Genomic DNA, 72,089 nt, shown 5'->3' on the forward strand with positions numbered 1-72,089 from the left:
AGGGCCATTTATTTTTATGCCTACCAACAGTAGAGTTACCCAAATGTTAAAAGCCTATGCTCATAGGCCCATAAAAGCACTGTTGATTAGATTGCAGTATTTCAGTTTTTAGTTATCAACACTGACACTTTGGGAAAAAATTGAGTACGATATACTTCTGTACACATTGCAGTGTTTTTAACCATTTAGTCAGTATCACGTACATCAAATAGACACCATAATAAAACAGAAATGCATTAAACATACATCTGGAAGCACTTTGTAACTGACTTCTGCTTATGAAAATGACTGTACATAATTTCATCATTCACTTTAATTCAGTCACATGCTGCAGTCGGAGGAGTGAGATAACACACTGCAATAAGATTCAAGCATAGATTTCTCCTTGTGCTAAATTCCATGCTTTATCTGTCACCCACACTTGCCATCAGTGAGTCCATAACTTGGCACCAGAGCTGGCAGCAGTGGTGCTGGGCACAGCAGAGCCCTTGCGGGGGTCACAGGACTCACTTCCAGAGCTCCTGTGCCCTGTACAGCTCAGCCCACATTCCCTGGGAGGGCACTCCTGGCAATTCCAGCAGCACTACATGAGCCTGAGGCAGCTTCACCAGGAGCTCTAAGGGGAAACCAGACCTTGCCTTCCATGACCAGCAAACAGCAGGATGTTTGCGCAAGGTACCTGTTCTCTCTGGTTTTCCTCTGAGCTTTACCTCTCACTGCTTTGTTTGAACACTTACCTTACATGCACTGCAGGATGAAGAGCCACCAAGTGTGTACAGCTGTTTTCATACTGTATGTTTTTCAGTTCCAGCTACACAAGGAAAATTTGCAGCAATAACAGAGGTGACAGCAGGGCATTAAAAAGAAGCCCCCACCTTCCTTCCATCCTTGCAGGATGATCAGGGGGAAGCTTGCTCTAAAAGGGTGTGCATCTAAAAACCACAGGCACTTCACCTGATCTACTGGTATTCCTTTACAAATACCAACTAAACCCCAGGAATGGGCCCTGGCGCACTGAGGAGTTTTCAAGCTGTAATGCCTGGCCACTGTTGCAACTTTTTAACTACCATGTCAATTCATGAGAGAATGGCTGAAATGATTAGCACAACAGGCATATTATAGCTAAAAAAAAAAAAAAAAAAAAAAAAAAAAAAAAAAAATTAACTTATACCAATCACCAGTCTACATTGTCAGTATCAAGAACAAAACCCCAGAAAAATGTCTCTGGTCTCTATGACAGTGACACTCTGTGACCAATGACACTGGTTATCCTGTTTTATAGGTTAGTGGCTGTGGCTTAGTAACATTTCCAATTTTTATTTAACTTGTTCAATTATAAAATCAACCTCGTATAGACCGATTTATAAAAACAAACCCACAAACGCTTCCTGGTTTAAAATGTGAAGAGACATCTTTTGACAAAAACTAGAGATTTAGTTAAGATTCAGTACAATAGAAAAGGTTTCCAAGTTGTCTACTACTCAATGATCTGCAAATACTTTATAAATATTACATTATCTAAGTTTCAGTGCAACAATCATTCATATAACAATCCAAGCAACTAAATAGAGGTATCTCTTTTGTAAGTTAAGGATTCTAAAGCACAGAAATACTAAACAAGTGTTAAAAGAAATTACAAGATTTCTGTCCTAGTACTACAAATAAACAGAGATTTTTTTTTTTTTAGTCCAAGTCTGTTTTAACTTTCAGGTATTCCGACTTATTTGTTTCCTTTGCTTTGCTGAAGAAAACAGAATCTTTAGAGCCTTCAAGTGAAAATCCAGTGCATTAAATATCTTCTGGCAGGCTCTTGAACAGAAGAGCATTGTCCCTTACAGCCTGGCTGGTCCAGCTGGCCTGGATGAAATCTCTTTCTTGATCATTTTGTTGATAGAATATATTTTGCTTTGGCACTTCTGCCACCTGCTCTTGTTTTCCATTAATCCATGGCTGTGTAAGCGCTTGCCCACTTCAGCCCACACTTACACTGACAGTGCAAAAATGTTCCCTTTTCATAGACTTCAAATCTTCTTTACCAAATTTAGTCAAATTTGCTAATTTGCATTTTTGTTGCTTTAAGATGAATCCAGACAGACCGTGGGGAAGCTGTGTAATGAAAAGGTTCTCACATGGGTTTAACAAAGACAAAATCAGGCACATCTACCCCACCATCCATGAGCCCAAGTAGAATTTTTTTCCTTGTCACTAAAAATGCCTCAAGATGGCATTAATGGCAAATCCTCTTGAATTTAGAGTGGTGACTGAATGTAGACAGGCTGATAATCTCAGCAAGCAATGGAGCAATACCAGTGACTTCAAACAGCACAGAGGACAAGAACATCCTTTGCTCCACTCTCCTGCAGAGCACCTACAAGTTGCTGCCCAGCACCAGGCAGGCAAAACCCCATTACCTTGTCCTGGAGAGAAACAGGACACTCTCCTCTTCCTCTTCTCCCACGTTCCAGGCCATGTGTTTCCAAAGGAAAAGAACTGCAGTAAGGCTGGATGCAAATCAGCCAAGGGAGCCGCCTCCCTCTGCACAGCTGCAGCAGGAGTGCAGCAGCAGCAGCAGGAAGACACTGGTTCAGTAAAACCACAGATTAGGAATGATTAACCTTTACTCGGGTTTGCAGTGATCAGCAAGGTTGCAGCCAAGGGGTGACATCCCTCCACCATCCCACAGCTCCAGGGTGGGACTTGCCAACGCAGCAAACTCACACGTTCATTTTCAGCGTGGCTCTGAGGTTTACTGAGCAACACTGGTCAAAGCACCCTCACCGTTGCCAAAAGAAAAGAGAAGAAAGCTATTTCTTCTTCTTTTTAAATGTAGATGTATTTTACTGCAAAGGAGGGGGAGCTGAAAATAATTTTCTGCCTCACTATTATCAATTATCCAAAGCCCATTTGTACCATTATGACTTTAATGTTCTCCCAATAGAAATATAATTCTCATTATTTTTATTGGGTTTTATTTTTATATTGCTATTAAATGCATATCACCAGATTTTCTGTTTTCTTAAACTGTGTGGGCCAAATATCCAGCCCAGTATGAAATTCTGGGTTCGAAACTGTGCTCCTGGGCTCAGTCATGGATGCAACATGTACAATGGTGGTGCTTAAATTGCTTAGGTATGGGATCATTTATACAAATCAAGCTATGCAAACAAACTTAGTGCTCTTTGAATTTTACTGTAACCACCAAAGCATACTTGGTAGAAATCATATTTCCGAATAATCCTCTTTCTTGACCCAAAAGGACTAGTATTAGGGAGCAGGTAATGATGCCCTTCAGCACAATTCATTAAAACATACTAAGCTCTTAACAGAAAAATTCTGAAAGAACAGGAACTGTTTGAGAATATGGCTTATTTGATATTTTTCTATAGATGTTTTAAAATCAAGACACATTTAATCTTCATTCCCTCTTCTCCAAAGGTAGAAAGGGAGGGGGTAAAATTGATGTATTCCAACAAGGGACAAATTACTGTCATGATTCTGTTGTAAGAGGTAGCAATTCTAGCCTTTTCGTGCATATTTAGTAAGTAGGGACATCCTCTCTTTCACAATTCAGTTTCTGTTTGTTATAGTTAATACTAAGATGACATTCTTTTTATATATTAAATCAAATTACTAGACATTACCAAAATAAACCACACTTTTTCTGTTACAGGCATTCACACATCTCAAGCACGCACTGGATGAGCAGGAAGAGTTTGCCAATGCACTTGGCTTGTTCTAAGTGTACACTCACTAAAGAAATCCAGAAACAACGTATTTGAGTGCAAATTTTTTCTGGCTTCAATTCTCTTACCCACAATATTTCTGAAAGAATAATTTACCCTCTCCGAAGGTAAATCCCTCTCTGAACATTCCCTCTGGTGCATTTTGGTCCCTGACCGAGCCATGCTGCCCCTGCAAGTTGTCCAGAGGAGCTGCTTTGGTCAGCATGAGTAATGGATCTCCTGGGCTGAGCTGGGTGTGAGCGGGCTGGATAAGCCCTCTCCCTGGACCTGCATGATGGTCCTTAAGCAGCTTCCCAATGTAATTTTAAACTTCATCATAATGATAGGCTACAAACGAGCCTCCTATGAACGTAATAAGCACGGTGAAAAAGACAAACTACTGTAAGATGCACTTTGGCAAACACCAACTGGAACCAGGACCTAAACCAGTAAGGCCACGTGTTCAGCTGCCTCCTGAAACTGCCCTCCAGCATGTCCATGTGCCTGGCAGAGAGACTCACACCAGCAGGCATCAAAAGGTGGATATAGATATAAAGACTCCTGTGTTATCTCATTCCTCATTTTCAGTTTTACTTCTGATCCAGTGCTCTCCCAATGTATGGATTTACAAGCCTTCATTGTTTCACAGAGTAAAAGCTGATATATCAACCCTTTTTTTTTCTTTTCTTTTTTTGCCTTACAATTCCAGCTCAGAGACTTCTGTTTGCCTTAATGAATTTTGTTTGCATAGTTGACTGGCATCAGGTTAAGCAGGTATTGAAATGTGATATAACAACCTAATCAACCGTTAACAGGTATAGAAGAAGCCCTGACAAGGAACAGTCTAAAACCTGTTCATGATGAGATTCTTTCTGATAAGGGAAAAAAGAGAAGTGTAGGACCAATTTATGCATAAATTGGTCACATTTTCACACCTAGCCCCCAATTATCTAAAAAGGGTTTAACATTATATTTATATTGATAAGCTTAACAATGTTGAACCACGACTCTGGGATGATCTGTTACAATTCACATCCAAAGCGACCAGAAGGAATAATTGGAAACCCTCCAGCATTTCAAGAAATAGAAGCAGCCTTGAAAAAGATGAAAACTGCCGTACAAGGTCTGGCTTTTGCTGAAATTACAACATAAATTCCGAATGAAAGATGGCCAAGAATAATTCAACAATTACAAATTCCCCTCTAAAGACACAGGGAATGCTACAAGATCAGAGAAATTGAGTCATCCCAAATGTCTCCAAATGGAAAAAAAAAAATCCCAACATAGTAATGACTACAGGCTGAGACACTTGATAGACTGTATCACTGATTGATTGCACAGGGGTTTTAGCTGAATAACCAGTTTTTATGCTATGAATATCAATAGTTGGCTACATAAATAGAAAGGATGCTTGCCAAAAATTATGGAAATCCTGATACTCATCACCAGCGTGCGAGTTAACCTCAAGGTATATTAGACTGTCTTTAATGGCCTACAATCATTTTGACATCTTCTCCAAGGCAGGAGCACCCATAAATGCTGAACTGATGTCCCACACAAGCCAGGCTGGCAAGGCCAACCTGTCACGTGCAAATATCTCAAACAAGTGAAAACTGAATATCCACCCTTTAGCTGATGAGATTATGATTCCTCCTAGGAACCATCTCTGTTTTCCAGGATCAACTCTCACAACAGCTAGGAGGGAGCTCTCCCTGGAGCTGTGCCTCATGCTGCACAGAGACCTGGGTGGAGTTGTCTACAGGCTCTTAAAAATGTACACCAAATGAAAATAATAACACCACCTTTAAATCAAGGCTGAGAGGCACAGAGATAATTTATTTTTCCGCTCCTCCAAAATTTAGCACAGAAGTACAGATGTCAGTGAATGCTAGTGCTGGTTGCAGCAGTCCAGGTTTTGTGGTCTCACCATCAGCCTTTCCTTTCCCATCCCCAAATGCTGGGAGCACAGCCCTTGCTGCTGGCTGACCTCTTCAGGGATCTCTCCTACCACTCCATCCCTTCATCTCTCCCCTATTCCCTTCCTTTCCATGGGAGTGGTTTGACCAAGGAAAGGTCACAGGGAGGTCTGTGCGCAACCATGCTTGTAGATGAGGTTTCTTACTCCACAACAGGCCCTAGAACAATAAAATAAACTTCAGTTGAATGAGGATAAGATTTTTTTCCTCAACTTCTCATAAACTGGAAGAGAAGAAAAACAATCCTTAGAGAATAAACATGCTGTATTTATTTCAAACATTTTTTTCATTTAGATTCAAAGCAAATTAAATAATAATAATTTTTTAAAGAATAGAAGGAAAATTCAGCACAAAGTCAAATTAAATAAAACAACATTATCTATTTTGAAAATTTCTAGATGAAATGCTAAATGAAGACAGTGAAATGACATAGCTGGAAAACACAAGGGTGAAACAATAAAAAATTTTCTGGATGTTTTTGTTACCTTTCTTTATGTGAACAATCTAGCACAGCCAAGAAGAATTTAACAATATTTTAGTATTGCTGATTCTCTTTCTTTCACACAAACATATTAAAAAGAATTCAATTGAAAATTTTTGCTCCATTGTTCATGTAAACCAACACACAGGTACTTACCCAGCTGATCTGGAGAGATCATCAACCAATCAATAATTACAAATCTGAAATTGGAGCTCATCTTTGGAGATGGGCAGAGGATAAGGCTGAGCCCCATCCTGAAGCCACACAGAGGTATCTGCTATGCTATTGCACAGCTCCCCAAGCTCGAAACCCTGAGCAAAGCTATGTAGTTTTTTAGGTTGTCCTAGCAGTTGGACTGTAGTGCTCACCAGGATGAATTAGATCACATTAACAATATCTGCCATCACTGTTTCCTCTCCCTCACCTCCCCATGGGATTAAGAAGTTGGAGCATTTTTTCTCCTATGGTCCTTCCTAATCCTGGAAGTCCCCCAGATCCCCAGAGGGCTGATGGCGTTTGTGCATCTCCAAGAATTAGATATATTTTAAAACACAGACAATACTTTAGCCTCATTTTAGACATTGATTTTTTTTCTTTTTTAGGGGAGTGGGTGAAGGTTCCTATTTCTGTAAAATTTTGGTTTATAATTTTAAAAAATCTGCCTACTTAGTACACAACTAGCCAACTTTCCCATCAAAGACAGGGTTAGGGTTAGGTTATATATATATAGGCAGCTGGGCACCTAAGTGCTTACCTTTGCATAAACCAGAGTAATCTAAAGCTATGGTGCCAGCACCTTATTTCTAAGGGATTTCAGGAGTGTGAATGTGTGCTAGAGAGTGGGTCAGAAAGAGTGAGTCAATAATTCACAGTATACTTCTACTGGATACTCCTTAGAGGATCTCTAAAGTGCATCACTGACATTTATTAACAGATCTTAGAAGACTCTCCTTGAAAGGAACCAAGACAGTATTATTGTGCCATTTTATAGAGGGGAAACCTGAGGTAGGAATTCAAAGATATGTACTAGCTCACCAAGACATTAAATGAACAAGCCAAGACGGAATCCAATCATTTTTCACTCCCAAGGTAAAATTGTACTGGAGTGCACTTCTTTGCAAACTTTAACTTATGGCCAGCAGGAAGCAGCAGCAAAGGTGGAGCTCAGGTCATGTGCAGAGTGGGTGCAGCCACAGACCTGAGTGTGACCAATGTCATCTCCACAGCAAACACCATTACCACAAACCACAGATCAAGGTCTACATGAAATTATTCAGACATCTTTATTTTCTAGGTTTGGCACATGATGAGCAACATCTTCTTTCAGCAGAAAAATAAACAAAACTACCTGGATAACCAGTCCAAGAAAAGCCTGAAAAGAGGTGCTGAGCTCAATGCCATGAATTTTCAGGGTACCAGCTCTGGGCTTTGGAGGTGTTGCTGTCCCATTCTTCCTTGGTGATGGTGATAAATCCCAGAAACAATGCATCTTCCTCTAGAAACACCACTGCATTTTATTTATATTTTTCCCTTGTAATTAAATATTCTATTTCTTCCATGGACATAGAGAAGAAAATGTCTATCTTGAGTAAGAGCTGCATATATTTTTAATTATTAAAAATCCTTGCAATCAAGAAACAGAAAGGGAGAAAAGAAGGAAAGAAGGAAGAAGTCTGTGCAGTGCACTAAGAAGGATGGCTGGCAGTATATGGACATTCTGCTCAAAGGAATGTTAGAACACACACTTTGGAATCTAAAATCTTCCACAGCTCTTGGTCACTGACACCCTATAAAGCTAAGTGGCAACCAAAACTGTTCCAGCTCCCACCAGCTCTCAGTTCCCTCCAGTCAAGCAAAGTGTCAAACACCATCCTGGCAGGAGAGGACAGCAGCCACCCAGCTGGAAATGCAGGGCTGTTGCTACCCATGACTCAGGACACAATTAAACCACAATATTTAAGCACTATTGCTCACCTTGCCTGGACAAGGAATGAGTCCCACGTGGCAATGAGGCACTGAAAATCAGTCTGTAGGAGCTTTTTTAATATTTTCATTGTAAAGCATATAGTAATTTCAGGTATGCACAGACTTGGTCCTAGCAGTTTCTGCCTGATGATGGTGTGCAGCAAGTTTTTTTACACTTGCAAAACACTTGTTGGACCTTTGAATAATCCAAAACTGTGAAGTAAGGCAAGACATTCCTGCAGTTCATCTTCACAAAACATAATGTCACTTATGTACAGACTCTTAATCCTATTCCTCCTCCAATTTTCCTTTCAAATATGTGTTTTGTATGGAGTTATCCATCAGACAGCACATTGTCAATGAGATGTGTCATTGCTGTGTGTGTACTCTGATAAAATGAACCTAATGCATATGTAAATCTGCCTTCTCAGGAAAAGTGTGCTGAAACACGTTTGACTTGAAATCTCACTGCAAAAAGATTTAAAGGTGGAGATGAAAAATCCCCAACTGCAAAAGGGAAGCTGCAGCCCTTGAGCTCCGGAGCCGTGGTCCACAGGGGGACCCACAAAAGCCGGGGTGCGCAGTGGGGCGGCACCCACGCTCAGCAGTGGGGTGAGCCCAGCTCCTGGGGACCCTGCACCCCAGCCAGGGGCCGTGGGGAAGGAGCAGCTCCATGTCCCAGAGCACTGCAGGAGTGCCTGGGGCAGCACCACGTAACCTTGTAGAGCGCCGGGCAGCCGCGCTAATGGAATCGCGTGGCGCGCACGCTGCTCCCAGGATATTGTGCTGCTCCAGACCCGTCAGAGTGAGCACAGAAACCTCCGTGAAAAACAGAAATAAATCCTCATCCTGCTAACACGGACTGAGATAATTGTTGGGGGGCTTTTTGTCTTTTTTTTTGTTTTTTTTTATTTAAGGCAGTTCTTTGGAATGGGCTCTTGAACGTAACCATCTACAATAATTTGTGCTAGAAACAATTTACGGAAAGGATTTAAAGATATCATCTGGCAAATTGCTTTGTTGACAACAGATATTAAGTGCAGTTTATCCTGGCCACAATTAGGCAGCATTTTCCCCACTTTATGATCATAACAGGTTTTTTTCTATTATTAAAGAGTTTACAAAACACTGCATTGTTAATAGATACCTGCTGAAAAGAGTAAAAAATAGGCATTAATGGAAAGTTTATCAGAAACTACAAAAATGTATCCATCTTACAAGTAACTAACTCTTAAACAATATATATAACTGATTTAAAAACAAGCCAGTAAAGTTATTAGTTATGCCCAGGAACATACGTGTATGGACCTTACCATCAATATTTGCTGAATTTGTAGGAAGAAATACAAGGATCCATAATGCAGAAGGAAATTTCCTTGTAGTACCAACGTGTACCTGCTGTTCTAAAACCCACTGTTACTTAACTTTCAACCCAAACCCCAAGTTTATATATACCATATCTTAAATGTTAGAGATTCCATACACATAGAAAGGTTTTCTGCCTTGGAACAGCAGCAGTGGATGGCTCTGTGGAGACCTGCAGGGAGGGTGTCCTTTACAGAAGAAAAGTGAAAACTAAAGCTGTTTTTGTAAGGTATTTTTATGAGAGAATGACTTTCTCTTTAGGTTGGAAAGTACAAAATATGTGATCTGAAAATATGGCGTTTTTAAGCTGCACCTTTTAAAAGAATATCTCAGACCCTGAAAACCTGCTGCTAGATTTTGCTGTTTAAAGTAACAAGGTGCATCCTTTACGGTAAGTAATATAGTGAATCACTTGTGCCACATATCTCTCAGAGGATGTTGTGCCTGAGTTCAGTGAAAGGCTTTGTTTTGGTTTCTAAGTGCTTTCTTGTTTATTTGAAATGGCAGTATTTACATCTCATAGCTTATTAACTCTAATCACCCAGTTCAGTAATTAAAAAAGGCAGAGTCGTCGACTGACATTGATCACAATACAAAAAGCTGTAGTACAAAGAGTCTAATGAAATATTTTTGTAAATTGTTAAAAAGGATAATTATGAGAGCAGGAGAAACACCCTAACTGTACAGCTTCTTTTAATGACATTGATATGACATCGCTCAATTAAGGCAGTAAAGCAAAGCTGGCAGATTGTGATGTTTGATAGGACAATGACAATGATATTTGTGCTTTTGCAGCTTTCAGGTGACTTCAGGGGATGACACCTGAGTTTGAAAAAAAAAAAAAAAATAGAATTTAATTCTCAACTTTTTATATAAAGAGTTGGGAAATAAAAGGCAAATGAACCACTTGCTGAAAATGGAGCAGGTGACACTGAAACCTATCTGCCAGAAAAGATGACTTTTCTTCATTCAAAGGAACTTCTTTTATTGATAACCATCTGTTGAACATTTAATTTCATTAGATTATTTTCAAAACAGAAAGTCCCTATACCATATCTTTTCCTCCACAAATAGTATTGTTGAAGTTTCAAAAGACACTATATTTGATAACTAACACTTAATGCTTACTGCCCTTTGCAAAGTACTCTGGACAGAAGGTTAGAAACTGACATTTCCAGTTGAAAATAATGCATTGTCAAACAGGAAAACTGCAGGCTATAATTTTTAACACATGTATCTATTATTTTAAACATGAAACATTGCATCAATTTGACATTAATTTATATAATAGGGACAGAAAAGGATAATGCAATTTTCAGGGGCTATCTACATTTAATTAACTAGCAGCAGTCGCCTGTAACAAAAGAAAACTCTACTGCAAAAAATAAAGCCTGTTTGTATACCTTCTATCATGCATTATTGAAGCACACAATGTCATTATATGATATAATAAGTGCTTAAATAGAGACAGCAACTAATAAATGCAGACACAAAACTTTCATAAAAGTTTGTAAATACAGTATTGTATGGAAATTCTGATGCATATTAGCTCTCATATGCACTGTAAAATGTTTTATTATGAAAAAAGTGGGTAAGATACTTATCTTTTAAATTGGAGTTTAATATTTTATTAGTGCCAGGCACATAATTCTCATCAAATGGCAGGAAACTCTTTTTTGTACAGATATAAATGTCTAGAGTTTAATATTTCAAAGATAAGTACCTACAACTGCATCTATCACACTGCAGCTTAATGGAATTTACTTTTTCTTAAATATTTATACTGTATGTGTGTTTGGTTGTCAAATGATTGTATAACTACTGAGAAAGAGCTGCTAAGCTGGGCAACGGTCTTGCAAATTATTATTTTTCAAATTTGAAATGTCTAAAATCTTGAATACAATAAAAGAATACAGGATTTGAGAATTTTTAAACATGACATTTTCTTGGAACAATAGTATTCTATAGTCGAAAACCAAACAAAAAGTTCTTCCAAGTGAACACTTGATTGCAGAAATCACCTGATTTTCCCCAAATAAATTACATTTGAAGCAAAACAGAATGACATTAGTGAGAAATATTTCCTGAAAATCCAAAATACACAGTGGTGAGCAAATTAAACTGAGACCAGTCTTTGATATTTCCAGTGTAATGTACAGAGAGCATCATTCAGGTTCTGCAATACCGCAAACTATTTCATCAGTTCTGAGAAATGCTTTCTGATCCATGCTGATACAATTACCCAGCCTTTATTGGCAATTTAGACCTGCTTTTAGGGACATTTTAGAGCAAATGATGTTTTCTTGATATTTTAAAAAAGCAGCACTATTTGCTATACCTTTGGGATAAGGTAGAAATGGAGTTAGAGGCTCATTAAATATCTGATTGGTACAATGTGGTTTTTGTTACTGTGGACTAAACTACCAAAAATGAAGATATGTTCCTGGAGGTTCTGCTCCCCCTTGCAATCAAATGGCATTTTTATTTGGAATATTTCTGTAAAATATCAGCTGGCATTTGCTACTATTGTACCACTTACAAGAGCCTTAAAATCTGCCTAATAATTGAAAGATGTGGAAACTTCCCTAATAAATTTTTAATATGAGCATGTCTGAAGGGCACACCACATCTTTCTTTGTTCCTATAAAAACCTGATGTCCAGACTATGACCAAGTGAGCCTGAATTCCTTTTGATGTTTCTGTAAGTAGAAAAAAAGCAAAGAAGTTCCAGAGATGAAAAAAGTAAAATGAGACACTCTTAAATGTTTGTTTTTTTTTTTTCGCAAGGATCTAACTGAAATGACATCTGAAACTAGGCATCAGTCTTCTGAATGACACAAAGCCCAAAAGCTCCTATCAGTTTGTCTTGCAACTGGTATCTTTAACTTAGAGTCTTAAAGACAGTTGCAGTAGCCTTAAATTTTAGACTTTAATTGAAACCTTGTTTTCATAAGCACTGGCAAAGCTGTCAAATTAGGTCCTCTTGCCCTCATGGCTTTCAATACAGTCAAAAGTAGACTCAAAAGTTGTATCAGTTAATGTTTCTGTGATATTTCTGTTTACAATTCCTCCCTGCTTTCAGAATATTCACATGGTGTTTCTGAATTCTCTATATTACCCAGCTATTTTTAAGCCATATTGGTCTGAGTAAATAAGACACAGGAAAGTGTGATAAATCAGGAACATACCATTGTGATAAATAAAAGCTGATAATTTAAAACACTTTTAGATAGAAGTGAGATGCCTCGTGAGAATACTGGTGTGGTAAATAAAATCTGCTAATTTAAATCTTCTAAAATAATGCTTCCTGCTGTTAGTATCCAACACACAACATAGCAAGAGAGTGATTAGGCAGCCCTGTGGAGGGAGGGATCACATCCCTGCCAGCATCACAGGGAGGAAAGTTTTGTGCTGCACGTTCTTCCAGGGAGAGAGAGCAAACTGTCAGTGCTGACGTAGCTGGGAAAGCAATTTGGTATAAATTAATGTACAAACAGATTAGATCCTGAAGTCACAGGTGGACCCAGGAATGTTACAGATGCATGACTCATATCAGTTTGGAGAGAGTTGCACTGTGGATTAATTTTAAACCAAGTGTGTTTTGCTGCTTTGGCCTGAGTCATTAATGGACAGGCAGCAAAATTCTCTGAAATCTGCCTGTTCTGATTCAGGCACTCAGCCACCAGATTAAGAAAGGTTTTAAAGTCCTGGTTTCAGAAACCAGTGAAACATCTCATTGCCAGAACATCTTTTTTCTCCTCTTCGCCACTTCAGTGAAATTTTTCTAGATGTGAAAGAACAAGCAGCTGAAAAGCCTAATGCCATTCACATCACTGAGGGGGAAAAAGGAAAAAAATATAACAAACAAACAAACAAAACCCCCTCCTGACAGAAGTGCAACCCTACTACATTTCTGGGGAGGCCCAGGGAGTGGCTCAGGCCAGGACGTTCTCCCCTTTGCAGTAAGAGAAAAGCCCTCCAAATTCCTCTCCTCCCCAAAAGGCAAAGCCAAATAACCAGCTGTACATTCTTCCTTTGGCCCTATTCTGTCCCATAAGAAAATGTCACCTGTTGCCAGCACAGGTGCAAACAAGCAAATGATGTTTTCTTGACGTGCCCAACACTGTGTTCTTCTGCAGCCTCCCCCTGTGCCCGCACTGACTGTGGGCTGTGATAAGGGCCCCACGACAAGTCCTGATAATTTCCCTGGCACAGGGGTCATATTCTGAAGCCACAGACTTGCTACTGTCTGAGAGAAATTTGGGTAGAATTAAAGGCTTCTTGTGGAGGGCCTGTAGCTCATTGCTGCATCACAGGTCATTCTTTACCCTAAGAAGGTAAAAATAAATTCCAATGTATGGGTTTGGTTTTGTCATAAAAACGAAGTCCAATGTATGGGTTTAGCTGCTGGATCATGCACAGAGATGTCCACAGGAACCAAGTATACAAGGGTTTAGAACATGTACTAGGTGAGATCTAGAAGTTAGGGTGCTGATTTTACAGAAAAAAAAAATCTTTAAATGTGAAATAAAAAACATGTTACATAAAAAAATTTAATCTACTAGGTATGAGTTGGGACCAAGCTCATCCAACAGCTTGGAGGTCTGCAAGATCCAAGAACTTGTTTCTACCTAAAAAAAGTTGGTATGAGGTATTACCTTTCAACTCTGATTTTTTGCAATTAGCAAGTATGTTCTCCTTAAAAAAGAAACAATATTTACAACCAAGAATCTTCTCAGATACTTTTTACCCATGCTGTTAGGAGCACAATTACACGTGCTGTTTTTAAAAATGCCAGCAGATATCTGGGAAAAACTAGCAGTCGCTCCCCATTCTGTTATCCTGTTGAGAGAGCTCAGAATTCAGTAGCAAAAGACTGTTGTGGGGAGAAACTGGTTCTACCAGTGCACGTGAGCAAAGAGAGCCAAATCTGCAGAGTTTTGAGAGGAGGGAGGCAGAGAACAGAGGCAGAGCAGTGCAGCAGGTCTGACAGGGGGATGGCAGTGACTCCAGCACAGGAGGGCACCAGGACCTGCTGCACTTACAGGCACCACTGGGCTGCAGGAAGTTTTCCAGAGGCCACACGGGCAGAGAAACAAGCTGGAAAGCCCAGTCTGAGATGCACAGCACTCCTGTCCCCAGAAAGACTTTGGTTTCTTCTACTTTTAAGCAAAGGACATCCCGAGGAGTGATACCACAGTGACCAAGATGATGGGGAGTAACAGTGCCTGCTCTTTAGAGTACAGAAGTTATCTCATGTGCTGGGCTACAGAAGGGACAGGAGGACTTGGCAGCCCTGCCTGCAAGTGCCAGGGCACTGCTTCCTCTGAGGACCATAAATATTGTCACTGGATCTGAGGACCACACAGCCCCACCAGCATCTCTGCAGATCAGGAAATTGCTGCTTTAGCTAAGCACCCAGCCTGCCTCTCTGAGCAGATATTTGCCCATTGCCACAGCAAAGTTCAATACAATTTGGAGACAAAACCAACAGAATAATTGTTTCAATGCCATATGACATCTGTATTAACATGAGCAAATTATTTTGGTAGGGATTCAATTTCATAAATGTGGCCTCAAATGCTGTTCCATAAGCACTATAATGCTTTTTTCCTTCTCACCAAAATGAATAAAAACTTTACGGTAGGTTCAGCACAGTACTTAAGTATTTGTTTTGTTAATTTCTTAAAACAAATTGGATTCCCAGTAAATACAAAACTTGGACAGCTGCATTAAGCAAGCAGTGGGGAAGCAATCTCATAATGATTATCATGCAGAAGCACACTACAGAAGAATTCCCAGAATTTCATCCAAACTGTTATTTGCTCTATTATAAACCTTCTATAAAACCCAATATAAAAAATTCCTGAAGGAAGAGAAAGCATTTTTAAATATTTGCAAATACCCTCCAGTGATTAAAGAAATTTGTGGAGGATGAGATGTTAACAGATGACAACAGAATTAGGAGATATGGTCTTTCTGTATTATTGCACTGAGAGGGAATCAGAGCACATGTAACCATTTTTCCTTCCAGCTGAAACTTTTGTGCAGCCAGACCACCTAGATTTTGACCCTGAACTCTGCAGGGCAGGCTTGCCCCAGGCTCCCACGGGAGCTGACCCCACACACAGCAGGTGTGGGGGTCCCACTGACCCAGCGAGCCCCCGGGGCTTCAGCCATCAGCAGGAGCTGGGGTGGGAATACTGCTCTGGCTGCAAGGAGTCTGAGCAGGTGGGGCTAATGGATGTGAGCACAAGCCTTAAAGTACCTGGGATTTTGCATAGGGGTCTTTGTGCATTTCTGTGCATGAATTTCTTTATCTGTGGTTGGAGGGCAGGAGGACACAGGGCAGGCTGACACTTGCCTGATGCTCTCACCGAGTGTACAGGAGCTGAAGCACAGACCTGCACTGCCACAGCAGCACCAGGTCTGTTCACCTGCTGTCTCCTACCCTTTGCATGGAATTTGTCTTTCAGAAACAAAATAGCTGTACACCGAAATTTTCATAATTCTTTGAGGGGACTTGTAAGCTTTCTGCAGTGATGTATGAACTCACTCCCCTCGGTGCTGCCAAAAAGGAGGCCAGTGAGGAAACATCCCATACAACCCATTGGGTTAGAACATACCCAACTCTAATTATCATTTATCTAACCTTGAAAAAAAAAATCCCGTTGTAAAGCAGAATATTACTGAAAGAAATTACAAATAAAATCTGTCATCCTATGGAGCAGCCCTTTGCGGATTTAACAGCTAAGGCAAGCCCCAGAAACAGGGGTTTGGGATCCTTCCAGACAAAAAAGATTTGGCCAGAAAAATTGAAATCTCTCTTCTGTGAGTAACTAATTAGACTTTGACAAGTCTTACAGCCATTATCATCCCTCCACAGGCCTCTGCAGGACATGCTGGCACATGGAATGTCATTTTGGTGAGCTCCACAGCCCCTGGGAAGGAAGGGATGTGTCCGTGTGTGTGCCTTGAGCAGTGCAAAGCCACAGCTAATGAAGGCACCTCCCAGAAGAGCTGCTTGGCATGGGTGCAAGACCACACTGACATTTTCTGTGGCCAGAGATTCCACCTGGGATAGCTCAATGATTTCTGCACTTTTTGCTCTCATTCTTCTGGCTGCACCAGTCCCTGGGACTGAGTTGAAGACAACCAACACATCTCTCCTTGTTACTTTTGATCTCCCCTGTGTGGTCTCTTCCAAATGGACTCCTAGAAGCTCTTGGGAAAGGAGCAATGTCCAGCTGTCACAGGGGCGGAACAGGGACTCCACAAGCCACCATCCGTGGCCTCACAATCCCAGCACTTCTGTCAACCTTGGAGCATGCAGCTGACACTGGAAGTTGCAATTTTCAACCCACTCACTTATTTAATGCAGATAATCTTCTGAAGAGACTGTTTGTAGGCCTTGTAGTCTTCCTTTGATGATTTAGGAGGACAAACCATCCCAAGGACAGGATACTTGATCACAGACTGCAGAAGTAACTGTCCATAGGATGTGGAGTCCTGCAAGAACCCCACTATGCTCATGGGCAGACCCTATAAAACATAACCCTAAATGTGTGTATATCTATATGTAGAAAAAAAAAAATCTCATTTCTTCTTTACTCAGAGAATGCCACACCTACTGATGAGTGTCCACATTTCTCAGCCTAGGAAAGCAGAGCAAACATTTCTGTGGGGAAAAATCAGACTCCAGATCAGGGAACATCTTGTACTCCATCCCTGCTGCCAGAATGGAGAAGAAGAGCAAAGCCTGCCCAGTGACCACAAGGTAAATCCAGGGCAATTAATAAAGTCAACATTTAGTTGCAAGCAGTATACTAATTTACCCACAGGTTCGAAGCATCTACTGCTGTTTCATCAAATAATAATTCCTGTAAATTTGAAAGCATAACTGTAATCAACCCTAAAGGCATGATATTCCTGTTGTCACTGTCACTAAACCACCATACTTATTTCCACATGGTACAAGATATATTTAATATTCTCACATGACTTTACCTTTTCAAAATTTATATCAGAAGTTCAGGAGACTCTGCTCCCTCCTAGATGTGGTTTTGTGCCTACAAACATGCACTGAGGCAGAAGATCCCTGTGGTGTTCCAAGCAGAGGCATGTGCTGGGGCTGCTGTCCTCCATAGCTTCAGGAGATCAGCTGCAAGCTGGGAAAACACACATTTTTGGAAAGACTATAGCCCCTGAAGAGTGTTACCAGGAATAGAGGCACTTAAAAAAACACCTGGCTGTTCTGCAGTTCTTTTAATGCTGGGCCTCATTCATGATTGGGCTTTATTTTCATGCTGATGAACCTTTCTTTATTTTATCAAAGTTGCACTACAATAAAATGAAAACACTAGACAGATTATTCCAGTCCACCATAAATTGGTACTTCTTAAAAAGTAGTGTTTGTGGGGTTTTGTTTTGTTGTTTGTTTTTTTTTTTTTCCTGTAAGAATGCCTTAAAATACTAGTGTGTATTTTTTACCCCTGTGTCCCTAAATACCACCTATCAGCTATATTTCTATTTTCAAGACAGTAAATGCTGCTGAACCAAACTGTTCACCCTGTTCTGAAACCCACTGGTCTGGCTTAATTGTGAAGATTAACAAAATTAATAAATAAATAATTATTTTAGTGATACCTGTTCATATTTATTATTTCAAATTATGTTTTATGTTTGTTACTTTATAATTACAGATGTATGCATTTTATAAAAACTAATTCAATAATTAAAGGGTAATATAGCAGAGATGATGCCTTTTGCCAGCTGAGTAAAACATCCCCAACCTTGGTAGTGGCAAAGTGAAAACTGTGTGAAGAAGCATAAGAAATGAAAATGAAATGAGGAAATCTAATTTGATTCCTTCTCTCAATGCCTTTCCCTCTCTCAATGCAGTGTACTTTCTGTTTGGGGATGTATTAGCCATCAGTGAAAACTGGTCTTGTACTTGAACTGGAAACAAAGGAAGTCTACCACTAATGTTAAATTACAAAGGTTTAATCTCTAAAATATAGTGAAATTGCAAAAAAACCCCAAAAAATATTTGGCGTGATTTATCAGAATGATGTGTCCAACAGCTGAAAGGATAAAAGAGATGAATACTCCACGAGGCACTGGTTTCTGAGGAAGTGCAGAGCAGGATTGCTGTGCTGGTGTCTCCATCTAGAATCCTTTCTTTCTGTGGACTCGCAGGCACCTCGTATTTTAAATTCCTTGCACTGCACCAGGGTTATGGTACTATGTTACAAAGTTATTCAGAAACCTGATTGGCCATGTTCCTGCAATACATTTTCCTAACCCCAAGATAAAGATCCATGCATCTCTTTACCCTTTAAACAAAAAAGCTATTGTAATAGCATGTAGTGTGATGCATGGCATGAATACCAAAACATGTACATGCACTGCTAAACTGTTTAAGTATGGAAGAAGTAGTGTCTAATAGCATCAGGAAATTGAAATTTAAAAATTTTTCTCACTCACTTATTTGATGAGAACTGGGCTGCTGACAGGTGAAGCAGAAAGTCATTTTTCAAGTTAAATGCCAAGTGGTTATATAGCATAATATTCAGTCAAAATTAACCACCTCACTGCTGCATTGACATACAGCATATTTAATGGCAACTGTTTCTGCAAAGAAAACTATAGACCCTGGGGAGTTCTAAGAAATGGAAAGAAAATCTTAATAATACTTCAGTTACTTGCTAGAAACAAAGAATGATAGTGTGCCCTAACTCATGGCAGAGAGAACAAAACATAACTATTTGTCAAAATTAGAAATATAATTTTTTTAGTCTGTTCCACGTGCAGATTGCATGTTTTAAGTCAACAGATGTGCCTTCCTAATTTAGGAGCCAGTTTGGACCCACAACACAATTCAGGGACAGAAAAGAAGCTTTTTGGTGCATTTCAAAAAGTTCTTTGCAGAATCTCAGTCTCAGGGTCATGGTCCTGCACAGTGAAATATTTAAGCTTTTGGGACTCTCACTGTCATCTCAGAGGACTTCACACAGAGCAGCTTCGAGCTATGGATTGAAAGTGCAAATCTCCCTCCAGTGAGAGATTTGCTTCCATTTTTGGCATTTAATCTAGATTTAATCCAGATTAAATTATTTAAGAACAATAAGACAAAAGAGTAAAATATATTCTGAATGCCTTTTGAAGTTGTGGGAGTTGAGTTGATAACACAACTAGCACTCAAACCCAGAACAGACAGCCTGATTGAGGGATTGCACTCTTAACTATGGGAAATTTTTCCATGTATTTGCTTGCTTTTCAAAACACAGTAACTACTCCTTTAATGTAAAAACTTCTTGGTGGGTTAGGCTACAAGGAACTTCTCTTTATGCCAAAAAAAACCCTGACCAACACAAAGGAAATTTTATTTTTCAAATAATCAAAGCACTTAAAAATTAAATTCAGAGAGAAAGGAAGCATAAGTGGACACTAAACAGAATTTTTCAAATGAGAATAAACCCCTATGTATAATAGAAAAACAGGGGAAATGGCAGGCAGTGGCACACTAAAAAAAATGTATTATCCTCTTTTGCTAGCCTTCTTTCATAAAAATTTACACGGCGGGTGGTAAAATAAAAAAGGAGTAGAGCTGAAGAGAACACCAGGGAAATGAGTTTTGGTGGGATTTCCAGTTTTAAAGCATTTAAACTGGATTTTAATTTTCTTTCCCAGTATCTGAAGGGGCTAGGCAGGGACCCCAGCATGCCCTCCCACCACCACCACCATTCCAGTTTGGATGGGAGCTGGAGGGTGACCCCTTTGGACAGGCCCCCTGTGGAGAGCTGGTCCGTGGGATCCATGGGAAGGGATGGAGAGAGCACCCAGGGCTGGGTGCTGTGAGAAAAACCTTTCCTCCAACACAGGAATCAACAGACCCACGGCAGCCAGGCTGCCAGGAGCCCCAGGGAGCAATGGGAATATCTGGAGGATAAGCAAAGCAGGAAAAATCAGAGATCTAACCCAAAGAAAGTCCTTTAAAACAAAGGCAGAGACAAACTCTTAAGGCCAAAGATCTGCCTGTCCCTTCTCATCAGCAAAGTCAGGCTTCATAAATGAGTATATTGTGAAGGGAGATTATTGAAGAGAAAAGCATAGATGGCTTTTTGTATATATCAAAATTCTTTCTTTTGCCTTGACAGGATCAAGCAAATAATTCCACAAAAAGTCACAGAGCTATTCAACAGGTGAACAGCTGCCAAGACAATTTGAAAACTCCACATTATGGTCCATCATGTAACTCATGTTTGCTCAGTAAATATTATTCTCTTGGGACATCTCATGCAGAGAAACAGATGCCAGTTGATGACCCAACCTTTTCCTGGTCTTTCACTATTGTTTATGTGAAAGAAATACAGGTAGATATTTATAAATAGAAATTCCTCAAATCTCACCAAAGTGATGTTTCCTTATGTTCTGCTCCTCTTCTGTGTGATATATCTGAGGTTTTGCTGGTTGAACCCCAGGGAGAGGAGGTGGGGGAAGAAAGATTGTAGTTAACATATATGAAACTATCTTGAGGATTTATGGCATATGAGGAAAGTAAAAACCATGGGTTTGTATAATTTTTACTAGAAAAAGATGTATTGAGCTGGCAGCAGCAGTTAGATGAAGGGAAATCACAAAATCCTTCATAGTATTATATAAAAATTGTCAAAGTGTTGGGATACCCTAATCACCCATGAGCCAGCTGAAAATAAAGTGTATTTATACTGGAATTTTTCAGCATCTTTGGACAGTAGTTTAGCTTTGTTGTAAGTTGTAATATTCCACAAAATACTGCTTATTTGATCTTGTCACAGAATACAGTAATAAAAGAACTGTAAATGTATCTTATTTATCAGCATGTCTGCACATTTGGGTTATCACAGGAGACATGGGTTGTTTTTCCTTGAAGGAACTGAAATGTCTGGTGGTTACTTTAGATGAAAACAAAAACAACAAAAAGCACTACAGAGATATTTCTTTTGGTGGTTGAATGTGATGCTTCTTTCCAATTATATCTTATACACAGTTATTAGAATATGGTTTAAGGGGTTTTGTGACAAAAAGAGAATATATCTAAAATGCACACCATTATTAGCAGTACCCAGTAATGTTCTGCTGCATGTTAGAATTTATGTAATAAAAATGTTAAACAGCCAGTGATTGGATTTGTTTACAGGATCTAAAGAGGGGAATTGGGAAGAACCCATGAATAACTTGCCTTGGAGGAGTCTTTTCTAACTGGATACAGATGGATTGGACCTGGAAGAAGAGCCTGATGCAAAGTGACTGTAAAACATTATTCACTTACATTATTACTTGGAGTATACTGACTATCACAAGGAGGTTTCTTCATGGTCAATCAATAGTGCCCTGGTATTAAAATATTTTTAATGTGACTCATGAAACCTACTCTTGCAGAAAACAGGGAAGGAAAGGAAACAAAGCATGGGGGGAAAATCCCACAATAATCTCTCCACAGATAGCCAGCGTGGAGCCAAATTCCCCAGCACCCCCTGCAGGAGTGCTCCCAGCCCTGGCCACCCTGGCCCCACGTGTCCCAGGGCTTGCTCTGGTGCACTGGGCACAAACCCTTCTCTGGAAATCAGCTTTGCCAGAGGCACCTCCCTTTTGAAGGCATCTCCCTTGGGAAGCCAAATGAGGAGCACCCACTGCTCCCTCCATCAGTCCTCCTCTGACCATCTCTTCTCCTTCCTTGCTATTTCCCTCATCAGATTGATCCAATTATGATCCTAAAACTTAAAGGTACCACCTGTCTATTACTGATCCAAACTTATACATTTCTTTTCCCTGCTATATTCATAAGCAGGAACCCACAGGATTTTCGTATTTCAGTTAAGCAGCTCAAAGTAATTTCCCTGGAAGTGACATTAAATTCTTTAACATGAATGCTCCTATGTGTGCATATAAGGATGTGTATGCATATGAAGAATTTTTGCAGAACAATTAGCACTTATTAAAATCAATTATCTCTTATAATTGAATGAGATAACTTTAGAGATTAAGTAACAGGGGAGAAAAAAGTCTAAAATCGTGAAAACAAAAACTACACAGAGGAGAGTGTATTATTTAATGGCAGTACATTGCTCCAGAGGAAATAATGACCAACCTAATTCTCCCAGAAAGAAAGGATCAAACTTTTGGATGTGTAAAGAATATAGTAGTAAGTTCTGGAAATAATATTAATTCAGCAATACTTAATGTCTTAATTTACTTCTAATATACTTTGAGACAGTGAACTCTGTATTTTAAGGTCTGATAAAAAACAAAAATGAACAGAATTTTCTAGTGGCAGAAGTGTAAAAACTGGCAAGACAAATTATCACAATTACTCGGTGTATGGTATATCTCAAAATAAATCTGCAATAACAATTCTATTAATTCAGCATATGTCTCTGGTTTGTGTTACCTGACTAGAGATAGAGAAGTTGATGTTAATATCTAATAATTTATTTACTTATTCTTTGAAATTTTTTTGTCTGTTAAGATAGTTACTTCCCAGTGCTAATTATATCAATATCTATAAATAATTTAAATCAAAGCAACCTTAACAGTCCATAAATGTTGTACAGCTAGGCCTTCAGTAAAGCTTTATTTTTTCTAAGGCAAAAGATATGGAACTAGTAAGTTACTCTCAAGAATTCACAAATGTCAATGCCAAAGCTGAATATACAATTTTAACTGCATCCCTCATGCTGTCATACATGAGTGATGTACAAGTCTATTGATTTATATGATTATTACTGCTGGTTTAGTAGATTCCTTTAAAGATGTAAAGTACTTTTATATCAGTCTTCTTCTTCTTCAAAAAATAAGACTTTCTGAGTTGGTCTCATGCTGACCTTTCAAAAGGGTGACTTTTACCCACAAGGATCTTGGTCAAGAAAACTCCATGCCATTGTTTACTTATTTTCTTTTTTCTTACTATATCTTAGATAAGCAAATCACTAGCAAAAAATCTACTGATTAGCTTCTCTCCTCCCCCCTCCACCGTGAAAATATACTGATTAGCTCCACCACATATCCCACTCCAAATAATGCTGCTGCCAGTTTTGATATAAAACTTGCATTTCATTAACATGCAAGCCATGATCTTGGAATTCTTAAAATTCTTATACCTGGGTTACAGAAAATAACTTTTAAAATAATATGCATATTAACATAAAATATGCACTTTAACATAAAGTTTTCATACATGGATTCATGAAAATATAAAGCATAAAAGAACCGAAAGAAATAAAATCAAAAATAGCCAAGAAGAAAAAAAAAAAAAAAGAAGAAGAAAAAAAAAAAAAGAAAACAACAAAACCCCTCAAAATCCAAGCAAATGCTACTAGAAAAATGGGCAATATCAAGGGTTTTTCTTCTCCCTGGAAAGTACTTCCATGTTGGCCTGGCTTATACGTAAATGAAAAGAACAGGTCAGGGATAACACAAAGTAATTTAAAGGACTTACACTGCAATACATAGGATTGCCCACAGCTACACCTTGCAATCACCCAGTTCATATTTTAGGTCCTGACATAAGAGTTCATAGTATTTTACAATTCTATGTTCCATGTCAGTGGCTGACTGTGGAGTTGAATATCAGTCCTATTTAAATCTGCAAGAAAATAGCTGCAGGTGACATAACCTTTCATGTAGTACCACTGTGTACATATACAAATAATTGAGGCTCTTGACCCTGTCTACGCACATACAACTGTAAGTACAAACTTGACATTTTGATACTGCTTGTAGCCTTTCCCGTTGTTATTTTCTGTTTCAATAATCCATTGCAGGTAGAAAAATGAAAGAAGGAAGCATGAATGATTAATGCTGTCAAGGTAAAATAATGTATTTAGAAAAATCTATAAATCTGTTATTTGTGGCATTTTAAAACTAAACACGACACTCTTCGGTGCCATTCAGCCTCTTTTACAGCAGATAAATGTAAACGTTTTGCAGAAACAATGGCAGCACAACCCTTTGAACACTGGTTTTGGCACCAAAAGTTAAAGGGATCGGCTGTAAACTTCTGTGTATAAATGAATATTAAACAGAGATGAATATTCATACTGTGTTATTAATATTTAATGTATATGTATGATGAAAAGTGAATGTGAATAAACTGCTTTTCCTATACAAGCTTCCTGCCTTTATCTTCCTGACTGTGTCCACACACAGATTATGGCCTTATCTCTGGTATTTTTTCCAGTTTGCAGCTGTAAACTGAATGTTTGGAATGGACTGTATTTATATGTCTGAAAATATTTAGCATACCTACCTTGCAGTCAGACAGGACAATATGCCTCCTTAGCCATGTGATATATTTTAGATATATATGTTCCCATAAATATAAAAATATTTTGCTCTATATTTAGTAGTTGACATTAAACTTTGAATCAACAATGAGACAGCTGAAGACCTGATGACTGATTTTAGATAGTTTGAATTTTCCCTGGACTATTTTTATCTTTAAAAAAAAATAAAAAGTATGGAAGAATAAGTACTACATTTGCCCTCCTTTCTGTGACCAACCTTGCATACAGCCTGGTGATTTTTTCAGCAGGAATGCAGGTCCAGCTCTCCTGAAGCCACTGCAGTCCAGGAGCTGGGCATGCACTCACACTCCCAGGCTGCAGGCAGCTCCCTGGGGATATCCCAAACTGACAATAAATTATCAATACCACTTGGAATTGAAAGAGATCCTTGCACAACAGTGCAGATGTTAAATTATATCAGCCCCCCACCAATCTGCACTTCTGCTGTTTTCTTTCACCTCTGAAATGACAGCCAGGCAATCAAGGCAAACGTTCGAGTATAAACAAAATATTCTCTTCTAAAGTAGTGAGGAGCCTTTCATGCTAACAAGATGTTTTCTCACTATGAAGACAAGAGCATACAACAAAGCCACAGCTATCTTCTAAAATGTCTTGGAGATGTTACATTTGTTAGGTGCTCCAGCAAGTCATTTAAAATTAAAGTTAATTAAATTAATGTGATATTAGCTGAATTGTTTCACTTGATAAATCTGTAAAGCCCAAACGGCGCAGCTCAGCTTTCAGGAGATGAGTGTATTAGCAATGCATGAAAATGATCAGAGTTTGCAGATTCAAAAAATAATTAAAGCAGATCTATATGGCTTGCAGCAAATTTCACCTGAAGTCACAGCAGCTGAAGGGCCTTAAAATGATGCTTATTGCTAGATATCCATACTGCCCTTGAAGTGTAATTTCAGTTTTAAGAGAAAAGTGTCCATATTTCCCATTATATTCTCACCCATTTTGCATACATTATTTTAATCCCCACTGTGCTCCTTTGCAGTCAATCAGGACTGTTAGACCTCACCTACACAGAGCCCTTCCCACCTACTAGATGTCACCCTGTAAGATAAATGGCTTTTAAATTGTTTCCCTGCTTAAATGTCTGAAGAAATTATCATCCTTAATTCATTAAGAAATCAGATTGTTACCTAAGTCATGCCAGGTGACATCTGAAAGGAACAAATATCTTTGAAAATCAAAATAAAAATATTTTACATGCAAAGTAAATACATATTGTTTCTGGAAGAAATTAATTTCCTATATAGGAAAAGTTTATATCACAAACTTTTAAAATTCTCTTTCAGAAAAAAAAATACTTACTGTTACTTCTATGATTTTTCTCTGCCTTCAGTTTGAAGAGCTGTGTTGCCCAGTACAGGTTGCCCCCCATAATGCTATTACTGTATTCAGCTGCTGTTTAATTTCTCAGGAAAGAAAGTGAAACTCAGAATACTCACTGTCACACATAAGGACAAAAGGTAACAAAGGCAAAAAAACTCAAATTTAGTTTGCAGTCATAGTTGATTGGAATGCATCCGAACTACAAAACTTGCTTAAAGATGCTCACTTCATGCAGCCAATGGGGTTTAATAATTTAAAATTAACTAAACTCTTGTAGTATAAAATATAATGGCTCTGTCAGAATCAAAGAGCAGAATGTTAATTTAGGATTTTAAATAATAATTCTGAATAAATGGAAATGTCATTAAAAGGTAGTGGATTTCTTTTAAATTTTAAGTTCATAAAGGGACACCTTGAATTAATACAAGCCATTAAAAATACTCCTAGAGTGAGCAAAGACTTACAAATGTCAAAACCCTGAGTGAGCCAGAAAAAATTTAGCTCACACCTGAAATATTCTGGGTCATAAACATGAACATGTTCACATTGAAAATACAGTAAAACTCATATGTATATTTTGCAAATCACAGAGCTCCCAGGGAAGCATCTGTATTTCTGTGGGCAGTATTTTCTGAAAGTCCCCTCCTGGAAATTCACCTCTCTGCACATCAATGCTTGCCATCATTGCCAGCCATTGGCCACTCTCTGTTCTCTACACTCACACTTCAAATGTCTACATGACACTCATAAGGAGCTCATTCCTTCCTTCACCAGCATCAGTGAATGCAGGAATTAGCCCAAGTTTTGGCCAAACCTTTCCCAGCAGTGAGCAGCAAGCGTGGCTGGTCCCAGGGGAACATGCTGGGGAATGCAGTGTCCCCTGCCAGCTCCTGCAGCTCATGGCAAGCCACAAGCGTTTGGAATAAAACACATAATTTGGTTTGTAACAGCTGTAGACAAATTCTTTTCCCAATATTCAAATTTAAAAAATGAAAAATTAAAAAAAAATTAAAAAAAAAAAATGAAGTGGCAAAGGTGCCAGCTCAGCAGGGCTAAGCAGCCCCAGCAGCAGAGATTAATTCACAGCTCTCCTGCTTGGCTTCTGATGAAAGTTCCTGCTCTGAATTGGGTGCTGCAGTAAGGCACTCTGCAAATGGGACTCCTGCTGTGGCAGCAGCACCCAGGACAGCCTTCCTTGTGTTTTAGCAAGTCTGGGTTAGGGTTTCAGCCAATGTCGAGACTTAAGATGAAAATTAAACTAGAAATTACCATCCCATTAGAGAGAAATTTGAGGGAAATGGATGTCAGAAGCAAGACAAACCACTCAAAACACTGATTTTGCACTGCATCTTTTTCCATTGGAAGTGTAAAACATTGTCACACCACAGTGATATTCCCAGCCAAACACCTGCTGTTGCTTGGCCAGAGCCTTTTCACCAGTGCAGCCCCACTGACCTCTCCCTTGTGCACCACCAGGGCTGGAAAAGTGGCCATGACTTATAAACCAGAAGAGGTTATCTTTTAATTGCATAAAGAAGCAAAAAAAGTCAATTTCATACACAAATACATACACCTTATATGCAAAATAACTCACTTCCCGAGTGGGAAAACTTCTGAAGCTAATTTCTTGTGACTTTGCATGTCATAATGAGACTTCCTGGCCTAATGAAGTGTGAGCTCCTGCCTGTGCTGTTCAGAGACCTCTCTCACATGTGGATTCTCTGAAGTTGGTCCCTCAGCAGGAGCATTGATTTGGATTTCCCTCTCCTACTACTTGTTTGCTGTTGGAATCTGAGCTACTGATGATCCCGAGATTGTAGAAGGTCTCTTGTCTTTCAGCCCTGCTGCCAAAGCAGAAGCCATAATTGGTCTGTGCTGGTTTCAAGGTTGTTTATTCTGTTTATCTCTAACATGTTCTGCTGCCCTGCCCAGCTCTGTCCTGCAGGGCAGCGTGTGGGGCTCTGCCCTCAGTGGGATGTTACAAACATTAAATACCAGAAACTCCCTGGGCTGGATTTACAATAACGTGCCAATATCTGTCACCTACGTTGGACAGTGTGTCCCCAGCCTGAACCAACAGAAAAATGCCAACACCACAGTGAACATGGAGGGCATGAAGAAGGAGAAAAAGGACAAGACACACCCAATTTCCTCCATCTTGTCCCCTTTGGACCCCTCATCTAGAATCCTTTTACTTTTGCACCCATGCCATACTTAATTATTACTTCTATCAAACACTCAGAGCTTGTAATTCATCCTGTAAGACTGAAAACTCTTTTCCATGGACAGAGATCACAGACAGTGTCTCTGGGGGCTTCTAACCCCCTGCCAGAGTCCCAGGCCTTCCAGGGCAGCCAGAGGGAAGCCCTGGATTCCCACAGTTTACCTTCACATGGCCTCTGGGAACTTGCTGCTCCTGAGACTCCCCGTGCCCTGTCAGAAATGGAATTGCCATCACACACCTTGGTATCACCTGGATCAAGGTTTACATGCAGTTCCCGGAGCCCAGGACGATCTCATATACCCTCGTGTACCTTTGCATAAAATATGGCTGAGAATCAAACTATTATGTCCACTCTGTTCCAGTTCTGGCTCTTCCCACAGAACCCCTCTGAGGTCCTCATGGTCCCTGTCCTCACAGTTCAGGATGTGGGAACACTGACCTGACAATATGCAAATACTTTTTACAACGTTAGCACATGTCAGCAAAAATGCTCATGTACACCACAGATTGCTCTCCCTGCAATCAGCTTCTCTGGCAGCAGCTAATGAGCCACCACACATTATGTGATGACAGGAAAGAAAGGCAAAGGCTTTTGGAGCAAAAGCCTGGTGGACATGAACAGGACCTCCTGCTACACTGAAGTTTTACTCTTAAAGCCAAAAGGAATGGCTTCTTTACTAACTGAGAGGAAAACCTCAGCTTGTGCCACATCCAAAGGAGTCACATGTGAATCCCATTTGTTCTAAAGAAGGATTAGTATTCAGGATTTATGTACAGAAGTGCATTTCAAGTGAAAGTTCAAGCCCACTGTACTGCACAGCGTGCATGGATTCTGCTGGACTGAAAGACAGCAGGAAACAAATGCACCCATCTGGCCACATAAATCAATCACTGAAATCTGAAGATACACCCACAGAAGGGAAAAAATGATTAATAGATCTGTGATGTGTAAATTTTTATTTAACTCTAAAATCAGACTAGAAATCGCTTTTTGAAGAACACCATGTCAAGGACATGAGGACTTTGCAATAGTGAGAATCTTCTAAATCTGTCAGAAGAGACAGGATAGATTAAATGCACACAGTGAATCTGGAAGCAGCAGTGGGAAGGGTGGCCTTGGCCATGGTTTTGCCATTCCCACCTGCACATAGTGGATGTGCCAGCTGGTGCTGGACATGGTGGCAGGAGGGAGCACAGCCCTGCCTCTGAGTTTGCTTTCAGTGATTCCTGGGGCTCAACTTCATATTGCTCGTGCTCTACATCTCCATTCCAATCTCACCACAGTGGTGAGGACTGCTGCAGCACCAGAGGCTCTGCTGGCAGCTGAGGATAATATGTGGGTTTTATTCAGGGCAGGCAGGAAAGCCCCAAAGACAGGAGAGAGCTCAGAGCTCAGCGTCTCAGTTCAGCATTTTTCTCCCCCTGATCTCAGGCTGCTTTTCTGGCAAAGGGTCATATCTGGAGTAAATCCTGCTGAAAGAATACTTCTAAGTCAATGGCTTGGAGGAGACACTTCTGGATCTGGCCACAGTCTCCCTTCCCACAATGTCTGACACACAGGACATTTCTGCCCCTTAGGTCTACTGACTTGTCTTAAAAGAAATGTTACACAAGATCTATTCCCAGGCACGATGTTGTTAAAAATGCAGTGTTTTGGCTGACTTTGGCTCACAGCTCAAGTATTAGCTTCTCAGAAACCACCTACCTCAGAGACAAGCTGGGCTCTCATTAGTCACTTGCTAAACGTAGCCCTGAGAGACAGCATCACACAGCTTTTTGGGGTTTAAACCTAAAACTTTGGACAACATTTTTGTCTCACAAATGGACTTTTTCCTGCCAATATGTTGATGCCTTCTCAAGCATCTTCATGCGTCATTTGGGAAGGAACACAACCACACACCAGAACATGGATGTGACTGAATTCTTTGACATCATTAACAAGTTTTGTCATTCCACAGGAGTGGTAATTGCCTCTATAACATTTAGAGACCAGAAACAACCATCTTAATCTAAACCAGTCTGTCTTAGCAATGAGAAGGCCTTGAAAACATAGACTTTTTAAATTGGCTGACACAAAGCTCACCCCCATCTCTATCAGCATTGCAATAAATAAATGATTACAGTCAAACTACTGCCACTATTGTTATTAGCAGCCTGCAAGCAAAAGTTGAATCAGAAGAACACTGAAGAATGAAAAAACTTTTACTGCTTAGCTCTATTTCAAGTCACACTAATTCCACTGGTGGAAGGTGTGATATACTCACCAGCACATCTTCAACCTTGGTTCCTGTCACTGTAGGCACCCAATTTGCAACCACCACCACATTTTTTGTTTGTTTTTTGTCTTCCTTTATTCACTGACTTCTGCAAACCTTTTGGAGGAGAAATGAAGACTACTATAGCAGCTTTTAAATTGACTCTTATATTAAGAATGTTATGTTTTTTATATCTGCTCTGAAAGGGTAATATGAAACTTATGAAATATTTACTAAGTGTGATGCATAAACAACAAATCACCTCTTTTCCATTAAATATTTTTTGTGAAAGATATTTTTAATAAAATACTGCAGCTTGCAATTTAATTACAATGAGTAATTAAAACTTAGAGGATAATCATTTTTGGCAAAAAGTCAGTTTTTGTTAAAATTTTAAGATAGAAAAAAGATGCATATTACGACCATAATACTGTTAGTAATTAAGATAAATGCATCAATTATTAAAGATGCAAACATGTCAAGCAAGCATAACTAATTATTTGAGCATGTTAACAGTTGTTTAATGTTAACAAGCAGTGAATTATTAAAGACCCCATGTGTCACATTTTGGACTGCATAAAATATAATGTTCTGGAAGAGTTTATGATTTTCAGGTTTTGCTTCGATCCTTCCAGTCAGATAAGCAATAAATTTAAGATAACTTGCATTTAAACTGTATTTCTAAAATAATTAGCTGTAATTGTGTAATGAAACATTGTATTTCTCACTTTCTGAAGACTTCCAAATTCAGTTAAAATGACCAAAATGTATCAATAGGTGCTCTATGCTGTAAATACATGATTTCTGAATATGAGTGTGCAATTTCTTCATTAAAAAGAGATATGGTATTTGAGAAGCTTAAACTGTCAGAGCAACAACTATACTGAGATGAAAGAGTGCATTTTATGTGAACTAATGCTCACATTCATACCTGGCTTTGTATTTCAGTGGCTGAATACATTCCAAAGGAAATATCCACAAAGATCCCCTTCAGCCAGCTCCTGGTGACTGTGCTAACACAGCTACACTCCTATCTCCAAATACCTTTAAATACCATGTTAGTGATACCACAACATCTGACATAAGAATGAAACCCATCAAAATGGTTTAGAGCTGTACAAACCAGCACTCTAAATATTGAGACCCAGTTTGTCCCAGTTTTGGGTTTGTGCTGGCTGTGTTTTTTTGGGGGTTCTTTTTTTGGGTTTTTTGACAAAGATAAAATTAGGCTTATTTCCCGGGACTTCCTTCCAGGAGACTGAAAAGTAAAATCTTTTTCTCTAAACATTAGCTGTTAAATCTTAAATTCTGGTTAGTCCCCAAAGGATTTTTTGCAAACACATGATTAGTGATCTGAATTTTGGATATTTACTGCAATAGCTTTGCAATGCTATCTAATGTCATTTGCAGACAGACAGACAGACAGCTGATTCTCCAGCTGAAGCATTGTGGGGCAGTTGTGCCCAGAGCCCAGCATCCCCCCCTGAGCCAAGGCTGAGCCCCAAGGCTTGGCTGTGCTCACACAGGTTTGTGCCCTTGCACTGCCTCAGCAATCTGGAGTAACTCTGGTGGGAACAGCAGCTGCTGGGCCAGGTCACTTCAGCAGCACCAGGGAGAAACCACATCAGCCTTCAGCGTGGACACAAGGGAAAGGTGGCTGTGCTTGCTGGAAACTTTGCTGCTAACAAAACACAGCCCTGGGTGGCCCCCTTGTCAAACCAGGTCACCAGCACCACCTTGCAGATTACTGGTCTTAACTGGTGTCAGGGGGAAGAGAGGCCTGGAAGCACCAAGGAAACGTTTGTTTGTTTGCTTGTTTTTAGCAACATATTAATATGAATTAATGTTTGCAAAGCTCTTTGACGTCTTTAGATGAAAGTGGATCTGCACATAGATTAGGCTGTTAATTGGGTGGCCGGAGGGGATGCAAACAGTGTGGACCCACACAACACTTAGCTCTTTGCACTGATGTTTAAAATCTCTCCCGCCCTGCAATTAAGTAGACATTTCAACCACACAGGGAAGGACAGGTCTCACCTCTAAAAACTTTGTGGCACAATTTCCCCATAGTGCTGAAGCAGAGCTCACTCCCAGCCACGCTCTCGGGCCATCCTGCAGCACAGGGCCCATCCCAGGGGTCTGACTGCAGTCTTAGGGCACAGAGAATAGTGAAGTTTCTTTATCATTACCTGTTTTCTAATGAAAATAACCTGATTTATGCCCCTCTTGCCCGAGTATTTTAAAGGTGACTGCCCTGAAATGGAATTGGAGTTTTTAAATCCAACACATCAGAAAAGCACAGAAGCCAAAGCTGGACTCCCTGGTGGAAAGATGCTGATAACAAAACTCCAGGAAGTTAGGAGAACGGCACTTCAAGCCCAGGACAACAGTGGGATTTCAGGTGCTTGAGGACAAGCATGTCTTTTGCAGATAATTTACTGCTCTCAAAAATACACAAAGGAAGTTTGGATACCCTACTGGTCTTCTTTTTAGTTTATCTTATTTAGTATTTTCCCCCCAATTTTTCTTCCCGTTTCTAGGTGACCTCCCTCCTGTGACAAGGTCTCCCCATTATGACAGTGAGCTCTGATGATAATGTAGGTAACATTCAGACTGAGACCAAGTGCAGCAGAAAGCCATATTTCACTCCTGACCTTCAGCTCCCCCTCTAGTGCAATGCACACATTATATTTCCTTTCACTCATAGCAGGTCCAGTGAAACAACGCCGGATGAAACAAGTGAGGCTTCCTCAGCGAGATGCCAGGAATGAATAAAATAGTTTTGCCATTTTCACTGCATGCATGATACCCACCACACAACTTTGCTTGGCTCTCTTTAGATATTAAGATCTCTGCTTAGCAGAGGCAGAGGGAGGAAGAGGTGCCAGAGCAGTACCTGGCACGCAGCTCTGCGGCATGCCCAAGCTGCCACAGCGCCAGGGGCCCTTGGGGGAGCTCCCAGTGACACCCCACAGGGGCTCCCCTCTTCTCTGCTGTCCCAGCCAGAACACCACCCCCGCTGGAGCACAGCAAGAAGCCCTGCTGCTGAGCTGCCACGGAGCCCCAGCCCCAAAATCTCAGGTTCTCTCCTCTCCAGCACCAACTGCTGCACACACAGTAGCGCTGGCAGAGCTCCAGACGTATTCCTTTCCGTGTCAGGCCTGAATCTCTTCATATGTTAGGGTAGAGCTGCATGTACAGTACTTCCCTTACTTCCAACGCCTTTCTGCCATCTGTTTCTATTATGGGAGTTTATGGCACAGAATACCTCAGACATTACAGTATCTGTTTCTTTTCTGTGCTGCAGTTATGGTTGCTGTGCTGCTTTATGAACAGAATGATAAAACTTGGAGCCTTCTTAATTCTCCCCTTTCCACCCCCCCTTTTTTTTTTTTTTTTTTGTAGCATGCTGCAGAAATGGAAGGATTTTTTACAGTTCGTATTATTATGATGAGAAGTGATTTGAAAGTATGGAATTTATCAGAAAATGGAAATGTGACTACAAGGCAGATTTTAAAAATCCTTTAATCTTATCATGATTAAGAAGGTTTTTATATTGTTACTTCTGTGTTCTGAAGTATATTTTGTTATAATCTGAAATTTGCCTTTCTTTTTAAGAAAGAACCTGCTAGGTACAGACAGTCTCTCATTCACATCTATTAAACTCCTACAATAAAGCAGGGACTCCACAAGCAGATTGGCTCCGTGGATTTTCCTGAATAATATTTCAGAGCATTTCGCATCCCCAAAATCAAAGCACTTCCTTGCAGCAGCATCGTGTCAATACACCCACGTCCCCCACTGCATATTTTCTGAGAACCCTTCATTCTTTAAGGAAAGGAATTATTTGTCTGTTGTAAACTTTAGCTAGACATTTTTGTGATGTGAAAAGCTATTATTTGCCTGCAACAGTATCACATTTTAACTGCATTTAGATGCGGAATATTTGCAATCACCCTTATTGTCTCTAACCCATGAGGAGGTGGAGCTGTTGCACACTTCTTTAAAGAATGAATGAATGCAGGCTCATGGGCAGAAGATTAGATAGGTATGAATTTGGCAAAGAAATCAAATATAGACACAAAGAAATATCCTATTTGCCCAGGGCTGGTTTGATCACATGGTGACCATCTGGAATTTAGATCAAGCCTTCAATAAAATACAAGGGACCACACTTCTGCAGCACTCTCAATGATAAATTAATATCTGAGCTGGAAGTACTACAAGAAAACAGTGATAAAGAAGACAAAAGCCACATCTCACATACTCCAATTGCACTCCATTTCCTGGTGTTTCTTCACTTCCCCCCTCCCCCTGCCCATTAATATAAACATTATATGAGAAGTATAGTGAGAGCAATAAAAAATAAATGGCAATTAGAGCCAAGATCCAGAGCTAAGACAGGAGGAAAAAAGGAACAGAAACATTGGTCCTGATGGCCTTTTCCTGTTCCAATTTTTTTTAATGTTCTTCTGACCTTGATTAGATCTGCAACTTCTCATGTGAGGCTTTGAGATGAGCCCTATATTTAGATAAAAAAGCAGTACCAGAAGTGAACTGCCAGGCATGTAAGGATCTCTACATACTGTGCCATGTTTTCTGAACCCCACCGCTGTCCTTTATCGGCTCTCCTCCTGGTAGCTGATTTACCTCTCAGGAGCAGCCTGCTAACAAAATGCCAGGAGCCCTCTGAACTCTCTGGACACTTTCTTTGCACCCACATCCTTGGGAGCATCTCCCAGAGTGCCACGTACCTCGTCAGCAGGACCTCTGTGCTGGGAAATTGCAGCAAGCAGTCTTACTTACTCATTCAGAGCTAATGCATCAGGCTGCTCCCAAAATCCAATCTGTGATGACTTCCTGCACAGAGATGACCTTGGAGTGCTGGTGGAGGTGACAGCCCATGCCTGGTGCCCCACGGCTGCACAATGCCAGACACCAACCCCTCCTGTGGCCAGCACCAGGCAGGAAAACGCCTCAAGACAGAGCAGCAAGTTGGTTCAAAACTAAGTCAAGAAAGAACAAGCATGTTAATTTTCAGGCTCACTCCACACAAAGGTGGGCCAAAGGATGACCCAGGTACAAGAAAGCCTGACTTTCACTGGCCTAATATAGTGTAGTGCCACAGGTCCTGGACTCTCCTCCTCTTTGGAAATGGGAGCTATTCAGCACAGCACATCAGTCCCTCTCCCTCAACCCACCATTCAGATTTCATTGCATCTTCCTACCACCTTCAAGCCTTAAGAGCTTGGGAACCACCTCCCTCCTTTGCCTTCTCCCCAGGGGATGGAAAGCTGCCATACCCGTGGTGAAAGCCACTATAAGGGGTGTGGAAACACAGCAACTACTCCCTGATGCTGCTTCCAAAGATGTGGCTCAAGTCCCTGGACTGCAGCAGGAGCCCCAGCACTGGAACATTCCCACATGGAGTTCCCAAGGTGTATTTCTAATGCCTCTAGCACTGTTATTTCTGCCAGCCCTCAATATTCAGAAAGGCAGATGTCAAATGCAATAACCATAGAGACCTTTCCTGGCAGTATGGATGGAACAGGCTGCACTGTGTCTTCATGGAAACCTGAGGATAAGCACAGGGCTTGCCTCCCACCACAGCAGGACTACAGATGCTCTGCTGTCAGTCTTTTTTTACAACTGGAAATGGAAGATGCTCACTGTTCATGGAGTGAGCATGGTAAGAATACACATCCATTTGGGTCTCAAAGAAAACACAGGTTTCTTATTGTGATGGATTAAAAAAGGGGGGAAAAAAAGCCTTAAAATGTAAGAAAATGTATCAGGACCATGGGTAAAAAATAGTCTCTGTGAAAAGCAGGAAGGAATACTCTGTGCCTCTCTTTAGCAAATAAAGTGCTCAGATACTGTTTTAATTCTGACTGAGAGGTAATATTCACATTTCCTGCAAATCCCCTTCCAGCCCTGTCAGATGACAGTTACAAGCCCCTCTGTGGCAGTCACCTCCCCCTCTGTGGTAGTCACCTCCTTCACTTCTGTCAGAGAACAGATTTCAAGAACTAAACAAATATTAAAAGTTTAAAAAAGCCAAGAGACCTTCCATTTCCTTTGTATTTCAGGCTTAAAGGAGTGATTTTTTTGCTTGCTGTTTGGATCAATAGATTATTTCAGTAATAGAAATACTAATGTCCTTAAATCTATATTTTTTTCCCCTGCAAATCACCCAAAAGTCTCTCCTGGATTAGGCCTCCCAACCAACTGATTTAGTTATGTGTCACAGGAGCCTCCGTCTCTCATTTTTCTCTTTTCCTGGGCTGAAGGAAATACTTATTGGTACTGTACTCTAAATCCCAGCCAATGGAAAGCAATGTTTCACCATCTATCTGCCCCTGACACACTTTTATGTAAACCACTGCAAAGGGAAGGGATTCACATGTGTTTTACCAGCTCGCTAAACTACGAATAAAAGGCATCCAAGGTTCAAAGAGTTAAATTACCCAACGGCTTCTACTGCCACGCTCGCCCCCCACCCTAAGCCCCTCTCTTCTCTCTCAGGGCCATGCTTGATTTATGGTGTGATCCATCCCTGTTGGGAGTTGACAGTCACTTTCATTTTCTGGTATTTTTTTCCCTTTTGCTGCCAAGGTCACCAGAGAGAGGGCCCTCCAAGTTTTCTGCGTTCGTCCTCCTTCACCCTTCCACCAGCTTGGCCTCATGAATCATCCCGTCTTCGCATTGAACTCCTGATGCTTCTCTTCCACCAAACTGCCCGACTTCCGCAATTTTTCTTCATTCTCACTAACAATTTGGTAATGAAATATTGATTTTTAGTTAGATTCAAATAGATGTTATTAAGTTTGCATTGATAAATCGTTCTCTTTTTCAGGCTGGAAGTACCTCAGTCAAATTCTAACTGCGCTTTCATACCTGGTGATGTATTAATTTGACATATTTGTCACCCAAGCTGCCTGGCTCAGAGTTAGAGGAGGACGTCTGTCCTAATTGCTGCTATTTCGCAGAGAAGGTGTAATTCTAGCTGATTTCTTCCAAGGATTTTAGCCCTAAAATATTTCCAAACATCTTCCATGGGATTTTTGTAAGGAAAACAAGCAACCAAACATTCTTTTCCAGAAGGGAGAGGTAGGAATTTAAAAAAAAAAAAAAAAAAAAGGCACTGACCAATTAATGCTAAATATTTCCAGTTAATTTCGTTAATTGAAATATATTCAATGTCAATGAATTTGTCATGGATTCTGTGACAAGTAAGTAGTTCGTTTAACCCTCCTCAGTGAGAGTGGACAGACAGATGAGATTTGAAATATCAGCTGCAAAATCGTTGCTCCCTGAACTAGTTAAATGAAGTGAATATTCCTGCAGATGCCTGGCACAGTAACCCCTCTGCCAGAGTTGAAGGTGGGACACGGGAACACGAGGAGGCACAAACTGTGTCAGCATTGCATCATCTTTCACCTACACCAGGGATAAGGTTCCCGGTCCCAAGATTTCATCGAGGGCAAAAATTGTGATTACAGATGGAAATAAAAATAAATTACATTGAAAAAGAGACGTGCACTTTCCCCCTCTGCAATATCCTCATGCCTTGTTCTCCCCCATGGCATGGTTTCAGAAATAGCTGCTGCTCAAGCCCTCGGTGCCCCCACTGCTGGCAGCCAGGGGGGCCTGGTGGCCAAGCACAGGGCAGAGCCCACAAAAATTCAGCCCAAACCCAACCATCAGAAGGGGGGCAGGACACATTCTTAGTGCCACTCTGTGTACATCTCAAGTAACAATTAGTTTAAAATTACTCACAACTCAGTTGAAGGTTTAAATGGATGTTTGCAGCTGCATCCGTTTGAAGACTTGAATGTCAGCTGGATGTAACCTGAGCTACCTCTTTTCAGGTGTCATTCAGCACCTCTAAAAATTCCACTTTCCCAATATCCCTGCAGCAGATACCAAAACAAGTCCTTCATACCATAAGAACGAATCTCTCATTCACTGTGAATGGATAAAGAACAAGTGTTATTTCTTACCCACTAAATTAAAAGCTACCTGCAGAAAAGTCAACCTCCAAAGAGTATCAAAGGAAAAAAAAAAGAGGAAGAAAGAAAAAAGTAGCCAGCAACACGTTGCTAGCTGTCCTCTCACAGAAGTATTGAGCTCTGCTGTGCTGACTGATGTCAAGAGACAGCCATTGATGAATAAAGCTCAATTGCTTCCTATGCTCTTGTGTCACACCTTTTTATTTACAAAATAATTTAGCTTAAAAGAGGAGGTAATTCTTGGAAATTAGCTTTAAAAAGGTCAGATTAATCTACTTGGTGCCAGCTGAAAGCTTATTTTTTAAAAATCTACAAAAGGAAATATTTTTCAAAATAACAAAACTCCATCACCATCAAGATATTAAATAATTGCTGCACAAAATTAAAGTTATTACACCTAGTATGTTTGCTGCATGCTTCACATTATGCAGAGTGAAGTAAATGCTACATTCTAGTGGCAGTGGTGACTGTTAGCTCCACCCAGAGCTACCATTGCATTTCTTAAAATAAAACAAGCTGGAAAAAAGATATAACAACATAAGACAGCCTTCATTATCTCCCCTCCACACTGATACTGTAATAAGACTGTTTAAATGAATCAGACAGCAGAAGGGATGCATAGATTTCTCTACGTATGTAAGTTCATTCGTTCTTCTCACATTCCTCCGCTAACACACTTCTAGGATTATTTAGTGCAATAAGTAATTATCAATCCGCTTTGGAAAGCCATTATACATTTACATGCTCTTCAAAGCTGCTGTTACTTTTATTGCTTCTAATGCCAAAATGGGAATGTGAGAGAAGAGCCTCTCTAAGAGCAGGTTATGGTGAGTTCAGCGTGCAGAATGCAGTTTGGAGGATGCATATGGGAATGAGTCATTTCTGAGAAACATAAAACTCTGAGTTATCAAACCTTTTGCTAGTCAATTATTTTTCTTTACTATGCTTGCTAGTAATGACAACTGCTATGAGAAGGCTGCTCTGCTGGATTATTTCTGCTAACTGTTATTAACCTGATGGAAAGCAAAACAGGGCTGGACCAAAGCTTAGAGCTAAAAAGCCATGATAATTTAGAAGGTAAAGGTAAAATTCAGATATTTTGTGGGGTCCTTTCCTTATATTCCTGTCAGGTACTACAGAATATGATATGAAATGCCCCACTAGCAGACCCCAGTGAATTGAATAGCTGAGGGGAAGTGTGACAGACACATTGTCAAAGCATGCTACCAGCTCAATCAGATGCATGTGCACTTAAAGAAGTAAAACCTATACATACAAGCCTTTTGGGACCATCATGTCCTAATAATATGGAAAACCAGCAATGCTAGAGTATCACAAGGTTTTTAGGGGTAACTCCTGCCAGGTGAGCAGCCAGCTGCAGGGTCACCCTGCAAGATGGTTTCTCTTCTAAAAACTTGACCTGCGGCAGTGGGTGGCTCAGGGCAGTGCAGGGCTGTTACTAATCTATCAAAAAAAAAAAAAAAAAGAAACAAAAAAAAAAAAAAAAAAAAAAAAAAAACCACAAAAAAAAAACCCACAAAAAACCAGTCTGCATCTACCTTTTGTCTCCCATGTTCTAGAAACCACAGCTCAAATTCCCAGCAAAAAGGAAAACCTAGAATTGAGCCAAACTAATTCCCAACCCACAGGTCTTTAGTGCCCAGGTAACAAACCCCAGGCACTGACAGCAGTGAAAGCACATCCACAGAGTACTTGATAAAGCACAAGCTGCACGTTGGCACCTGCCCCTCTGCATTTGCAATATGGTTTGTGTACAGGTGATGCTGTAATTCACCCTCACAGAGCACATTTTCCATGCCTAAGGCCAGCACCAGTCCAGACACCTGAGATAAGGTGGTAGAAATTGAAATACTTACAGCAGAAATGTTGCCCACTGCTACCAGTGTTCCCAGTATTTGCCTTTGCTGGTCTGCCATCAGGATGAAGGGAAGGAGCTGCTGCTTCTTAAATTTTCCCTGTTAGGCGAGACCTGGAAAGTTTCCTAGGATAAATTCCTACAAATTCTGTGAGAAAGTACCACATCAATAACTGCCTTGTATTTCTTAGTGCTGCATCCCAGGACAGGGGCATGGACTGAGCCCTTCACATACAGCCTGGTCTTCAGAAAATCCATGCCAGCTCAAAGGGTCATCTCCTCAAGGTTTCTACTCTATGAAATGCTGTTAAAATGCTGTTAAAACTGGCCCCAAAAGAGTCTGCCCTAGCAATCAATTCTTTTTCTTAAAAGACTTTTGGCTTATTTCAGAAATTAAGTAAAAAACCTTACCATAATTTGGTAGGGACATGTTGATTCAAGGAAGCAGCTGCTGAGTGAGCCAGAGATGAAGTAAATAACGAAGCTGATAGCAGCATTATCCTGTGCCCCCTCAGCAATGAAAACATGGACTGGGCTAATTCCTGGTAAAAGAAAATATCCTTTTTCATTTTCTTGGCAGGCACTGCAGCTTGGCTGCTTCAAGGCAAAAGCTGAATACTCCCACAGCCAAGGCCTTCCTTCCTGAGCACCTCATGTCTTCTGCAACAGAAACAGATTTCCCTCTTCCTACTGCACTGTTCCCCTTTCTTCCCCAAGCAGTTTCCTTTCTCCTTACAGCCTGCTTTTCCTCCAGCTAGCTGGGACCCTCTACTCAAATGAGAAGTAATTAAGCTGAAAATTACCCTTGAGGACTGGAGTCAACCTTTGGGAAGCCAGAGCCAGCCAGACTCTTATTCACATGGCAGCACCACTCACAAAGAAAGCAAAATACAGTAAACAGAAAGGAACCAAGCCTGGGTGAAAACTGAAGCAGTTGCCATAGGAAAGATGGGGAATATTCCCCTTGTGGTACCCCAGTGTAACCAAATCTGTACTGCATATCTAGGAAAGCAGGAAACCCAAGTCACAAGTCCCCTGATAAACAAAGGTGGGCATCGAATCCAAGTCCCCACATTGCCCTGGCAGAATATCCCAATTAAGCTGCTTGGTAAAACTGTTGTGTGTTGTCCCTGTTCTAAGGCTGCCCCATATGCCAGGGAGGCTCAAGATAATCAAGGTTCATCTTTTAATTTTGCTTAGGGCATAAATTCATAGTGCTCTCTGCCCTCCCTTCAAAGCATCCCACATAGCAGGAAACACTGTTTTCCTTGGGGTAATGCTGGCTGACAAGGCATCGTTAACAACGTTAACATCGTTAGTCTCTCCATACGAGATCAGGCTTTGGAGCATTCACTGATAGGGAATGCAACGAGCAAACTGTAGCGACCCAAGTGTGTTACACCCTTCTGTCTTTCAGGAGATCAGGGGAAGAGAATCAGACACTGGTTCATGGTCAGCAGGTACAAACCCCATATATGAACAAACCTAGCGTTAAGATCAAACACATGTTAAATTACCTCCAAAGCAATTAGTTCAAAGTCAAAGTCTTACTGTGACTACAATTGGAAATCAGGAAATTTATTGTTCTCCATTTTAAACATTTAAAATCAATGTGCTTGTCTTGTGAATGTACCGAAAGCTATTCTGAATACAAACCCCAAACCTATAAAAAATACCTAATTACTCTGAGTCTTCTATTCCTTTCTGCGACTTCACTGCCATTCCTCTCTCCTGAAGACCTTTTCTCACATGCATTTTCTTTGTTATTAGTGCTATCTATGAAATATGAATCCCAATTCCATGATCGTCATAAAAATCATAAAATTCTATGCCTGCCATGAAAATATTACATGATTTATTTTTGTGGGAAGTACATATTAAATCTAAGTATTGAAATGGTATTTTGCCTCCTTGACATCAAGAACTTTAAAAGATGCCCAATTTCTCCTCAATTGCTATTATGTTAAGTTTCTTTCCCTGTTTTAAAGCAGATACTTCAGAAGCTATTTATAGATTGAGGTTAATATTCATATTGCCATATGCTCTACAGTATTTGCTCATATACCCTCTTCATTTTTATTTTATATGACATATGGTGGCTGCATTATACACGGCATTCTCCTAATGTATTACATATGCACATAACATTTAATACAATTGTGTGTATATTCACCGTGCTTTTCACAGGAGCAGATTGTAAAATGATGGACAACACAGCTCCTCCCCTCTGCCCCTTGCTGGACATGTTTAAAGGGAAAAGGTGTGGTCAAAATGCACTGGAACTCTCTGATTTGGATGTATAGACCCACACACAAAACTCTGCAGGGACAAAAAAATGCAGCACAAATTAGGAGAAAACTTCTGTGGTGGCTGAGGATCTCTCCTCACCCACAAATACACAGGGCAGCCTTCAGCAGCTTGGTCTGAGGGGTCACTGTATGGGGCTCTAAAACTCCCTATCAGCCTTACAACCTGAGGGAAGTGCTAACAAAGACCAAGATTCTTCCCCTCTTGTGGACACCAGAAGCTTAAAATTTATTTTATTGCATTTAGCTGATAGGTTCTTAATCTCACATTTTAGGGATTTCCATATGCAAGGTACTGTCACTAAATATAAGCAAAAATTATTCTATGAAAATCTGCCTCTCAAGTTAAAAAAATCCAACAAAACCAAACCAAAACCAAATCTGAAAACAGGAAAACAGCTACAAATTTCCTTCCATGTCACTGCACCTTTTGCATTGCTAAGACCACAGTGACACTAAAAAATAAAAATCTGAAAATACTGAAGCATTTTAAACTGAAGTTTTCTTTGAAATTTTCTTCCATTCTGTTTTGAAAGCTAGAAAAAGAAATAAAAGTCAACAGTCAAGAAGAGGAAGAAAAAAAAAACTCATTTGACTCAACTATTTATCCATATTTAGTATTGCCAAGGAACGGAAACATCAGTTATTCGCACAGCTCCAGTCATCATAGCACTCTATAAAGATCAGTGGTCACAGAGCACTCAAGAACTAATAATTAGTTTTCCCCCTTTTTAAGTGGAAAAATGTCCTCATGTTAATAATCAACAAGAATGTAAGATTTTCCATTAAACATTCCAGGCTTTGACATGTCTGCAGCGTTCTAGTCCCGCAATCCCTGGTTTATTGAATATTTTGTGTGGCTTTTTCCCAGAACAGGACCATCACCAGCGCTGTGTGTGCCAGCCTTGCTGCCACCATTGTTTGCCATGCAAAGGCAGGGTTGGTGGTTCCCAGAAAATGCTTTGCTCTGTGTTTCAGAGAGGCCACTGCAAGATCCCACTCAAGTGAGCCGAGAGAAAGGAGCGGGGAAAGCGTGGCCTGAGCCAATGCCTCCCCAGGGCCTGGCACATCAGCTCTTCAAATGAAACAGAGCTCCTCACTACCAACAAAGAACAACTCCGTCCTGGCTCTGCAGGACCATCCATCTCCCTTCCCCAGCAAGAATTGCATACAGCCTTTGTTCTTGCAATCCTGCTCCTTTGTGCTAATTAATATGAACAAAATATATCAGTAACAACCAATATTGATAAGTGAAAATTGAGAGGATGCCACAATGCCTTCAACAGAACCAAATATTGCAAACGTCCATAGCAACTTTGCAGAACCAAAAGCTTTTCCCAAAAGGGCCAGGTGTTCTGGGATGAGTTCACAGGTTCCTGGTGATTCCAGTAGGAGCAAGGAGCACAACTCAGCCTCAGCAGCACAGGCCAACAACACACCACTCAAAAGCCTTGTACGTGTCAAATCCCCATTTCAATCACTAGGAACTCCATTGGAATAAGGTGCTCATCGAGAAAAAATTGAAACTGTAGTTCAAACATTCAATGAACTACGGATTCCACTCCCAGGACCCGGGTTCAAAAAGCAGGCAAGGACAAAATCTGCTTTTCTTTTTGTACAGATTATCCCTTTATAAATATATTCTTATAAAATAGTTGCAATATCTCAAATATACTCCCTGCCCCCCCATCCTCCAATCCAAATGACACTTAATTAAGCCATCTGATCTTCAGAGGCCTTTTCCCCCCTGTCGGAAACAATGAAGAAAAAAGCAGATTTCTTCTAGAGCCATAGATTTTAACTACTGTATCACGTACAGAGAACAGAAAGAAAATCCTGGACACGATGCAGAAACCATGAAGAAAAATTATTAAAGATTTAGGAAAAAGAAAAATCAATCAAGGGAGATACACAAGCCTGATTAGGAAAGAAAAGATTGTATGTTCCTATATATAAATATATATATAGGCATGTTAACGGGTGGCTGCTTCTTCTAAGATTAAAGAAAATAACCTAAGGTTAAATATCCTTTTGAGTTTCTCTGCTGCCATCTACAAAACTGGAAACCTGTTTGCCATGGCTCCAAGCAAAGAGCTGATAACAATATTTTTGCAGCTAAATTCTCTTTTCCCACCAGCTCCTGAAGTCATGAGACAAATTCACTTGCCAGAAACTGATTGAGTACAGGGGATTTTTCCAAGTCTCTTTTCTGACCCAGATTTGTGTCTTCGTGCTTTCTGAACAGATGGATAAGATGATCATTCTTTAAAGATCCCAACTTAAATGAAAATGTGTTTAGTGGTTCCAGTGCAGGGAAATACAGTAAGCCATTAAACCATGACAAATTTGACACACACAACAACTTCAGGGAAAACAGGCCAAAAAAATGGAATGTCTACCTTACCAAAGTAGAAACTGAATCCGAGTGATTTAAAAAAAAAGCAGCAAGGGAGATAAGAAAATAGCCATTTGTCCTGTCTGGGCTCACACCACAGCCCACTGCAGGAGCCCAGCAGCTCCCACCAGCTGCCCCCACCCAGCCCCACCCACCAGCGTTACCAAATTAGCACAGAAACACAAAACTCTCTGTTAGAGGTACAGCAAAGCTCCCTGGAAAAGACTACAAGACACATTCTGCTAACTACTTGCCCTCAATTCACAAATGAATATGGTCAGGCACAGCTAAAGAGAAAAAAAAAAAAAAAGAACCAAGACAACAAAACCCCACTGAATTGTGATTTATAGTAAATCTCTGACATTTTTATGGTTCTCAAACCAATAACGCAAGAAGAAACAGCAGACAGTGAGCTCTTGGCACTGGTATTGACTTCAAGGTCAGTGGAGCACAGAAACCCATTGGTTACTGATAAAATGGTCTCTCCTCCACCCAGCTGCTTCTGGTTTTCAGCAGAGAACTTCTTGGAAACCTGCAGGTGTTTGATATTTCGTGGTACTTAGCTCCCCTACTGCACTTGATAGAATAATTGCTTTGTTTAAACTTTTCAATCAACAGAATTTCTTCTTCCCTTGAGCCTGAATTTGCCTTATTTAGTACCGAGACTAGAGAAAGCAGGTTAACAGCCTGCCGAGTTATCCACATCTATGCAGAAGCCTTTTATTCTTGAATCAAAAAAATGGTATTCTGTGATTATTCTTTCAACTGGTATGCAAGGGTAACGTGATTGTGTCTGTAAGTAAGTGCCATACTGAATTTAATCGTGCTATTTATTTGCTTTGAATTATCCTGTATTCATTTTTTTCTGTACTCTTAGGCATCGATAAAGTGGTTCTTACTATTACAGTAAATTAAATGCACTTTAAAAGATTATCTTTTACATTTGTCATAACAAGAATTTACATCGATGTTTTTCTCTCTTTAAGTGGGTATAAAGAACTCATGTACATTTTTTAATTTAGTGTGTAGGATTTATTACATGAAGAACAATTTCTTAACTAATCACAACTCATTAAATTCACAAATTATCCCAAACAGCCCATGGTAAAAGACCTCTTGCATTAGGAACAGGAAAACAATCCAAAAATTTTTTGTGAACAAGCATAACTAATTTTCTGGTTCTTTTCATGGATGAAATGAAGTGTTTCAAAATGCAAAAAGTCCATGGGAAGTAAGGGGAGGGGAGACACCGAGTGAAAAGCAGCTGTGGGAAGGATGGAGGATAGATGTGAATGGCACAACTTTGAGCAGAGGGGGAAAATGGAGGCTGGTGCTGTGTGCAGGGGAGGAACCTCCCACCTCTTTCCCTCTCTTCTTGGATCAGTCCTGCCCCTCCCTCGCTGCAGCAAAAAGCGTGCTGGGGGTTTGGTGGGCACCCTTCCACAGCCCCATGCCCTGTTGCCTAATGACTGTCACTTAATTGTTGTGTTTCCTGAAGCAGGCAGTCCCTAACGTGATATATGAACTGCACAAGAGCCTTCTTCAAACACAGTCATTTAAACCTCAGTTAAATACTCCATTCACTCTGCCACTCACTTGCCTTTTTTTTTTTACTTTACATGTGTGGTGTTTTCCACATGTTTAGCACTGAAGCAGGCATTTGTTTGGACTATACACCTCTGTGTACTTTTTTAATGTAATAAAATTGACAGATGACTTCTTTTTGCAACAGGTTTCATAGAAGAAAATGTTTGGGTTTTTTTCCTTGATGGCTGTTTAGACAGCAGTCTTAAAAAATGACTAGTCACTAAAATTCCTCATGCTCATTTCATATTGTGTTGATTCATATTAAATTCATGACAACAAAAAAGCAACTTGAGGCACTTTTGGAAATGACCACTCTTTAGTGCTTCTCTCCTCCAGGCTCGATAGGCCCAGAGTCCATAAAGCTGCCTGCTGTCTTGTGTCATGAAAAGAAACAGCTTTGCCTGGGAATGCCATTACTGTGTAATGAGGCATGCAGCAAAATATACCTTCAGCAGCCACTTGATGAAGGCTTGCTGACACACCAGACCAGACAGAAATGTTTTTTTGTGTGTTCTTCCTTATTTTGTCCATCAATCACATCATTAGTCAAAGCAGACAGCTCTGTCAGCTGGGCACAGATGCAGACTGGCAGGCGATCAGTGGACAGGTGTTAGAGCTCTCCCAAAACAAGATCTTGAAATGAGAAAAGGAGTGAAGACCTTGTTCCAAGGGCTGGAATGTCAATATATTAAAGAAAAAAAAAAAAAAAAAAAAAGCCAACCAAAAACCAACATATAAAAAACCCCAGTATCCAGGAGGGGAAAAGTTCAGAGGGCATGCTCAGAGCCACTATAGAGAGACTTGGAAAAAAGTTAAAAGGAGCTGCCACTTTGCATTACATTTTCATTTCTGCCTGCATTAGCTGGTGTCGGTGGATAACGGCGACGTCCAGCATTTGCTGTTTTGAATAGGGTCTAAAGGACATTATGTAAACAGTATTGTACTTCAGTTTCATTAGGGAAATCCTCCATGGCACACGGATTTATTTGTCCAAGGCTTCTGTCATTAAGCTGAGACACTAATACCCACAACGAGCATATATACTTTCAGTTTGACGTGCAAAATGGCAGAGGGCTACACGAGGGATCTCATTTTCATTATAAGAGCCAAAAACATAAACAGAGTGAGATACACCCGAAGTGCCCCTGGTCACAGGGAGTGCTAATCAAGCAGAGGCAAACCCAGCCCTCCCCAGCCCTGGCACGGGCACGGCCCCCCAGCTCCACTCCAGGCTGTCCTGTGCCAGCTCAGCACCCACTCTGCCTTTGACTACACGCACGGCTGCCACCATGGGGGACCCTCGCAGCTCCTAGGGGGCCTGTGCCTCCCTCTGGGGCTGGCCAGGAGGTGAACCCACTCCTCAGACCCAGACATGCTTTGCTCAGCAATTTGAACAGCATCATCTTCCTCACAGCTCTCAGCCGTGGGTTTTATTCCTGTAAACTGGAGCTAGTTCTCCTTCACAACATTTTCGTATGAGTCCTTTAAAGCACAGGGTGTTTCATTTCCTTCCCATCCCCTCAAGCTAAGTTTTTGTCTACAGTCACACTTTGAATTCTAGGTTTTTAATAATGAGTCTGGCTAATATTGTTTCTGAACAACTTTGCATGCATTGTGCACTCTTTTTGAGTAATATTAGATAATTTTCCAGCTCCTTGTCACCAGGCACGTGATAAATCTCCAGCAGAATCTCATTGTTCTGAGTCCCAAACCTGGGCAAAAGGGTGCTCTTGTGAGGTCCAAAACAGAATAATTTTATCTGTAATGTGCTTCTCTCAATCATTCTACGGTGGAGTTGGCCAAACAGAATTAAAAGACCTTTTTATTAATCACAGATGAACCCAGCTCCATAGAAAAACAAGCAGCAAATCCCCAGCTACAGTGAGTGGGAGAGACCAACCCGCTGGAAGAAAAACTCTCAAGCAAAGAATGCCATCAGGACCATACAAAAAGGGCAAAGATGTTCATAATAAAAGTCTATGAATTGAACAGCCCAGGCAGGGATACCACCTCCAAATGCAGTTGGTTTTAGTCTTTTTTTAGCAAGAAAGACAAGTCCCTAGAGTGCAGTGATTTGAACAAAAAAATCAATTAGTGATAATTCCCAGGGAAGTGGAACTAACCAAAGAGCTAACCAGCTTCTTGCTGACAGAAAACAAGTTTGCCAAAACCATGTCACTTTTCAATTAAAAAAAAATACAACTGTTAAACTAGAAAACTTCCCCTTTAGAAACAGAGGTAAAGTGGTTTGGGGAAAGGGACAGCAAGTCAATTGAACAGGAGACATGTACAACCCACAGCTGCAAAACTGCAGTGATAATTAAGGTGTCTAGGTAGGATCACAGGTTTTGCTTCAACTTTTGCCTCCTGCCCATTGCAGCTGTCTTTAAAATCCTGCAATTACTCAAGGCTTTCCTATTTCCCCCAGGCCTTCACTGTCCCCTTTCTCACTTTGCCCCTTTGCCCATATTTACACTCTGCTTCCTCTGCTTTATTTAAACCCTTACTAGCCCATTATCCTTTCTTGCCTCTTCCCCTGGGCTTTGTTCCTTCTTCTACTTCTTTCCATCTTTAATCAGCCCAATCAAACACCAATTTCTTGGTATAAAATACATTTTAAAGTGAAAACCCCCCAAACATACGTATCTTGCATTTAAATGCACTCACCTACTAAAAATAACATAGGGTCTCACAGTGCAAGACAGAGCAGAACCATATCCACAGCTCCAAATTGGCACAATGGGATTGCCCTGAAAAGAGGAGGTTCCTGGTGAAATATCAAGGTAGCCTGGATTTTAACTTGTGTCCTCACTGGTTTTGGTCACTTATTTTAGAAAATATTTGGAGAAATAAAAATGGCAGGGGGAAGTCCTTTCCACTTCAATAAATAATAGGTTGGAGGGAGGGTGGAGGGAAGAGGAAAGGAAGAGAAATTTGGATCACTGAAAGGTCAGGTGCCTTTATACAGCACAAGGGAAAAGGAGCAGGCATTCAGATCCTACCAAAAGCTGACCTTTCTAAAGATGTGCTCAGCATGAAGGGGGTAATACCTGATACAGAGCCACACATCTACCTTTAAATAAGAATTAAAGCTGGATAACTCTGGAGACACCATTAATCTAATGAGCCTTTAGAGGTCACTGTTGTGCCAAGCAGGCCCGGGTGGGACACATTTATCTGGTAAAAGAAAATAGTGGAGTAAAGGAGTCCACCAAACATCTAAGCTTTGATAAATAAACTTTGCTAAATAGTGCTTTTCCTATAGAATGGGGTGTAACAGCCATTAGGAAATTAACTTTGTTACCTACATTTCAAGTGTGTGCATATTGACTTCAAACCTCCTGGGTAGCCTAGAAGAATCAGAGTGAAAAATGTGAACATGGCCCTTGTGCCAAGCCCTGCCAACAGCCAGAACTCCTATGGAAATGGTTAAACTCAAGGATCTCAATTCTCATGAGAAAAGAAGGAAGAAAAGTAACATGAACTTGACGCAAACAGTGGTGACTTAAGTTTTAAAACAGATTTCTTTTGAGATTCTGAATAAAGTACTTCTTCCCCAGTTGAAAACTGGAAAATATTTGAGGCTAAATTGTGGCTGAATTGATGTTCTAGATTATAGACACTTCTATGTGATGGCAGCAGAGATCACACAAGGATTTGGAGTGAATTCCTTATGAAGTGGGTGAAATTCAAGAGATGAGAAGGTGCATTGGAGTTTCCAGGTTCACACAACATAAACTTCAAGCTTCTGTTAAGTCCTCACTGGTTTATAGCCCTTGGTGGCTTCAGCTTGTCACTTCTTCCAAAGCTCCTGATGAACCCAGGCCCTGCTGTGAGAAGGAGCCTGGTGAACTCAACCTGCCAAAAGGACATGAGAGGAAAAGCAGGTCCACTCTGAGAGTGCATCATTCCTGCTGTGCTTGTGCTCCAGTGGCAGCATGCAAAAATCATATAGCATATCCCCTTGCTTGTGCAGCCTGGATCCTGTCTCTGCAGCATTGTCATCGATCTCTTTCTTCTGTGTTAGGCTCCTAGGCAGTCCATTGGGGCCGATTTGTCAATAATTTCAAAGGTTATTCAAACGTTTAAGCTTTATTGTGATTTTTAATGGATCATCTCCATAGAGCAATTTAGAAGTGTGGGAGAAGGAAGGTTATGCAGGAACAGAGAGACAATTCCTGCCTGGTGCCAGTGCTGCTCTAACTTTGCACCACAACACTTCACGTGGCAGAGCCACCGTGCCAGACCCTCAACCACGTTAGACACATCAAAACTTTCAAGGAAGGCACCAATAGTTATGATGATTCAGGAAGATGAACACCAATTAGTAGGAAACAATGCAAGCATAAAGACACCATCAACAACACACTGGAACTCAGCAGATTTGGATTGTCAGCAGTCTTATAAATGAAGGACAGTGCTTGTCATCCTCAAACCTGCCTGTTAAATTAAAAGCATGAGATTCAGGAAAAAAAAAACCCACAATTTAATATGAACATACACTGGCCTTTCTTGAAGCATGAAACAAATATGCATAACAAATATCAATCTCCTGGCTCCAAGAACCTCATAATTAAGAAATAATCCTTAATGGGGAAATACCTAACATCTTCCTTTAACATCTTCCTCCCACCCCCTGACTAAAGATGCTACAGACATTTAACCTATTTATTGTGCCAACTTAATTTTTGAAGTGAAAAATAACCGCAGTGATGCCATTGGAATCAAGTTAACATAAACAAGAGGTGGTTTTGTCCTACTGGGAGTGCTGTAAAGACAAGTAACACACAGTTGGGAGGGGAAGGAGGAAAATTCAGGGCACAGGCTGGCAATGTTTGGGAAGCAGGAGCAAGGTAAAGTGCTAATTCCCTGCCTACCCAAATCCCCTTGAAGCAGGAGATCTGCCATAGCTCCTGGCCACACTAAGGCACTGACAAAACTCTCACTGAATTTATCTGTTCATCCAAAGTGTCAGACTCTTTTTTAAAGTGGTCTTAAACTAGAATACTTCATGAGCTGAGAGCTGCCAGTTATAAAAGTTACGTTGGGAGGAACTGCAGATTTTATCTAAACCATACAATTACCTCTAGAAAATACATTTTTAAATTCCATCTATATCTGTAGAGTACACCCAACGCACCTGTCAACCAGATATACTATATGTCAAAGTCATCACAGAATATCAAGTAGATGTCAATCAAATCAGTCTTTAAAAGTAAGAACTTCTATACTAGTACCACTGAAAAGAGCTATGTGATTACTGCCTAGAAGTATAGCTATTTTATTAGAGCTATCACATTGTACTAATTCCTGTGTTCACAAGAAGGGTTTTATAAGTACAAATATAGCCATGTCTAAACTAGGACATGGCTAATGTTCTCTTCTCAAATAAATAAGTCCAGTCATTTTCACATTTAAATGGCAGCATCTCACAGATCAGAAATGTTTTAATATGAGACCAGCAAGACAGTATATTCAGAAATAAACATGCCAATGGAGCACAAATTATTGGATGTATCCTTTAACCACAAATGGCTTTTCTTGGGTTCTAACTCCTCATGTGAGCAAAGGTGTCAGGAAAACAGGACCTGTTTAGAGACAAGGATTAAATTTGCAGATTATGTGCATCATAATATACCTCTGCAGTGTATTTTGCAGTGGAATACACCTCTATACTTTTGTTCCTGAAGTGCTAGGAGGAAAACTCCTCTCATCTGTAAAAATGTGAGGTAGAAGAAAAATCTTGTCCAAAGCCATGATGAAAACTTGAACTCTCAAATGTATTAATGAATCAAAGTTTGAAATAAAAAGAAAAATTACCCAGTACAAAACAAATCATCTATTCATTTTGAAGCACTTAATTTCTGTTTAAATTATTTTAGGTTTCTAAAAAAATCCTTTTAACCTCGACCACAGACAGAGGTTGTCATTCAACCAAATTTCAGATTTTCTCCAATATTTCTGAGACAAATAAATTTAAATTAACTTTTATCTATAAACAGGCTGGTTTTGATTAATCAGCATTTTCCTATAGGAAAACATTTCATCAGCAAACACTGAACCAGCTCTACAAATTAATTGCTACTTCACAACATGAAGAAATTTGCAATAGATCTTTCTTTTGTCATTAGAACAAATCAGTGAGATACAGTTTGATTTGAATTGCATGCTGTAAAAGTACAAAAATAATAATAACATTTATAGGGAGCTGACTTTACATCTCAAAGGATTTTTTTTTTTAATATTACTTTTCTGCTTTCAAGCAGAAGCAGAAAGATTAAAACAATCCTAAAAAAAGCCATAAACCCCAAGTATTCTTTAATTACTTTGCTTAGCAAGAGCTACAAATCAGGGACAGCTGCCTGAATTTTCATGCCATTCCCTCTGGAAGATATAACTTCCAAAACTGATTTCCGGATTGAATAATCAGTAATGGATATTTTTGGAAGAAAAACCTTGGATCAAAAATTTATGATGATACCAAACACTGCTAGTTCCCTAGCACAGATGCCAAGGCAACTTCTCCATCCCATTTTGGAGAATTTGTAATTCCTGCAGTCCAGAAGTACTGAATTTTTATCAAAACAGCTCAGCACAATCCTTTTACTTACTAATGTCAATACTGCTTTTTACCTCGCTTTGTTCTTCTAATCTACAGAGACAATTTAGTCAGGGTAGTTGTACTTGGACTTTTAAGGGTTTTTAAAACACTGGGACAGCAAAGTGAGATCTATTACAGTGGTGGGAAGATAGTATGAGTTACAGCACAATTACCACCATTTGGAGCAGCATTGTCATGTAGCTACGATGTAGCTTACATTAGGTAAAACAGCTCAAACACTGAATAGAACAATGTGCCGCCTATAAATCTCCACACATCTTCTATTATTAGGAAAACTTCTTAAAATTCATACTTGATAAAGTAATAAACTTGCTTGATGTATAAGACCCCACATACCAACTGCTGAAATACAATGAGGGCTGTTAAAAGGATAAACCTGTTGAATAAATCTGCTATGTAAAAATTTATCTCTATGTTATATATAATGAAACCCTTCTTAAACAAAAACCTGATAAAACAATAAACCTGTTCAAAGATTAAATTTGCTGCACTCTAGGGCTATACTTCTCTGCTGTATTTGGAGCTGCCAGACAACTTTCAACCTGTTTAATTTCAGCAGTCCCATTTTAACACCATTTTTTTCCTATTCTGTTTCAATCACCCCTGTGCTTGTAAAGTCTGGGAAGAGTCCTGCAGTTTGAGTAGAATCCACTATAACATTTCTGCCAATGAAAGTTAACAGATGAACTTTTTCATTTTTTTCATGCTTTCATTTTTCTTGATACAGACACATCTCTAGGCATGAGTAACAGTTGTCCATTAGCTCGTTATAAAGGCACGGAAGAGAGTGGAGATGGAGAGAGATCTATGATGCAGAAACACTGGAGAGTGCCTAGAGCAAATGTTCATCCCACCCTGGACTGCTGAGAGAGGATCTGCACAATCTGTCCCTGTTAGTAATGATGTCCCGGAGGAATAAGACAGTGTGAAGAGGATTTTAGTATTTTTGAAGAGGCAACCACCACTCTGCAGCATTAGACCATAACACTGGTTCTTACTCATGAGATTCATGGTCTATTTGCTTGAACAAAAGCTCACAGATTTTGGCCTGGACTCCAGAAAACAATAGTGTAGGCAGGATAGGAGCTTTGCTAAAAAAATTTTCAGAAGAACACCCATGACTATATCAAGCATCTGGAGTGTTCTTTAATAGTGAGTAATGATATTTCTTTTGTCAGGCAGCTGGCACCTTCTGCCTCCTGACACCCTCTAACATCACTCTTACTTTGAAGGCCTTTGTTAGCTCTCAGCACACCTCCCACCACTCTCCAACTTTCTCTCTACCTCTGCATTCACCTTGTGAGAAATGCAAGAGAGCCACCACCACCCAGGACCTGCCACCATCCAGAAGCTGCTTTCACCTTTCAAGGGCTGGTTTTGCACCAAACAAGCCCCTTTCAGCTAAGTGTGGAAAGAGAGTTGGAACAGAAGTTAAATATCCATGGGTTATTTGATTCACTCCCATAGCTAACACTTGAAGATCCTGAAAGCTTCCAGGCATCCCTCAGGTGTTGCAGCTTTTCAAGGGCAAGCACAAAAACACCCAGGAAAGGCAGCAACCCCTTTCCTCCTCACTGCTGAAGACAAAACATCTCACACCTCGAGTATCAGGGTAACCAACCTCACCTTGGTCAGCAGAGTGTCTGCTCACCCTCTACCAAGTGTGGGTGGGGATGTTATCCCACCACAAGAATGAGATTATTCTGGTAATTCTTGAAAAAAATCTTTTCCCCTGAAAAAATTTTTAGTGCTCTCCTAGTTACAGGTGCTGTGACTGTAGAGGAGAAAAAAGCCTTAAGTGACATTTCACCTTTGCTGCGAAATGTTTCTTCACCCTATAAGCGTTTTCTCACAAGAACCACCCTCAGTCCCAGATGCAGACTCACATCTGCCCTGACAGGCTGGTGGGCTTCTGCTGAGCCCAGTTCATGCCTGCCATGGGAGGCCTGGGGAGCTCAGGACACTTGTACCTGTGCTTCCCTTACTGATGGTCAGCTCAGGAGGAAAACACTGACAGCTGGGCACTAAACTCACCGAACGTGTGCAACGGAGGTTCAGATAGAAACGAACTGCTCAAAAATTGGCATGAAATGCTGCCAGTAATATTCAGGATTCATCATTTTATTTTGGCAGGGATTTGTTTCGCTGTAGGAAAGTACTTCCAGAGTCATCTTCCACTGAAAAATGTGAGATACTTCCAGAAACTGCAGTGAGCAAACCAATTAATCCTCTCTCAACTCCTTACAAGGGACTGTAACGAAAGGCCTAATTCCTAGAGACAAGGTCACTCCCCAGGAGCAGTTGGGCTGGCAGAAAACCCTGAAGTGTAAGGGAAGCATGTTCAATGCTGTCTTTGCTCAAACTCTGAGCCAGCAGAGCTCCTTACAAGAGCTGATCAAAAATTGCACGTTAGAGGAGCTGCAGGGACTGCTCTCCCTGCCTGCAGGCACCAGACTCCTGTACCTGAGCCCAGCTGAAGTCCCAGATCTGCCCTTCCAGCCTTTCTCAGGAAAGTTCTGGCTTGATCTAATCAGTTTTGGATTTTATTTTAAGAATCTCCCTTCAACAAGACAGAGGAGTTCTGTCATGAGCAACACAGGGACACCCAGCTCCTGCTGGTGGGTTTGGTCACCCGTGGGGCTACAGAAAGGAGGATGTTTGGGAGGTCTGTCCAAGGCAGACAGTGGGGGACTGTCTCTGCAGAGCCACAGTCAACTCTCTACTATACTGAATGAGATTTTAACTACCTCTTGTTGTTATTAATGCACTGGCCAAGTCACCTCTTCCTTTCCAAAAGGGCAAGGTGTACCCGTATAACCAGTCACGAGGTCACTGTGGGCAGAACCAAGTCTAAAAACTTCAGACTTGTGAGCATTGGGAGCATGAGGACAAATCCATTGTGTCTGTGGTAAGAAATAACTGAGGCAAAGCTGTCAGATGCTAAAAATCCCAGCTTAGAAGATGCAGAAACTACCTTGTGCTCATTGACACAACTAAAAAGACAACACTGGTGATGCTAGAAGGACAAATAAAAAGCTGCAGGATGAAGCTAGCAGTGATGTGATACATTACACACTCTGGTCTCCAACAATCATGCTGGTACTAATGAAAAAGAGATGTTAAAATGTTACATTGAAATTATCAAGAGCAATTAGCAATAATCATATCTGTGGGTCTCCATAGCAATTAGGAAATGAATTGGATTGCTGTATCATTGTGCAGGACTCTTTTACCTCTCTCTCCCTGTGATCCCCTCTCATCCCAAAGCACAGGTAGGAGCATGCACACCTCTATACACACGCACACACTCGGGCTCTGCCTGTTTGTTGCTCACCTAATGCTTGTTTGTTTTTTCTCCCCCTTTCCAAACAGTCGCTGGACTCAGCTCAGGCACAGTGATCTGTAATCTCGCAGCCATTTTTCTGAACATAAGCAGCTTGCATTTAAAACTCTCCTGCTCATCTGTCTTCATTTGAAGACTGGGTTAAAAAATAAAATTAATGATTGCTATCAGAGAGAAGATGAGCAGCATCACCAGTGAAAAGTAGCACTGCCACATTTTACCAAGGCTAACATTTTTCACTGGCTGGAAATGGCTGGATATACTTGTAAACATTATTAAAAATAATAACTTAATGTTTCCTTCCTGTGACTAGCTAGCATTAGCAAGGTATTTTCAATTAGCATTTCCTCCAAGCAATGTAGGTCTTTTACTTCATTCTATTTAAAAAGGGATTTGTTTTCTAATTTTTTTACTTCTGCTGTTGTCAATAATAGAATTCAGTGGAATGGCTGCAGGTTTTTCCTCCCATCACTTACAGTTTGTAAACCTCTGAGAGGGAATGTATGTGTTTGATTTTATTTGCTTTAGCATAGCTGTCCAATGAAAGAAACAGACATAAGTATGCATTTCAATCTGCTGTATAATCTTATGCAAGGCTTTAAAATACAAGTAAATAGCATCACGCACTTAAATCAAGTCATTTTATTTTTAGAGAAAATAAACAAATATTAAAGTGATAAAATAATATAGATGCCTTTGCATCTCTTTTTGTAAGAAAACATGCAGTATGAGTAAAACCACTTCAATACATTTAATCCAACATTTAACATACCTAGGTTGTGGAGACTGTTGCATTTCCAGTTCTAACAAGCTTCTCCTTGATGGACCAATCTTAATTAATTGCAAAATCACTATTTATATATATATATGGTTTTTAATGCAAAATAGGCAATATTGCAAATGCAAATTTGTTTCATGGGTTTGGCAGCCTCAAGGTGATAATTTCCTTCAAGTTCAACACAAAGTTTTTGAATATTTCAATTGATTGCATTGGGCAATTCTCCATTCATTTAATCAGATTAACATAAAACTTGCATATCCAACATCAATTTCACATGTTCTAATCCTATAATGCATAAAATGTTGCACTGCCATATAACAAGCTCCTAAAAGTACTGTGTCTGTTGGTAAACTTTTAAGTAGCACATACATACACACACAGAGATTTGACTTGGGTAACCAATTATTTGCTTGTATTGGTAGACAACAACTTCTGAATATATAAATGCATTCATTCCTTATCTGGAAATAAAGGTCCATGCTCTACCTATAAAATTCATCAGTTCCAAGAGGGAAAAAAAAATCTCTTCTTTTTGTGTGTCTGCCAATTAAAAATTTACTTTTTAAGTACAGTGTGAAACCTTCAGTGTTCTCTAATATTTCATGTACCTCTCATAGCAAACCTCAGTGACCCATTCAGTAGTTTGCAACTGCTTTTGAGATAGGCCCTGATTCAGAAGGTGCCAAAATGCTGACATTTCATTGACTGGCCACAATTTCTAACATGCTGGTAAAAAAACAATCCCTGAATCCCTGAGTACAAGAATCATAAACTCTATGTGTCAATCCATCATTCAGAATTGCTTTCGTAAAAGAAACATTAATGTTTCAGTTACCTACATGCAAAGGTAACACCAAACAGCCTTTATACAGCTGGAACCAGTTATATGAGAAGTCAAAGGGTGTTTAACCATGGTTAAACATATCTCACACAATAGAATCCCTTCCCAGGAAACAAAACCTTTGTATGCCACTACGGTTATCAAATGTTAGTCACATCTAAAAATGAACATCTAAACACAAGCTAAAATGGATCAAGTGCAACACCTGAGATCCACAGTTATTCCATAGAAATGGAATTATTGGCGTATTAAAGTTTCAGATTTACTGCACACAGCAAAGATCAGCCTTCCCCTTGCAATCCCAGAAGGAAAATCTATTGCAGTAATGCTGATATCCATTTAAAGAGTATTTGCATGTAAAGGATTGGGCCCTAAATCTGGATAGACTTTTACTTTTATATGCAGGTAATGTGTTATATGGTGCCAGTACAATAAAGTCTTAGAGTGAGACAAAGCATAATAAAGATGGGATGGCTAGAAGATGAGTTATCTTCATATCCAGGTTACAAATGCACTCTTTAGTTGTTGCATCAAAATTTACTAAAATTTGGGGTTGAAATTCAAGTTGAGCTGCTGATCAGCAAGGGCATTCCTGAGCTTTGCAATGAATGTGTGACACTACACAGTGAGCTGGACTCAGTCAGGAGTCAGTCATGCTCTGGCTCCTGCCAGCTCTGAGCTCCTACCTCTTTTGGAGTTAGTCCTGTTTGGAGATACATTTCTGTAGTAGTAATAGCAAACAAACCTTTTTTTTTTTTTTGTTTGGAAATATGTTAAAAATATATGTGTGTGTATGTAATGTGCATGCACACATTTGTTTCCACTCTTGCCATAGAGAGGAAACCATTTTATGGCAAGTATCCAACCCTTCACATTATTTCTCTGGCAAATGCTAAAATGTCTGTCAACATCGTGTAAACAGGCTGGCAGGGAATTTTGAAGAAAGAAAATGAAAGCTGCCATTTATTCCGTGCATGACACCATTTAAACATTTTTCAAAACATTAAATGTTGAATTGCCATTTAAAATTTTGAATCATTCATCAACATGACATAAGGTGGCATGCATGTCCTTATAAATTCAAACAGATCAATCCCAGAATGACCTACTAAAAAGCAATCAAGAACCTCAATGCATGTGAAGGTGCTATAAACCATGGCAGATAGCACAGGGATAAGATGATGCTGAGCAGCACATCTGGTTGTGGTCCCTACACAAAGTACAGTTTAATTCTGCAGAATTTAAGGGTGCACAATTGCAGGTTGTCAGGATTTTCTCAGATTGGCTCTGGGGTTTAATGAAGAAACCTTTTCACCCTGCAGGCATGTTTGCAAGCTCATGTGGCCTTGGAGGTCAGTTGCTGGGGAATGGCCCTATCCAGGAAGGGATTTCAGAAATGCTGTGCTGCATCTGATGGAATCTCAGCAGATGCTGGGGGAGGCATTTCCCCACTTCAGTGTGCCCACCCTGCACTCTGAGTCCTGGGCTGATTCCACCCCAAAACACGCAGTCTCTGAAGTTTTGGTAAGAACTTCAGCAAGGAATAACATCATTTAAACATTCCTTTGAATACATCCTGCTGATCCCAGTGATTTTTTGGGCACCTCACTGTTTGTTGTGTGACAAGTTGGACTTTGGACAAGGTCAGCTCTTGAATCTTGATTATGTTTTTTTCCCCTTGAGCCAGAAGACATTGATTTGTACATCTAGTTTACCTTGTTTTCTTAGCCATTTGTGACACAGTACAACAGTTCCCATCGAAAAAAGTGTCATGTAAATAAATTACAACTTAGGACGTATACATTAAATAATTTTATAAATGAACTTTAAAAATGAAGGAATAAAAAATGCCAGTCCCAACTTCTATGGTTGCAGTGATTATTCTGATCATGTTGTCATGTGTAATGAAGCACAGTCCCATCATTAATCAAAAGAACCAATCAGATAACTAATTTAGGCAATATTCTTTACCACAGGACATGTCGGTCAGTAAAAATGCATTAAAATAGCAAAAGATCAATAGTAGACACTAGGGACTGTGTTTACAAACCAGTCTTAAACTTTAGGGTATTATATTCTCAGTCATACTGGGCATCTGATTTTTTTTAAGGATAAAATAACATTTAAGATAAATGCTGAGATTTTATTTTCAGTTAATAATGTGCATTAGAAGCTGTCTGCTGCAAATGTATGAATTGCTGTGTTATTTAATGATTTCCACAAAAGTGTGTTTAGCTACTTTCTAAATACACTCTAACTAGACTGGAGTGACACTGCACAGGAAAGAGTTGGCAGGTTCAGGATTTACCGATGTGTGCCTTCAATACCTTATGTGGAAGCCCACATCAAACACTATGCCTGGCAAACACTATTTATGTTCTTCCTTGGGCAGCCTTGTGTTTTACATAGTCAATACCTTTATTTAAATGCAGATTGAAGGGACTTTGTTGCAAGCAGAGGCATACTTGCACATTTTCTAACTTGGATCTTTTTATTCCTTAGGAATAATACTTTTCTTTTTTTTTTTTCTCTTTTTTTTTTTTTTTTTTTTTTGGCAAATTGTTCCGATAATGAGAAAGTGCATCTCAGATGTGAAACATTTCCATAGGGTTTAATCCTTTCAGGATGGTAAAGGGAAGAGTAGAATAGGGCCTTAGAATAACTGTGGCATGGGTAAGGTCTGCTGCCCAGCTGCACCTGGAGCATCCCCCTGCTGAACTCTGTGTGAGAGCCATTCCCCGGTGCCTGCACAGCTGTTCCCAGCCCCAGAGCCAGCCTAGAGGGCCACTTACTTGTTAATAGTAGTGTCAAACAGCAAGGGAGTTGTGAGTGGTGTCAGTGTTAACCAAAGCCATCGTGAGCTGCACCATCCACCTTTCACACAAGGACTCCTGAACAGAGGGAGTGCTCAAACCCCGACAGTACACCTGTAGGAACAGTATATTAGGCAGATGCAACATTTATAGGATCTCTGTTTTGGAAAACACATCTCATTTTCAAAAATACTCAAGAGCCTCCCATCCTGCAGTAAACAAAGCAAAGCTGTTGGCAGCAGTGCAGCAGGGAGAGACAATTGGCACCTTCATCACAGGTGCTGAACTTGGCCTGCACAGTAACAGCTCAGTGAATTGTTAAAAGCTGTTCCACCAGCCCCACCTTGTAGCAGCCTCTCCAACCCTGTCCTATGACCACATGGGAAAGGAGGAATGGATGACTGAGTCATACTTTGCCATTTTCATGAGAAAAAAACATCCTGCAGTTTGGAAGAATAAACAGAATCACAGAACGGCCTTGAAGATCATCCAGGTCATGAAATGAGAAACAAAACAAAACCACCCCAACACAACAAACCACATTGCAGTCACTCCAAAAGGGCAGCAGGGCCTGCCTGCAGGACACGCCCCAGGTGAGGAGTACCTGCAGACCAGCCAGGCCAACACATTTGTGGCAGTCATACCTGCAGTTGCATATTTGGTTGCACTCAGTGGACTATATGCACTTCACATTATTGAATTACTGGTCAAAATACTTTTATTTCTGGCCTCCACAATGTTCTATGTGCTGAGGTTCTGAGATGATGGGTAGAAAAAAAAAACAAGGGCTTTTTTTCTACAAGGAAGTTAAATTTTAAACCTGCTGTTGTTTCACATACTTACTAGCTCCTGAACAATCCTTCCCACCTCTCCATTTTGCACACCTCTGTCTCATCTTCTCATGGCCATCTCTTTTCTAAGCCAAAAAGCACTGATCTATTTAATCTTTCTTCACCCAGGAAGCTATTTGCTGTCTTGTGGGCTTCCTCAGAACCTTCTCCAGTTCAGAGATAGAGCTGGTGCCTCTAAGGTGGCCTGTACACATGAAAATACTGAGAATGTCACAAAAATAAATCAAAATCACAATTTACTCCATTGCTCCTGGCATGGGGACCAGGCACCAGCCAGAAATGTCCCACAAAACACTTTAAGCAGTTGGTTGGGATGGGTTATAATGCTCGAGTGCTTAACAGTAAGCATATGCTTAAACATTTTAACACCTGACAGATTTGATAAATGAGCTGATAGGAGGCTACTACTGTAGTCAAAAAATACACCTAGTAGTACTTTCAGAGAAGCAAAAAAACATCTGAGATATTTGAACTGCCAAAGACCCTAGCATTCTGTTTTTCAAGAGATTTTTATGAGATAGTATTTGCTGATGTTTTTCTTAAAAACACAGAACCTTATTTTATTTTGCATAATTCAATTACTTATTTCTATCCAATAAAATAAGCTCATTCAAATAAAATCAGAATTACTTCCCTCTTTTGGCTAGGGTACAGCATCTTTTGTACCCAGCTAAGCAATCTTCACAGTGCTTGGCAATAATCCTGCTTAGAAGGGCAGGATTTAGAACAGATGCAGACTTCTCCATGTTGGGGTGCTACCAAGTTCTCTGTTGATTAGTAGGGTGCATAATTGGGTATGACAGAATATAGATTTCTGGCAGAAAATAATTTCTAATGGGAGAAGCCACTTGCTGAGGACACCCACTTCAATTAAAGGTAGACCAAGACTCTAAGTTAGGATGTTAACCCTATGACTTCTCCCAGACACACTATTTCTGCTTTTAGAAGCTGGGATTCATTGTCTGATTGTGCCATTAACAGAAAAACAACGACGAAAATAATGTACAAACCTAGAAGTGGAAACAAAGATTCACCTGCAAATAGTTTGCTGAATCTGTCTTGCATCAGTAATAACCTTTGATCATAGAATACTATATAAATATTTGGCAAACACTATATTCTGATATACACTAACTTCCAGTTAAGCAAAAGATCTCAAGAACATTTAATTTTTAAACTGATCATTGGTGGGGAGGGAGGAAGTTGCACTTTTGTGTGCACAGTGTCAGCCCTCTGTGCATATTGTCCTTGGGAGTGCCTTCCAAACTGAAATGAAAGGAGTGGAAAAAACAAATTCTGACTCATCACAGAAGTTCTGAGGAGATAAGGGTCTGTTTAGATGCCATGATATGATGCCTATTAGAAAGCCCACATTAGTCACATAGAACCTTTCTATTGGCTTAAATTTTACCTGTGTTTTAAATTAAAAGTGGTCTCAAAGCAACAAGTCTTTTGTGTTTTAATACCTTCATTTGCATCAGACAGCATGTTCACCTCACTCTAAAGCAAAGGAAAGGGTGAAGCAGCCCGTGTTAAGACAGACACGGGGGTATGAGGTTGCCATGAAGCAGATCCCAGTCCCTGCTTTAGCATGTGTTTATCTCCTTGAAATCAGCAATAATCCTGATGTGCTTAACGTAAGGCATGTGCTCAAGTGCTTCATTTGATTAAAGCCTGACTGATTGGGTAAAGGCTTTTGATCTTGGCCTCTTCTTTGGAAAGAAAAAGAAAGAAAACAGAGATCAGTCCTAGACAATCCTATTTACAGCAGCGTGTGTGCCACTGTAGCTGCTCCAGGGTAGCCGTGAGCTCACCTGCCACGCGAGGAACCCGCCTGGCCCTGCAGCTTCGTGTGTGGGGTCCCATGGCCCAGCACAGACCCCCCAGCTGGGCCATGAGGGTCCCATGTCCTGACACAGATCCCCCAGCTGGGCCATGAGCGTCCCATGGCCCAGCACAGACCCCCCAGCTGGACCATGGGGGTCCCATGTCCTGACACAGATCCCCCAGCCGGGCCATAGGGGTCCCATGTCCCAGCACAGACCCCCCAGCTGGTCCATGGGGGTCCCATGTCCCAGCACAGACCCCCAAGCCAGTCCATGGGGGTCCCATGTCCCAGCACAGACCCTCCAGCTGGGCCATGGACAGGTCCCATGTCCCAGCACAGACCCCCCAGCTGGACCATGGGGGTCCCATGTCCCAGCACAGACCCCCAAGCCAGTCCATGGGGGTCCCATGTCCCAGCACAGACCCCCCAGCTGGGCCATGGACGGGTCACTTGTCCCAACACACCCTCCAGCTGGGCCATGGGTTGGCTGTCAGAGGTTTCCTGCAGCTGATGCAAAAGGCAAGAGCTGGCACTGGCACTGTGGTGTAGATCTTTATCTGCACCAGGGTCACTCCTGAGCACTCCACACCCAGCCAGGGCCTGGGGCTTGGCACTGCCAGCTTGTCCTGGGCTACTGCACCTTCCGAAAGGAGTCTCCTAAGAGCTGCCACCAAAATTCCCACAGCTCAAGCTTTCCTCTGTGCCACACCCATGCCTGGTGGGTGGTTGGGAATGCCCCATAAGGGTTAGAGATCCAAATGGGACAGCAGGGAGGAGTGCAAGGACAAAAAGTTATACAACTTATGCATTGCACACTTACACAAAACTTCTGGAGTTTTTCCACAAGGTCTGTATCAACTTTTTCTTGCACAAAAGGTTTCACTCTAAGCCTTTTGAAAAAAGTGCTGGCCTATGATCACAGACAAGACTCACATGGAGAATGCAGCAAGTCATAGAGTTTAAAATGTCAGCTGCTTAACACTACACAGCAACAGTACAAACCAAGATGGGAAACATATCGAGCTGGAACTGCAGGGGAATTTCAGGCATAAAATGTAATTGCTCCAACTGGAGTTTAGCCAGCACACCAGGATTCACACCCCTGTCCTGCAAAAATAATGCAACGAGGTGTGTGAACTGCAAATAATCATGACCTCAAATTTATGACTTACAGACATCTAAGCATGGTTTTTCCAGCAATACTGTCCTCTCCCAGCACCATACTGGGACATTTGGTCTGTGTTGACTCAAAGAGGAGAACATTGCCCACTGATTTACCAGCACCACTACATAAAGTGAGTGAGTCTCTTTGGAGGTCCCTTACTCAAATAATGATGCCTTGCAGCTTGTGAGATCTAACAACATCACAGTATTAATGGCATAACTGCAGCACAAAGGTCCTATACTTCCCAAAAAAACTTTCTTAAGATATTAACTTAAGCTTTTCATCAACAATACCAGATATATTTTAACATACTTTTGAACATTACGGTAATAAACACAGATTTGTAAAAAAATTTGTAAAATTTGGAGAGAGTATGAAGAGAGATACAGCAAACTATTAAATTCCTTATTATATCTACATTAAAATTTGTGCCCCAGAAAAAAACAATCAATCTTAACTTACTGTCATGATTTCCTTCATATTAAAAAAGATTTTATGGTAACACAGGACTAATGTTGCCCATCGAAATGCGTTCAGAAAAATTCACATTTGTGCTGTGGAAAATATTTCAAGGAGGTATTTCCTTTTCTTAAGGAATAAAGTAATAATAATTATAATTTTAAAAAAAGTTGGGAAGTTGAAGAATCAAAATATACCATGACAGGAAAAAAATACTCTCAGAAAACCTTTAGGAAATTTATAGCAGAGGATATGTGCTGGTCCTCTCAAGAGAAGACAGAGATTCTTGTTCCTCCCCCAGAACATCCTAGAGTGATTTGTCTCATCAGAAAACAACAAGACAACAGAGGATATGCTCACAGTAGAAATCACTGGCCCAAACTCTTGGGCTGCTTTGGCTCTGGGGGGATCTGCCACAGCTCCCCCAACACAAAGAGTCCCTGCCGTAACACAGACTGGCATTCCACTCCTATGTTGATATATTTTGGGGATCTAAAGAAAACAAACAAGGCATTTATGACTAAAGAATTTTTTCAATTGTATTATTTGGACAAATTTTTCTATCTTAAAATATATATTTTTAAATACAACACAAATGTTGCACTGACCTGTAAGACAGTGAGAGCAGAAAGAAGTGAGGATTAAAACCACTTTAAATCCCTTCAGCTCTCAATAATACACTTTACTGGGGGAAAATATAAGGGGATACATCTACACCAAGTTCTGTCCTCATTTTTAAATGATTCCATAATATGTACAGACTCCAGCACATTGGATAGTTATTTTTGATCTGTGCTGCATTTTAAACACAACAGTTTTTAAAGGAATCTGATTAACTCAGTGTTACAACTGACAGAAAAGTGACAAGGTCCAGCAGAAACAGATGTTCCCTGCAACTTGCTTCTTCCATCCCACGTGTCTTTTAAGCAACATTCAGATTCCATTTGGCACTTCTCCCAATATTTTTTCCCCATCTTTAATGCAATTGTAGGAAAATTTGACGCTTATCTCACTGCTATAAATTTAATAGCAATATTAAAGAATATCACTCACATTAAATCTAAGAAAGTGAGACCATGAGAATGTACACAGTTTTATGCTAATCCCTCACCAGTACTCTTGTGTGCTCTCTTTTCCTTGCATTAGTGCTCTGCTCAAAGTAGATTAGTCTGTGCAAACTTGCCCTGCCTGCTGCCCTCTGCCCGAGGACTCACCCTGCCTGTGGACCAGCACAGCCACACTTGGAGCCCTGGAGCCAGGAGTGCTTCTGTGGCAGCTGGAATCTCAGTGGCTCATACCTGCACTCCTTCCTGTGTTAGCTCTGTCCTGGTTCCAGCTGCAGAAGAGTTCATTGCCTTCCCAGCAGCAGTTACAGTGCTGTGCTTCGGCTCTGGGGTGAGAGCAGTGATGGTGATCGCTGGTGTTTCAGCTTGCAGAGCAGCTCTGGCTGTGGGGTGAGAGCAGTGATGGTGATCCCTGGTGTTTCAGCTTGCAGAGCAGCTCTGGCTGTGGGGTGAGAGCAGTGATGGTGATCACTGGTGTTTCAGCCGTGCAGAGCAGCTCTGGCTGTGGGGTGAGAGCAGTGATGGTGATCACTGGTGTTTCAGCCGTGCAGAGCAGCTCTGGCTGTGGGGTGAGAGCAGTGATGGTGATCGCTGGTGTTTCAGCTTGCAGAGCAGCTCTGGCTGTGGGGTGAGAGCAGTGATGGTGATCACTGGTGTTTCAGCTTGCAGAGCAGCTCTGGCTGTGGGGTGAGAGCAGTGATGGTGATCACTGGTGTTTCAGCCGTGCAGAGCAGCTCGTGCTGCCCTGCTGGCAATGGGGCTGGGGGCTTGTGAAGCTCTGAGGAGATGCAGCCAGGACAGCAGACCCCAGCTGGCCAAAAGGATATCCCATAGCACATGGCATCATGCTCACCAGAAAAACTGGGGGGAAAGCTGGCAGGGTCCACTGCTTAGGAACAGCCTGGGCATCCCTTGGTGGGAGAGGAGCAGGTGTTTTTTATCTGCATCACTTGTTTTTCTTGGGTTTTATTTCTCTCTCTCTTTTCATTTTCCCTTTCATTATAATTTAGTATTATTGTTGTCATCATCATCATAATTTTATTTCAATTATTAAACTGTTCTCAGTGCTAAAGTTTTCTCTGATTCTCTTATCCATCCCATCAAGAGAGCTGTGAGCAAGTACCTGGGTGGGGTTTAGATACTGCCTGGGGTTAAATCATGACAAACTGCAAACAAAAATGCATGCCAGTTATAAGAGTATTAGCACAAAGAAGTATCAGTGTATTGTAGAGGAACCCTAAATAAATGTCTGTTAGTAGTACAGTATGGAAAAGCAAAAGAATTTAGATAGGAAGTTCCCAACCCCATCACCATATCTGCTCTATGAGAAAAGCTTTAAAACAAAAGAAGGGAATGTATGTGTGTGTATATCATACAGTTTAATAACTCTGCTGTAACTACAAATTAATTCAAATCTTGTACTTGCATTAAAAATGAACTCTATCTATTTTATGTTGATCATTAACTAAGAATATTTCACACTAGAGATTTGTCATATTAAGGAGAATTGAAACCACTTATATCAATTAATTGTATTATACATAATCTTTACATAGATTATCAAAAATAATTTAGATTCTATATTAAGGAAATATTAAATATGAATTCTGCAAGGAGTCATGACCCAAACTCCTGCCTAAATAATATTTTGGGTAAAGTAAAGAAATGACAAAAGAAAAAGGTGTAAATCAAAAGGTGATTGTGAGAACTCTTCAGTGAAATTTCTCCATTGAAAAATGCAGTGTAACACAACAGAAATGTTTCATGCCCCCTTGTCAGTGTCCTTAGGGACAAGGGCTTAGAGGTGGGAGGGAGAAGAAGGGATTACAGCCTGGTGGTAGCAACAAGTACAAGAAATAGGAGGCCCTAAATCCCTCAGGATGAGAACCTTAAGCTAGTTCTTCCTCCTTGCCAGACAATCTTGTTTTGGTCTTTCCTCACTCCATTCCTCCCTTCAAAGATAATACTACTAATGACAACACACCACCATAACAATATAAGTTTTTAATTTTAAATATTAAAAACAAACCTTCAAGAATTGGAAGCCTTAGTATTTTTCCCTCATTCTCATTTTTCATGGATAAATTCATTCTACAAATCTATAATATCAGTCCAAAGAAAAACAGAGTGAAAGAAAGATGGACTCTGCCTGAGAGTATTAGGCAAAGCAGTCCAGGAGCGTGAATTTAAACAATTAAGAAACTCTTGAGCATCACCTGTACAAACACCTACAATGCAATCAATTCCAAAAGCTTTGAGAGTACTGCCCCAAGTTTCATCTCTCTACAGTACCTGCCAAACACTTCAAAGCAGCAGAAGAATTTCTGCAGTAGGAGGGGACCACAGGGCTAGAGCACCCCAAGACATGAAGAAGTGCATTAGAAACCACCAGAAGTCCAGAAAAAAACATAATGATCTAGAACAATCTGTTCTGCATCAAGGCAGAATTCTTGACGTGGGAAAATGAAATAAATATAATAATTGGTTATCTCTTCAATAAAATGAGCTTTGGCCACAGTTAATAAAAAAGAGTTTAAATTGACTGTAATTATTTATTTAGGGACTGTATCACCCCAGATAAGCTAAAAGACAACACCAGCAATATCACTTGGAGGACACCTATTTTTCTCAACCCAGGGAAGGCAGTAACCTACTCAACAAAAGACAGCCCTGATGCACAACCTCAGTCACCATGTCTGCCTTTACGGACCAGTAACATTTCATATATAACTGTCATGACGCTTCCACAAAAATACATATCTCCTGCATGTCAAAACACAGAGCTTTAAGATTGCTTATCTTCCCTCAGAGGAAGAAATAGTAAGCCTCTGCCACAGCAGCCTCCATGGGAGCATGTCCATTATCATGTTTTGGCACAGTGCAGTGCCTGGCATTCTTCACACAACCTGCAGATAGCCCAGATACTTCTTGGAAAGAGATTTCAGTACAAACCTCCCCAGAATGTTACTGGAACCCCACTCAGTTCTGGCTATAACCTTGAAATAACCAATAAAAAGGTTTTTGACATGCTAACTACCAGATTTACAAGCAGTAAGTGTGCATGCTATAGATCAAATTTCAGTAATGTTATAACCTTCCTCCAGAAGGAAATATAAGCTTAGCCGAATATTTCTGATTTTGTGAAAGTTCCACAATCAGCAAACCATCCTCAAAGAGAATTCCTAAAGACAAAATAAATTACTAACTTCACCTCTGAATAATTCTGTGCATCAGTGCCATATCATCGTCACATTTGTCATTACCCCGTGCCTTTTCCACGCAGGACAAATTGAAAATAGGGGAAGCTTCAGAAGTCCCAAAACCCCCTGGATGTCAGGACCCCATGTGCTGCCAGAGAGATGTCTCAGCATGTTGCAAATGCAATTTGAGAATTCTGGATTTGGAAATGGCCTGTCTAGCTCTCAGATGATGCAGAGAATCCATTAATTAACAAGTGACAGGAGGCATACCCATCTCTTCACTTCACCATCCCACCGGGAAGCGAGAGGAGCGCTGAGCATCCCCCAGAGCACAGAGGCAGCCTGTGGGGCTGGGGAATGTGACTGCAGCTCCATTCACTGCTGTGCAGCTCCCACCTTTCAGAGGAGCTGAGACTTCATCAGCTTCTGCCAGTCAGCTGAGACTTTTCAAGGCATCTGAAGTGCAGACAAGAAAGGGAAAGCAGCAATGCCATGCCAAGGGAAGTGCTGCTTGTCACATAAACAAAGGCATCAGAGACAGACCATATTAAACAGGAATATTTCTTCATTGAGGAAAATTGCAAACAATTTAATCCATTCTGATGCAATTTTTAATGCAGCTGGTATTTTACATTATGATTAAACCTGAAAGCCATAAGCAGAACACAAATGAGAATATTTGCAAAACTTGGAGCAGCGCTCAGCCTCAAAGCTTTAAACATTCTGGAAAAAAGACCTTTCCAAACTTTTCTATCTAGTAAGCATCCCTAGTACTGCCTGTCCAAGAGCAGGCAGTGTGACCAGCCTATCACAGAGCCAGGGAGCCCAAACCTGAGCAGTGTTAAACACCAGCTCTCTCGCCCACAATTCCCTCCAGCCACACTTAGGGAGGGCACAGTGACAAACGTGGTGGAAGTGGCTGTGTCTCACCAGCAGGGAATGCACCACATTGTCTCTAGATACAGCAACTCAAACAAAAGGCTCCCACCTTGAAAACTTTCACAGTGAAAATTTTACTTCAGAAAAATTAAGGGAATTAAAAATTCACGGCACACAGCTGAGCAGTCCAACCCAGCTGGGGCTGCAGCCTTTGATCTTCTCCCTTCCCTTCCATTTCTTTGCTCAAGGCACATGGATAAAATTAGAAACATGCACATAATAGCCATCTTCACTCTGTTCCTTGTTTACCCTCTGCCACCTACTTTGTCTACAGCTTTCTTTCAAGTAAATCATACAATTACTCTTTCCCACCCACTCTACATTTTAAGTGACATTTGATTAACAAATAAACTAACCCTTAATAAGAAAACTATTGTCTAAATAAGTACTAATACTTTAAATTAAGTACTTTAAATACACCTAATTATGTATTTAATCAGGATTAACAGGACATGCATTGTATGCTAACTAAACACAAAAATTAGATTACTTAAAAGGTATTTTTTAGGCTCAAGAATTTTATAGAAATGAAGAACTTTTTTCAAGCTGGCATATATGATAATTTTAATTTACTTTAAATACCACTAATGAATTAAATGTCTAAATCCAGTGATATAACTTATGCTTGCTGTGTGGATACATATGCCACAAAAATAATATTACTTCCATATGAAATACATAAACATACTTAACCTGGAAGCATACAGCTGGCTTCCCATATCTCTACCTCAGAGTCTCACTGACTTATTTCTACTGGAATTTGTGGTCTGCAGAGAGCATGGGCATTTTGAAATAATTTTCCATTCAAATTCAGATCAATATTTCATTTAATCCCCCCTCCCCCATTTGTTTCCTCCTCTTGCCTGAACTTTTTACAGAATGGAAATCCATCAGAGCTGCCCAGGGCTATGCCTGCTGGAAGCCTGAGGGTCTGTCTGGGAATTCTCCTTGTGTTCAGGGCTGGGATGCTCCAGTGCAGATGTAAATCCAGAGAGCAGGCCTGGGATGTGGGGCAGGCTTTCTGCTGTGGCTACCTTCGAGCCGCAAGCGCTGGCAGGCAGCCACGGAGCCACGCAGGTGACCTGGCAGGGAACCAGACAGATTTACAATGAAAATCTGCTTAGCAGGCTAGGTTCTCTGGGAAGATTCATTGAAAGCCAGATGTTTTTGTGAAATGTTTTGCTTTTGACGAATCGGCATTTTCTGATGGAAAAAAAAAAATCAACAAACTTTCTCTCCAAAAACTTCCACTGAGCTCTGCCGGCAGCTGCTGCTTCCAGGAGGCGCCAACAGTGACACGGCAATGTTGGGGACAGTGTCCCAGGGCCTCCCAGCTCCTGATCCCCTCC

The 72,089-nt window shown here is 40.5% G+C and overlaps 1 long non-coding RNA gene across 2 annotated transcripts; it reads right to left on the reverse strand.

Moving 5' to 3' along the window:
* Positions 1 to 5,538: 5,538 nt before the first annotated feature.
* Positions 5,539 to 41,806, reverse strand: LOC116184039 (uncharacterized). Of its 2 annotated transcripts, none has more exons than XR_013340727.2 (2): positions 40,958 to 41,806; positions 5,539 to 5,857 (listed from the first exon to the last, which is right to left on the reverse strand). It is a non-coding gene; the product is annotated as an uncharacterized LOC116184039 (long non-coding RNA). The 2 variants fall into 2 exon arrangements; XR_014957829.1 differs by having other exon boundaries at positions 40,548 to 41,806.
* Positions 41,807 to 72,089: the final 30,283 nt, after the last annotated feature.

This window comes from Lonchura striata, chromosome 11, assembly GCF_050655825.1.
Source record: "Lonchura striata isolate lonStrDom1 chromosome 11, ASM5065582v1, whole genome shotgun sequence".
Taxonomy (NCBI): domain Eukaryota; kingdom Metazoa; phylum Chordata; class Aves; order Passeriformes; family Estrildidae; genus Lonchura; species Lonchura striata.